The sequence below is a fragment of the Haliotis rufescens genome, unplaced genomic scaffold (genome assembly GCF_023055435.1).
Source record: "Haliotis rufescens isolate VD_foot unplaced genomic scaffold, xgHalRufe1.0.p SCAF_1, whole genome shotgun sequence".
In the NCBI taxonomy this organism is placed as follows: domain Eukaryota; kingdom Metazoa; phylum Mollusca; class Gastropoda; order Lepetellida; family Haliotidae; genus Haliotis; species Haliotis rufescens.
In genome coordinates this window covers 80,128,555-80,193,754 of record NW_025963779.1, presented here as the reverse complement: position 1 = coordinate 80,193,754, position 65,200 = coordinate 80,128,555, and the positions used below count along the sequence as shown (strand labels likewise).

Sequence of the window (65,200 nt, the reverse complement as noted above, 5' to 3'; positions counted from 1 at the left end):
TCTCTTTAACCTTAAAACACCGACTTGATGTGATGACCAGGTTTTAAGATAGCGCTGTATGACTTAGTTTGCATGACCATGCAACACCGTTCCAAAACCTTACATAAAACATCATTTCGTGTGTTTCGACACGTTTATTTTAGAAGTTATCACTTGTTTTAAGACGGTAACTGTTCTTTATTGGGAATAAACATTGTATTTAATGGCGTGTCTTAGCGAGCCTTGGTGTTTTTTTCAAAATTTTATTTTGTGTGTGTTTCCATGGTACCAATTTCGAGTCTCAAACGAGGGTAGGGCTCGTTTTCGGGACATATCCTGAAAACTGTTAAACATAATTCAACGAAATTTGGGATATGCATAACTCATCACCTTCACTGGTGCCTTTTGCTATTTTGAAATTTTTCTGATTTTGTTTTGTTACGATTCCATGGAAACAATTTGGACTTACTCTCACACAACTACAGGATTTGTTTGAGAGCCATAACTCTCGTGCTAATGAATAATTTTGCATGGAACTATACATGTACAATGGCAATGTGATGAACTATTACCTTTCCATATTTTTCAATTTGTTGTGTTTCGATGGTAACAATTTGGACTATGTCTCAAACAAGTAGCGTTTGTTTCCCGCCAAAACTCTACAATTAACGAATATTTCAGCAGGAAACCATTATCTTTATAGGTCACAATTAGATATGATTGTTATCGGATTTGCAAACACATTTACAGTAACAACTTGTACTAATGTATCAAAAAAGGAGGGATAGTCATATGTTCCTGAGTAAATTCTAGTTATGCAGGATATTTTTACCATTCAAACTCACACTCGCGTGATAACCTCTTTATCATATATAATGTAATTAATAAATTATATCATCTATTCTGATTACTCACAAAACGATTCGTAAATATTTCAAGTTTTCCTTGATTGTGCGCATTAACATATGACGTCAGGAGGTCAGTTGCTTGTCAGTCGGACTGTGACAACAGTCAATATAGTTCCAGAGACCATATACCGATATATGGTCTCTGATAGTTCCAACTGAAATCTGTTTGTTTTAGACAGTGAAGTAAATCCGTACAGCATACAGGCATTGATGATCTTCCCGTTGAGGATTGGTATATGATTTTATGGTCGCTTCATCTGATAAACAACTCTACATTTAAAATATTTCACAGTGTTTCCTGTCGTGTTCTTGCTGTTTGTCGAGGTACTGAATTTTTTACTTACGCACTATATTACAAAAACGATTACTAGTCAAACATAGACATAACCGTTCGGAAAACTGAAACTAATTACTTCAATATAAGATGGTGATTGTCAGAAACCTATCGATTGTGTGTATTGAGATTTTTAGGGCACATCCAACGGATTATGTATTTAGGGGAGACCACTGTCTGATCCTTAAAACTTGTCAGCATCATAAGTGGAGAGTGAAGTGTGGAGAGCCTACGCAGACACAGTATACTGACTCCGAACCGACCGGTCCTTGTCACATCCCCTTCATGCTGAGCGCCAGGCAGAGTAAACACAAGTACCTTGTTAGCGACATGAGACGGCCCCTGGATCGGACCACCGACCTTCCGCTCTTCGGGAAGACACTCTATCCACTAGACCAAGGAGGTAATCAATTGTGTGCGATATATCAGTTGTTTGTGATAGATATTCTGTTATGTGATAAATCATTAGTTGTGTGTTATAGATCATCCGTTGTGTGTGATAGATCATCCGCTGTGTGTGATAGATCCTCAGTTGTGTGTGATAGATCCTCAGTTGTGTGTGATAGATCATCCGGTGTGTGTGATAGATCATCAGTTTCTGTGTGATAGATCATCAGTTGTGTGTGATAGATCATCGGTTGTGTGTGATAGATCATCAGTTGTGTGTGATAGATCCTCAGTTATGTGTTAAAGATATACTGTTATGTGGAAGATCAGGTGTGTGTGATAGATCATCAGTTGTGTGTGATAGATCATCAGTTTCGTGTGATAGATTATCAGTTATGTGTTATAGATATACTGTTATGTGATAGATCCTCAGTTGTGTGTGATAGATCCTCAGTTGTGTGTGATATATCCTCAGTTGTGTGTGATAGATCATCCGTTGTGTGTGAAAGATCATCGGTTGTGTGCGATAGATCATCCGTTGTGTGTCCTAGATCATCCGTTGTGAAGATCCGGGATAGAATAGGTCTTCAGCAACCCATGCTTGCCGCGAAAGGCAACTATGCTTGTCGTAAGAAGCGACTAACGGGATCGGATGGTCAGACTCGCTGACTTGGTTGATGCATGTCATCGATCCCAATTGCGTAGATCGATGCTAATGATTTAATTCACTGGATTGTCTGGTCCAGAAGCAATTATTTACAGACCGCCGTCATGTTGCTGGAATATTGCTGAGTGCGGCGTTAAACAACCAAACAAACAAACAAACAAAATCCCCGCTGTGTGTGATAGATCATCCGTTGTGTGTGATAGATCATCAGTTTTGTGTGATAGATCCTCAGTTGTGTGTGATAGATCCTCAGTTGTGTGTGATAGATCATCGGTTGTGTGTGATAAATCATCAGTTGTGTGGGATAGATCCATAGTTATGTGTTACAGATATACTGTTATGTGATAGATCCTCAGTTGTGTGTGATAGATCCTCAGTTGTGTGTGATAGATCAGCTCTTGTGTGTGATAGATCCTCAGTTGTGTGTGATAGATCATCAGTTTCGTGTGAAAGATCATCCGTTGTGTGTGATAGATCATCGGTTGTGTGTGATAGATCCTCAGTTGTGTGTGATAGATCAGCTCTTGTGTGTGATAGATCATCAGTTGTGTGTGATAGATTATCAGTTGTGTGTGATAGATCCTCAATTATGTGTTATAGATATACTGTAATGTGTTAGATCCTCAGTTGTGTGTGATAGCTCATCAGTTGTGTGTGATAGCTCATCAGTTGTGTGTGATAGATCAGTTTCGTGTGATAGATCATCCGTTGTGTGTGATAGATCATGGATTGTGTGTGATAGATCCTCAGTTGTGTGTTATAGATATTTTGTTATGTGATAGATCCTAAGTTGTGTGTGATAGATCCTCAGTTGTGTGTGATAGATCATCGGTTGTGTGTGATAGATCAGCTCTCGTGTGTGATAGATCCTCAGTTGTGTGTGATAGATCCTCCGTTGTGTGTAATAGATCATCAGTTGTGTGTGATAGATCATCAGTTATGTGATAGATCATCAGTTGTGTGTGATAGATCATCGGTGTTGTGTGATAGACCATCAGTTGTGTGGGATAGATCCTAACTTGTGTGTGATAGATCCTCAATTATGTGTGATAGATATTTCTGTTATGTGATAGATCAGTTGTGTGTGATAGATCCTCAGTTGTGTGTGATAGATCCTCAGTTGTGTTTGAGATCCTCAGTTATGTGTTATGGATCATCAGTTGTGTGATAGATCCTCAGTTGTGTGTGATAGATCCTCAGTTGTGTGTGATAAATCATCACTTTTGTTTGAGATCATCAGTTGTGTTTGATAGCTCATCAGTTGTGTGTGATAGATCCTCAGCTGTGTGTGATAAATCATCAGTTTTGTGTGAGATCATCATTTGTGTGTGATAGCTCATCGGTTGTGTGTGATAGATCATCAGTTGTGTGTGATAGATCATCAGTTGTGTGATAGATCATCAGTTATGTGTGCTAGATCATCAGTTGTGTGTGATAGATCATCAGTTGTGTGATATATCCTTAGTTGTGGGTGATAGCTCATCAGTTGTGTGTGATAGATGAGCTCTTGCGTGTGTGATAGATCATCAGTTGTGATAGATCATCTCTCGTGAGAACGTACCTCAGTTTGAAGCAGATCTAAGTGATTTTTCCCAGCTATTTGTAACCCTCGACAAATCGTGCGCTCACTTCCATGAACTAGATACTAAATAACAGTAAAAGCAGTGGAGACATCTAACGTCTCCTCCGAAGAAGAAGGTAAAGTCTTTTCCATCAGCAAGGTGATGGCTTCGGTTCTCTGGGGAAATCAAAGGAATCAAGGCTAAACGCCGTGGGAAATCTCGCTAAATTTCACAGTGTTTTTCCCACCAAGACAATACACCTGTGCACAAGTCCGTTGTCGGCGTGGCTGCAATACGTGAAACTAGCTTTGAACTCATTGAACAACCTCTGTATTCACAGCTTTGTTTGACAGCGTACTGATTTCCAAGTCTTCCCAAACTTGAAGATAGAACTGTCTGGCAAGCTTTACACAAATAATATGACGTCATTTCTGCTGTGGATGACGTTTCACACTACCAGGAGCAAGCTGTGATCCAGACACTCCAGTATCGATCGCAGAACTGTGTGGATCGGATTTGATTGTCACCGTTTGCCCCAATTGTGTGCCGCATTGAAATCGCGATGTTTCCGATGTTCTATCCAGCCATCACATTGTGCATTCCAAGCCTCACTTTCAAACCGGAAGTTGCGAAGCGTGAGGGTCAAGTACAAACAACCATAACGCCGGACCTTTCACAAAATATTCACCAATAAGGTGTTTAATCATGCTTTGACCGAGTGTTCCCAGGTGCCTACAGTGATTTACACGGTACAATTACAAATATGACAAAATATATAATCATGTAAAACAATTTTGGCATTATCATGTAAATTCAGTACATATTGGAAAGAAATAACAAATGTTCACATGAAGTACAGAAATATCCATTGATATAATCGCGCGGAATAACACGTTTGTATTCTACAACGAATATTTCGGAGAAATATTATTTACAGATCCGACTACAAATAAAATCTGATTTCATGAATGTTTGACATCATGTTGTGTTTTTTCTACCGTATACTAATGTATCCTTTGAATCTGTAGCCACTTTTTTTATATAACCACAATGCGTTTGGATTCGAACCCAAGACACCTTGTTAAAAAGCCTGCTGCTATCACTACTTGACGATGCAGGTGTTTTGCTTGTTCCTCTTGGGTCGTATATCACCTATATATTACACTAAAGGACATTGCGTTTCAACAACTTTTTATTCTTCAACATCTTTTATTCACTCTTATACACATAAATTGGACCAACACAAGCATCACATATAGGCAGGGTTATTCGAAGATGAATAATTAAACGTGAATTTACCCGTCATCATCACTGTGGACAGCTGAGAATATTGGCTCCTGTCACGTCATGGATTAGATTAGCCAGTATCCACTTTCAATCCCCGAATGCGAATCCCCAGACACTGCCGGATCCCCAGGAGTGGTTGTGGTGGTGTTGGAGGTGCGTTCATGTTAACTGCGTCCTCGGCATCGGCCACGTCACCCTTCGGGGCTTTGACATTATGGGCGTCCCACACCCTTTTGTGAACACCTGGGTCTGCATGTGTATACAGTGACCGTTAGACAACGTCCCTTGACAACCCGTGCCGGTTTTCATTCGTGATGCGTCCCCTACGTGTCAACGTCGTATACCCTATTAAGATGCGATTCTAACTGTGCGTATCCGCGTTATAGTGCGGTCCGAACAGCACGTGTCCACTTCTGTCTGGATACCTTGCAAAGACGCGTGTGCGCTTCTTTTACGCTAGTACGATGCGATTGAGAAGGCACGTGTATATTTCGCATTCGCACAGAGGATGCGATTTAAAAGAAAAATGTGCACTTATTCGCAGTTTGGATTCGAATCTGACAGCACGTGTCCATTTTTTGTTCGCTGTTACGATACGGTTTAGTCACTGCGTTTCCGTATCTTGTTTTCCGTGTCAGCGTGATTTGTAAAGTGCTTTTATAAGCTCATTCAGCGTTATATTGCAATTCTTACAGTGCCTTTCTGCATCTCATTCACCGTTGTATTGCGGTTCTCCCAGTGTCTTTTAACATTCCATTCGCTGTTACGATGCGATTCTCACAGTCCGCGTCGGTTTCTCTTTTGGCTTCTCGAAGTCGTAGAGCACGTACAGCGGTGTGTAGTACATGTCTCCTTGCGTAAACTCGTCGTCGTCGTCGTCCCGCACGTAACGCTGGCCGAAGAAGTACTCCGAGAGCATGGGTGTGGCTGAAACATTACGTGACATGATCGATATAAACCTAAATATATAAAATGTTTTTAACCATACGATGCTACGTAGAAAAGGGTTGAATCCCCAGTAACTAGACTAACATATACACAATGAAATCTATTATCACACAATACATTTCTCTCCTCTATAATTAAAATATTTAAATTTCCTGATGCTGTTGTGGAAAAGAGCTGGCTGGAGTTGGCTAGACTTACTTTTATATAAATCTAGATTGGTAATTTTGTGTGAGTTTCTGTGTGTGTGTGTGTGGGTGTTTGTGTGTGGCTGCTTGTCTTAGTCGGAAATAACCTGGGTTTTATCGTGCTACCCCACTGAGATACCCTACCGCAGTTGAAACCTGTATACCCCACTCAGATATAGTATACTGACTCCGAGTCGACCAGTCAGTCCTTATTTTATCTCTTTACTTTCGAGTGCCCGGAATGGTAATACGTAGCATATCTTAAATTCGTCAGGTGTGATAGGGCCGGGGATTGAAACATAGCAGACACTATTATTGCAACGTACAAATTACTGAAATGAGGGTCGTCGAGTATGGTAAAACGCCGCTTTGACGAGGATTGGAGCATTAGGAAACCTAAACTTGATTTCATAGAACGTTGCCATGTGGGGATTCGAACAGATTCTGGGACATGACAGACTATAAAGCTAAACACGTTAGCGACACATCACATATAACACTAATGGCCATTCCATGTTGCTGTTTGCGCTGTTTTCATGTGTATTCAAATGACGTGTTTCACTTTACACTGAATGTCATGAATGGAGATCTGAATGGCTTCAATCCTCTGTGGAATAGTCTAAATGTAGCGTAAAGTAGAGTATCATTTACTGGAACATTAGTTTTCCCCCGAGTCTCTTTGAGAGATAAAAGTGCAACAAGAACATTAATAAAACAAATATCTTACGCATCCACGTGCTATCTCCCTGTGCATCGGCGGATGCTCCTTGAGGATACGGACCATTTGACAATCGTCCATCTGCACCATGCGAGTACATCTGATGAGACGGCTGCCCTTGAGGATGAAGGTACGGGCGACTTTGTGCATAGCCTTGGCCGTGACCCGGAGGTGGTCCATAGTTTTGACCTTGACCTTGACCTTGCCCATAACCCTGAACACTGTTTTGACCATGGCCAAAGCCTTGCGCCTGTGACTGTCCATAGCTTTGGCCTTGAAATTGACCATGAGAATTGAGCTGACTGTATCCTGAACTTGGAGGAAAGCCGTAGCCAGGGTGCGCGTAGCTGAAGGCGATGCCAGGAGTGCTGGGTTGACTGAACGGGTAACCAGGGGAGGAAGGACTCTGGCCTTGACTCGATTGGCCATACGTAGGGTTCAGCACTGAGTTGGTCCAGCCTATGTTATTATTGGGGCATGACGGCGGTGGTTGTGGAGGCCTATCGACCGGTGGAGTGATCTGATTGTTTCTGATATATTTTTGGACGGCCGAACGAACTGGGATTGTTCCAATGAGGATCTCTATTGGTATCGCTAGGTCAAACGCTGGTCCCACGGGGTCTACACGTAACTGTAAAAATACAAGTCAAGAGTAAAATACAGTGTACTGAATTAAATAACACTGTTCACTGAACACATGCAGTATTTCACATTGGTGTAGGGCGATGTTACGCCGGACACCTTGGTAAAATAAATAAAAGGGACAAAACCCTTTCCGTGATCATAAGATATAGCCATTAAATAGTAATATATAGAGTCCATTGTACGATTCCGACTAAATCATGAGCATGTGTTGATGAATCACTATCAAGTAATGATTATACCAGTTGTTCGCGAAAAGGTGGGCGTGTCCCGCCCTACCGGTGGCACCTGCCACAAGCACATGCAAAGACATGCCATTGTTCACCTGAAAAGACACGGGGACATGTGGTACAAGTCAAAAAAGGGAATTGAAATCTTGGTAGAAAACAAGCAGGGCACGGAACAGGATCTGGATTTCGAACCAAAGACTAGTAGGATGCAAATGGTTGCAACTATGCACAGCTAACTGAGGTGCCTTGGGTGACTTAACATATAATTATTATGCACAATGTGGCATTTTTACTTATCTCACCTCGATGATGTATTTGATGTCGATGATGCTGCAGCCGAGGAGGAAGGATGGTGGCAAGGGAGGGATGATCAGCTTCTCGCCGTCCCATATGTCTGTGTCCCCAGTGGCGATTGGTCCCCGCTTCAGTTTCCCGACCTGCTGGGTGACTGCTCGAGTCTTGGTGGTGGAGTGGAATACTGTTGTCTGAGAAAGGACGGCAATTGTTTGAATACGAGAGTGTGTTGGTTGTCAATAAACGACACACCACTGTGGACATAGCATGCTTGAAACAAACGGTTCTGGTGTTTCCATACTTAACAACATAGTGTAACAGCTTATTGTCACAATCGATGTAATCAACTAATCAGAAGAGGAAACAAAGCAGCGATCATGCTTTTGACATACCAATACTTTGACTACAACACCCATTTCCAGAGTTGGACAAGACTTTGTCATTAAAACCGTATGTCAAACTGAGGCATTATCCCGCAGGCATTGTTTTACGTAGGCAGCCCTGTCTACAGGAGACCGCATTTGGCGCATGTCGACTGTAACAGGGGCGGGGTCTTTAGGCTGAGACTTGACCCCGATTGGGCTGAACGTTGCTCTCGCTTTCAGCCAATGATGTGTTTACAGGCTGCCGTAATAAGTTGGACTACTCCGTTAAATAACCCACATTCACTCAGTGGAATAAATCATAAAATGTAACTTAGCACACATTGCTATGTATCCAGGACCGCCAATCGGACGAGGCTCGTCCTCTTAATATAACGATTAAAACAGAGTTCATATCACGACGTTGCATTGAAAGAATAAAGTCGACATTCTTCATCTCTGTCTTGATAACAAAATGCCAGTTAAAGATATTGGAGTAAGGACATCAAGAATCAGCTCACCATCTTCAGTTCCACCGACGAGCCTCCCATCTTCCTGGAGGACATGTTGTTGACCTCCCCTGTGATTATGATGGCCTCCCCGGGGACATAGCTCTTCTGTTGGAGGCCGAGAACGGCACTGACAGGGCCCGACCGGCAACACAGGCAGCACAGACGCTTATTCTTCCTGGACTGAAGAGGATGCTGAAAGAAAATGAGTAGGATGAGTCAGGAGCACCAGATGAGGCTACAAACGCGAAACATGTCTCTGGAATCCGTCAGTTAGATTTATTGCCTATACGAAGAATATTTTTCACGTTTCCAGCGTCACATGAAGCAGACATTGTTATCCAAGCTTGACATTGAAATATAGCCCAGCTCAGTTAGTGTCCAGTTTGGCTTGTTGGCATTTTTGGTTGAAAAAGATAGAAATGTGTTCCTCCCTCATCACTTTTGTTTCCAAGAAATAATATTTTATAAGTCTACCTCCTTCCGTCATATCTTATGCAGCTAAAAATATTGAAACACATTTCAGTTGTAAATATTATCTAATTATTATGAATTACAATCTTGGTGAGGAAGTAGATGCATTTATTTCACTGGATCCAAGCGCAACTAAGGATTTTCTATAGAATTATGTTTTTTCCAGCTTCTGTACGAAGCTAAAGGAAGCCATTGCGCGGTTCCAAATGACTGGAAGACTAAAAGCATCATGTGAGATTATAAGGTCATAATGGCATTCCCTTCTGCGCACAACACCAGTAACATAACTACAATTATTGACAGTGACGCTGAAAGTGAAACGAAAATGCAAGCCTCGTTTTGGGACTAAACAGCGCATTGAATGAGCGCTCGATGACAAGGTAATAAAATACGTATAATGATATTTGGATAGGAAGAGGCCTGAAAGAAGTCATACTATTGGTTCCCTTCTGATTACAGCATGGGACACGAGTAGCCCAATTGCCAAAGTCACCGCATTTCGCCGTGAAGAGCTGCTTCTCGTATGTGCACCAGGGTAATCTGATTGTGGATTCAGATCCCAGAGGGTTCGCCCCTATTATGATCCTTGAAGCTTACCACGCCCTCCCAAACAGACTGAAGTCATGGATTTTATATGTTCCACTTAACACGTAATTCAGTGCTAGGAAAACACTACGACACTCGGGTAATCTTCATAAATCTTCTCGCAATTTTGAGATACTGTCAAAAGTCAGGCTGTTCATCATCCATGTCCGTCAGAGGAGATTCCATATAACCATATTGTAATTGAATATTCATCATGATTAAATGTAAGACGCGTGTAACTTCTAAAAAGATAAGGAACTGCTTGAAACTAGGTCATATGCATTTAGGTGAGAGATGCATGTCTTACTTCTGGTTAAGGTGGGGCTGCGTAACATTACTGATACCTAAATCAAGCTTACGTGTCGAGAAGAGACTAAAATAGACCATATAACGTATTTATCAGAGCCGCAACAAAAAGCGTTGCTGAGTGATAAATCAGAGGCACCTGCCGTGCCAACAATTTATTTCTCAGTGTTAGCTCGCTAACGAGCAACTTGGGATCGCTTTGGCACATACCACCGTCAGGTTCCGATCTGTCCAGCACAGCAGCAATTAGCTACAGGAAGACGTTGGGTAAATGTGAACTTGATGCTGCGGACGCCGAAGAAACAAGTCGACTAGATGATTACTTGGTGTTTATTAGATATGGACTTAAAACACTTATTTGAAGAGTTTTTCTCAAGTACATTTCTGTCTCCGGCGGGGGTTACACGCGTTGAATAATTTTCTAAGCGCCTCGTTCGTGAAGGATGAGCATTGAAATCCAAAGACACGTGCTCCATCTAAAGCTAAAAAAACTACATATAGGGTTTCTACCATTACAAAGAAACGACGTCGTGTTTAACGGCCTTAATTATATTAAATCCAGCGTCTTGAGCCACACTTGTATGTTAACGTGTGTGACGAATGATTAACAGAGGATCCTTGGGTTATCATATAAAAGAGGACTGATATAATACATTTAGCAAAGTATGTGTGTATGCGTGCGTGTGTTTGCGTATCCGTGCGTGTGTTTGTGTGTGTATGTGCGTGTTTGTGTGGGTTTTTGTGAGAGGAGGGGCAGAGTTGCGTCTCGTGGAGGTCCCAGAATCCGTTGGTTCGAAAGCCAGATTCCCCATGATTCTCATTCTCAGAGTGTCAACCCAATATCGTGTTCGTGGGTCTCATCAAATTTGTAAACAACTAAAAAATGTTTTAAAGGGGTAGTGTGTTGATACCTGCCTGGTATTGTAGTGATAAAACAAGGACTGGTCGGATCGGAGTGAGTATTTTGCGCGCATGCCCGTCGCTATAAATGTGCAATATCTTGAATGTGGCGCTAAACTTTCACCTTCTCTCACTTTTCATTTTATTCAGGAATAGGAACTTTCGCTATCGAAAACTGATCAAGTAAAAACAGAATTATGTGTCTCTTGGTATATAGTCGATCAATTAGCACGCTTCTTTGAGAGTGGCGATAATTCGAGGAATTACACTTTTTGATTTGCCAAACATTCGAGCAACTTAGAATATTGAAGTCCCCTCTCTATCATACCAACAATTCTCCTTTTTCTCTGTTCATTGAGATACTGTCTTGGTGGCATTTTTATGCGTGTGAATTTGAATTCACAAAAGGCGCACACACTTTGGATTCTGCGTGCACGTGCACCACGTGCTGTTCATGCATGATGTGACATTTCATTGTGATCAGATGTTGCGTTCAGACACATGTTTGATTCACCAAGGACATACAAAGATCACTTCCTCTGAGTCACCAAGGACAGACAAAGATCACTTCCTTTGAATCACCGAGGACAGACAAAGATCACTTCCTCTGAGTCACCAAGGACAGACAAAGATCACTTCCTTTGAATCACCGAGGTCAGACGAAGATCACTTCCTCTGATCCACCGAGGACAGACGAAGATCACTTGCTTTAAGTCACCGAGGACAGACAAAGATCACCCCCTTTGAGTCACCGAGAACAGACGAAGATCACTTCCTTTGAGTCACCAAGGACAGACGAAGATTACTTCTTCTGATCCACCGAGGACAGACGGAGATCATTTGCTTTGAGTCACCGAGGAAAGACGAAGATCACTTGCTTTGAGTCACCGAGGACAGACAAAGATCACTTCCTTTGAGTCACCAAGGTCAGACGAAGATAACTTCTTCTGATCCACCGAGGACAGACGGAGATCACTTGCTTTGAGTCGCCGAGGACAGACGAAGATCACTTCCTGTGACTCACCGAGGACAGACGGTGATCACTTCCTCTGATCCACCGAGTCCAGACGAAGATCACTTGCTTTGAGTCACCGAGGACAGACGAAGATCACTTACTTTGAGTCACCAAGGACAGACGAAGATAACTTCTTCTGATCCACCGAGGACAGACGAAGATCACTTGCTTTGAGTCACCGAGGACAGACGAAGATCACTTACTTTGAGTCACCGAGGACAGACGGTGATCACTTCCTCTGATCCACCGAGGACAGACGAAGATCATTTCCTTGAGTCACACTTACGCTGATTCACCGAGGAGAGACGACGTACATATACCACTGATATGAGGACAAGCGAAGTACCTTTCTTTAACACACTATTGATTCCCACAGTACAATAATCTGCAGTTCGTAATAGCTCGTTATCTAGTCTCATTATCTTAAGTCCTGAAACCCATTGTGTGATTACATTCCACAAATAGCTTTGTTTAGAACCACAGACGACGCCGACGATCTATAAGTACACGTGTATCGGTATGCGATGTGTATGTAGCTGTCGGGAAACATTAGGTGTAACTTCACAGGCATAGATATAATTTTTATTTTTTTTTTCAGTTTTCAGTTATTGTGCAGTGACAAAGAACAGACCATGTGATATGGTGATGAACACGCCAGGAATGCGTTCCAAGTAAACACCATAGACAACGGCAACGTCTTGAGATACGCTTGTCTGGCAGTTTGAAAGTAAGTTACATAAATCTGAGTCTTAACTAGATCTGCGTGAAACTGACAGTGAGTGATAGAAGATACCATATCTTTTCGATGATACATATCACAGTGTACCTGGTGACTAAAACAAATTGGAGAAATACAAGTCTATAAAAACAGGAACAATCTCGGAAGCGGCTTAGAAGCAGATCTTGTGCTTATCCGACACAACGTTCCTGCGTTCGGGTGTGCACGCGTGTCTCACTTTGTGATTAATAAGAACGTAAGGGAGCATGAGACGACATCCTTTAACTCTCAGTAAGTGAAAACAGCTAAAAGTAATCGGATGATTACATTCCCAGATAGTAAATGATTATGTCTCGATCTCTACAACTCATAACCATAATCTTCCATAACTAAATATTTGTTTTCATGTTTGCTCTACATATGATTTACTGTTGACACTACACGAAGAAAACGATTCTTTAGAGTGGTAATAGCGTTATGGTGGGAAGCACCACAACATTGTATATACGTTGTTATCAGGGGGAATACAGGATCAACCATTTCATCTAAATGTTACTCGGCTCAGGGCAAATTGAAAAAAAGGTTTAGTTCCGCTTTTGGACAAAATAAATAACTGTCAGATGAAAGGTTAGATTTGTGATCTATGATAGATGCCTGAATAGAAAGTCTGTCAGTCCTAATCGATAACTCTCATCCATAAATTTTAAGCCTGTGTTTCTGAAACAGATTGTTATAGTTGCCGTCAAAGAGACATGATTGCCCAGGGATATGTCAGGAAATTTATGATGTTGTCGCTCACTTCTAACGTTGACATTCCCTGTGACCCTGGGTTTATGTGTAGACATGTCATCTTGCCCTTGTTATACAAAGACAGCATGATGGACGCTAATCGCAAATAATGCTGGCACATCAGGGTAATTGTATCCCGATTGCCGGCAATTTAACTTCAAAGATCTTTGACCACTTTGAAGTTTATGCATCAAAGCAACGCCAAATGACGTGTGCACCTTGTGTGATGTCAAACAATTTTGTTTGTTTAGTAAAAATTGGTGATGATGACAACATATCATACGCTCAGTGAAACGAAAACCATTACAAAGATGACATATGTTTTGCATTTTCTTTCCTTTTCAGTGATCCATTCATATAGTTTTCACCGCTATTTTGCCTCTAACGCCCCATGGAATCTGTTCGAGCAAATAATCGAGGCCGATTGTTCTCTGGCGTTTGTTGTTAGTCCGTAAATGCGGACCGCCACCGTGGTCTAGAGGTAGAGCGTCTGGCCGGAGGTTTGATCGGGGTTTGATCTCCGCGGCCGCGTCATACCAAAGGACGTTAAAAGATAGTACTTTTTGTTACCCTGTCTGGCGCTCGGCAATAAGGGGTTAAAACAAGGACTGGTTGGCTTGGAGTCAGTATTTATGTTAAACAGTGACATGGTATCTCAGTGGTCTAGCATTATAAAATCGGCATCGTTCCGGACTAGGTGCAAGCAGGATCGCGTGAATATTGGCCATTCATGTCCGTTCTTTCAACAGAGCACAACCGTCATTGATAATGATGGAAATGTGACGCATGACGCTCTACTTAGAGATATAAACGACATCTTAAATATCCTCCTTATTACATTGCAGTAAGATGTAACTTTTGCCTAAGGTACAAGTATCGTTTTTAGTAAGTTTATCCTACACACATGGAATGGACAACATGTTTAAATTTTATCCCGAGAGCCATACTGCTTCTAAGCATGCAGTGTGATTGTTCATGGTTGTACGTATAAGATATATGTTATCATTGAGATGACTTTGTCCATCCCTCCTAAATTCCGTGTATGTATACCATTTGGAACATGCATACCAGGCAGAGGCAAGATTTAACCAACTTGTTTTATATACAGTACGAAAACAAAGTCCTTAAACATCGCGATGTTATTGAAGGATGACGGGGTGCTATAGCAACTGTTCGCGTGTGTAATCGTCATTCCAGTCGAAGCAGGACCTCCATTACTGAGCTTGTACATGGACATGCGACTCAGAAGGGTTTGCTCAGAAACTAGAATGTATACGGCTTCTGAAGGAGCAAGGACGATGGGGTAGCCTAGTTGATAAAGATTTCGCTCGTCACGCCGACGACCCGGGTTCGATTCCCCACATTGATACAGTGTGTCAAGAACATTTCAGGTGACTTTCGCCGTGAATATAGTGTTAACAGCGGCGTTAAACCATACTCACACACTCACTCACTCTAAAAGAGCCATCTAACTGTTTTGCATCAAATATGACCTCAACCTCAGTACATGTCCTGTTTCCTTAACGACATGACAAGTATATAGTTGTTCCCACTGACAATGCCTCAAATAACATAACCATAAAATGTAAGCATCACTACATTAATTGTTTGGTCAAAGCATTTGGTGTAAGTGACATATCTAATAATACCACATATAGGGCCAGTGTGTTAAATGAGGATTACGAAGAAATCTGTCAAAACCACGCATCACTTTTATGAACATTTAGACTTGACTATAAAACATGATGATACGCCCGTTCCTGTTTTGTACTGGATTCCAAAGCTCCGCACAAGGAGCTATAGATTGCAGGGTCCAGCAAATGTACCACACAATCTATAACCATGATCCTTAATTTTATCAAAGGACTTTCGTTATAATCACACAGAGTTACTACCATGTCTCTCATAACCTCCAAGGATTTCCTTCATCGTTTGCTATAACAGAAAAGGGCCACGTTTAATTATGTCAAAACATTTGACTTTTTAACTTTGTACACCACAATGGCACACGACAAACTTAACGGAAAACTTCATTCCTCGGTCCATAGATTTAGTGGTGATCATAGATATAGTTACATCTATCTTCGGGTACAGGACAATCTGTCCAAACCAAATGAAAGCAATTGTCATCGAAAGGCTTATAAGAAAACAATATGTGAAATGCTGGACTTGCTCATTTAGAAATAGGAGATTTGGGTACAAGGCATTCAGGCATCCCCTTGTGCACCAACTGTGCTCCTCTTCTTGCTGATCTGTTTGTTTATGCATCCGAAATTCTGCTCGGATCGGCAAAACCAAAACAAGTTTTATGGCCAGGAAGTTTGACTTCAGGTGTATCAATGATCCGATATCGTTTAGTAATGGTCACTCCGTTCCACTCATTTACCCATCTGTACAAGAACCGCCAGTGAAACCGGCTCATAAACTGTTGATATGTATCTATCTATCTATCTATCTATCTATCTATCTATCTATCTATCTATGCATAAAGATTCAGAGTGACAAAAACTTCTTCACAAAACTAAGATGATTTAACTTTGCCTTTACGTCTGTCAGTATCCCAGCAGCTGCAGCCTTTGGTGTCTACATTTCACAACTTTTGAGGTACGATCTAACATGTTCGTTCTACGAAGATGTCAAAAAGCGCAACATGCAACATGTAAGGCCTTGATAAGGCTTTCAAAAGGTTTTAGTGCAGACACGTGGACATTTTTGACACACCAGTGACACAACTGATGTCCGATGCAATTCCCTATTTGGACTCGTAGTACATGTTTCCCATGTGTTTTTCAGGTGACCAATTGACTTGTCTTAGTAATGGGTCCTTTACACAGGATGGCGACCTTTGTGCCTCCCGTGTGCGACCATAAAATTTGCCAGGTCGTCGTTGGAGGCTCAAAGGAGGCAGAATGGTTGCCTAGGTCGTTCAAATGTAGTACACAGGAGGTTCAGGCATCGCCATGAACGCCATGGTCGCCGTCGATTTTTGAACATCTTCAAAACAGTCGCACAAAGGTCGCCGAGGAGGTTGGTTGCTCAAAGGTGGCTCAAAGGCGGCAGAAGGGAGGCACAAGCATTGCCGCTGTTGCAGAATAAAGGCACAGTGGTCGCTCAATGGTCGCCAGGTAACAGATGCGTTCTGCTGAAATATTTTCCCGCCAATCATGGGCAACGCTTCTGCCTCCTTTGGGCGATCAACAGCGTGCATTGAACGATGACTTTGGCGACCACCATGCCTCCATTCGGCGACCACGGCAACCCTTGAGACACCATGGCAATGCTTCTGCCTCTTTTCTGCCCCCTTTGAGCTACCTGTAGTGCCTCCTCAGCCTGCCTATAAATAGAGGGCATGTACCTGCAGTGTTTCATTGTGGTTGCAGACGCTGAACAACTCGAGCACTTACTGCTGAACAACTGCTGGAGCAGTTACATAGAAACATGATTTTCTGGGTTTAGGCGACCATTGAGCGTCCTGCCTATTTTTTGATCGCTCAAAGGTAGCACAAAGGTCGCAGCCTTGTGTAAAGGGGTATTAAGTGTTCGTGACGGGTGCCAGAGGTGGGGCATACCTGTTTTTTACGAACACCTGGTATCATCACTACTTGATGGTGATTCATAAGCACTTGCTTAAGATGAATTTTGAATCGTGCTTTTAATTTCATTCCATTATGGAATGGTTTAGTCGCTTTTAAGATCTATCGAAAACAGTTCGTTATGTCAGTCACATTACAGCACTGCGGCGTTATATCATTGAACTGAAACCTGTCCTAAAGAATCTGTCGTATTTACTGAACACCACGAACGACATCTCTGCAAAACATTCTGCTTCCGCCATGAAATGCATTAACATTGATTGGAAAGGGGATATAAAATTAGCATACATACACAGCAGATAGGAATTTCATAGGTTGGACGGTGTAATACGATAAAAAAGCGACATTCGAGTCATCTATATGTTCCATAAAAATTGTTTAGTATTGAATTTTTATATTGCCTACTATGACTATTCTCTCATTTGGTTTCACCGTGGGAGATGTACAATAGTCACAACCATAAAGAGGCCTTTAAACACAGCCAGATCCATCAATGTCCCTTGTAAATTAACAAGGGTATTTCAAGGGTGAACAATCTCTTGTAATTTAAGTGTTTCTCCCCAAGCTGTCGTCCCAGATGTTCTCCCTGAACAACGGGAAAACATATTTCCCCAAAGAAATTCTATTCTCTGCACTTACCAATATAACAATAGCTATCTGTAGGCTACGTTGTGCCAAATACACAACAAGGCATCGGTACGGGGCAAACATGTTATTCTCTTTGAGAAGGGGTTGAGTACCAAGAGGAACGCTGTTTGCTTCAAGGCAGCTTGTGGTTGCTATCTCCACAGCAGCTGACGTGCATTAATAAATGAAGCAGCGGTCTTGTAACTCAGGTAGCGGTGGACTAGGGGGCCTATCATTTAAATGTTCAGTCAGCCGACCTCATTGCTGTACGAGGTGATGGTGAAGACACGTGTTGTTGGCGTTAAGGTTTAAAGATAGGAATGGTATCTTGTATACCGGTCCAGTACAGATGGGTTAGTGTAGCGGCAAATGTTGAAAAAACACATTCGTTTGGATAATGCTGTCCAACAGATGTTGCTATTGCCAGTATCTTTGGCTTAGTTGTTCGTATAATTATAAGATAAGGATATCTCTGTTGTGATCCTGGAGAGAGAGAGAGAGAGAGAGAGAGAGAGAGAGAGAGAGAGAGAGAGGGTACGTGTAAATAGGATGAGGGTCAAGTCACAGAGTGGTATATTCAATGTGTTTTAATGTTATCTGCAAAATGAATTCGGGTTTGAAAGTGTTAAGCGGGATAAATAAAAAAATCATGTGGGTTTCAATCCATTCTGCATCATGATCGGGGGAATCAGTTGAATTAGAGGGGATTTAAAATATTAGTTTTTCTCTCATATAGCTAAGAATGGCATGTTTACCGCCCGAAAACAACTTCATCAACAAATCAAGGATTTCGAGTGTTCAAGGTGGTAACGTAGGAAGTGCAGTCGGCAGGACATGCTCGCCGTGACACGAGTGTCAGGGGAGTGTTCTGGCACCTTGTTTATATACACACAACCACGCGCGTTGCCTGGGGTGTTAGTGGCATCAGGATGTACTGCTTCAAAGACTCCCGATCCCCGTCCACTAGCATAAACCATCTTCTATTTGTGTCCTGCTACATGCGTTCCGTACGTTCACGTATCACGCTGGAAGGAGAATCCCAGTAATGAGACACACCATGTTACATCATCAGACTTGTTCAGATAAACGGGCGTGACGGTCTTAGGAAAAAAATAATCTTAAACATACTGGTGTCTGGTTAATTTATTAAATGTTGACAGTGTTCCATCTCCAGCACTAGTTCACAGGAATATTAAACGTCCACGCAAGAGAACAACCACTCTCGCTATTTAGCGTTAAAGACAAAATGGTAGTGAAAATAATATGAATGGATAACAGAAAATCAGTTATGACACCAGGTGTTCGCGATTAGTGTTAGCATGTCCCGCTCTACCGGTAGCACCCACCACCCACTGGATCTGCACTGTCAGTAAGTGCCTAACGCTGTACATCAGTGCTCCTTCCACACAGGACCCGTGAAGATCCGGGGTAGAATAGATTCTCAGCAACCCATTCTTGCCGTAAAAAGCGACTATGCTTGTAAGAGATGACTAACGGGATCGGGTGGTCAGGCTCGCTGACTTGGTCGAAGCAGATCATCGTATCCCGATTGCGTGGATCGGTGCTCATGATATCAATCACTGGATTGTCTGGTCCAGACTCGATTTTTTACAGACCGCCGTCATATAGCTGGAATATTGCTGAGTGCGGTGTAAAACAACAAATCAAACCAACCTCCCACACAGCGGCATGTAATCATTCACGCCTTGACCAGATAAGCAAGTACAAGTGGACCAGCCATTGACTCACTCAAGGATTGTGATCCCACGAAGCTAGGGCAATATACTTCTATACTCATTTATACGTCGTGTATTACGTTCTACGTCATACAATAGCCTATACATGCAACAACCTGAACTCGCACTGCATGATTAATACCCGGCATTTAAGTTTCAGTTAGAATCTGAATTGTATATTACGGATCCTTCATTTAATTTTTATCGTCGTGAATTGACAAAAGTCTTAAAGGTATGTCCAGGTTAGCTGTGGAACAAGGACGATATGCCGGTGTCATTAAAAGTCAGTGGTTATATGTCACATGTCATTTACATGGAGGATTTCATTTTGTTATCTCTAACAGGATATATTAATATAAAATGTGCTTTCCTCAACATATAACGATGGTTAATATCCTATACAAGTACCAGCCTGATCTCTGTGGTCTCTCATTGCTGTTATATTATATTATTCTTGTGTATGAGTCACGGGTACAGAAAAACAGAATTGAATACAACGGAGCCACTGCGAGTAATCGATGAACCAAGAGGTCTGGGTTCGCTTCCCTGCGCGTGCCAGGCATGGCGTGACATGGCGTGACATGACGTGACATACAACAATACACGGCGTAACGCATTCTCACTCGTCTGTACACGGACGCAGTGATGCCCCTGGAAGGCATACCGCAGTGAAGTACACGTGCTGCGACCGCGGTCAGAAAAGGTTCTCCAGGAATTTGTGTTATTTCTCATTGCATTTTCTGGAGTTCATGCACTGGAGTCCATTTGGATCCCACATCACGTCAATCTCGGTCGTCGGTAAATGAGCTCCAACAGATTTATGCTGCTGGTACGAGACACGTGTATTAAAAAGGCAAACTGAACTAATGAAGTCTTTCACAGCTGACAAAACTGATAATTATGATGCTCTGGACCAGGTAGCTGTAGATAATAACAATCTGGTATCTACACAACAACTCCAACTTTGTTTGAATGTGTGTAGGGTAGTACAGAATGTCCTACATAAAATGTCTTCTGTATATCCGTTTTTAGAACTGAAAATCATCAAATATTTCATCATAACGCCGCACTCAGCAATATTATAGTTATATGACGGCGGTCTGTAAATAATCGCGTCTGGCCCAGACAATTCACTGATTGACATCATGAGCATCGGTCCACGCAACTGGGATACGATGACATGCATCAACCAAGTCAGCGAGCCTGACCACCCGATCCCGTTAGCTGCCTCTTACGACAAGCATAGTCGCCTTTTACGGTAAGCGTTGGTTGCTGAAAAAACTGTCTTACGCATGTAGTCCAAGCATCCAACATACTTCTTAATTTGTCTTTGCATCCAATTTAAGAACCCTTGAGTCATATCAGTGTACACGGCTGGTACAAGAAATTAGACTGGGATTCTCGCATAGAATGCATGATGATGCTTGCTAATCATCATCTCTAACTCCAGGGCTAGCATTTCGGTAAACCTACACATTATTTTATCAAGATCACGTGAGCCAATCACATCTCATCGTTCTGACATGGAGGTATGATAACCACTAGATCCATTACAATATCAAATTACCCGCCCCTGATTTCCATGTGCCAATTTGACAGTTGAGCAGTGACCAGGCTAGGGCTGGGACGAGTCCAAATGCACTACCCGGGTACCCACCCCGCTATTACAGCAAGTCTGACCACCCGATCCCTTTAGTCGCCTCTTACGACAAGCATAGTCGCCTTTTACGGCAAGCATGGGTTGCTAAAGACCTATTCCGACCCGCATCTTCACGGGTCAACTTGTTGAAATTCTTGTATACATTTAAAGCTGACGATTTACGTCTTCAACTTCATTAATACACTGTAAATATTTATGAAAGAGACAAGACTTCCCGGAATATAACAAGACTTCCCGGAATATAAGCATGACACATAGAGTTTACACACCCCTTGATAAAAGTGGATGCGCAACGATGCCACAGTATATGACTGTACATTTTAAACATTAAGTCACATGCTTGAGAGCAGCCAGTACCTACCCCCGATGACGGCTCTCTGTTCAGATCCATGGGGCAGATTACCGTGAAGACTTTCTTGGTAGAGTAGTCGTTCTTCCATGGTTTCTCCATTGTAACCTTGACCCAGTAACGGAGGAAGCCGTGTTGACCTTCAAATGAACTTGGCAGATTGCCCGGTAGCTCAAACTGAAAGGGGTACGTGTACTGACCAGGGGCTAGGATCTTCTTTTCGTCATTGTTACCAGACCCTGAAAGAATGTTGAAGCATTGGGGTTATAACGTATTCACGAAGGTTATTGTTTAAGCCCAGGGACACGCTCCACAAAGCGATCGTAGCGCTACGGCTGCCCTTAGTCTATGTAAAACTGTGTTACGATCGTCTTCGCGCTACGATCGGTTTTTGGTCCTGGGAACCGGTCCCTTTATTCGTAATGGTGCGTGTGGGTGCGGGCGTTAATTTTATAGACGAGGGGTCAAACCATTCAATAATTTGAGGGATGGGCTTTTTGTTTGAAAGGAATATTTTTGTAGTCAGCGCTTCACAACATACAATTCATTCTCTTAATTAAGGAGGAGGAGAGAATCTTTTCTTGAGAATAGTATTTTTTTCCCTCATTTGAATCCAACAAACTGTTCATTTGCTGAACACCATCACACAATCTATTATCTTTCACCATTAACACAAAAAACTGACGTTTCGGCATTTTCCACCAAAAGAACTATTAATTTTGTCACCACTGGCAACAAACCTATTCGTCTCATAAAAAACTAAAGGATGCTCCCCAACACAACATCTTGTCTCTAAAGAAAATACAGTTTCACGCAGACTCCCATAGTGGCAAGTAGCATCAGTACTTACTTCACAACGGTTATCTAAATATGGTCCTTAAAAAAGAGAGATGTGTGGTCTGTTCCATATTGAATAAAGACAAATGCCGAAAGGCCTGTCTTAGCTCATGTTGAATTTCGGTATGATAAATTACTGAATGTCAGTAAGTCTCGTTCGTAACGCGCAAGCATTGCACTAAACAGACAAGGGATTTTAAAATCTAGAATCGATTTATTATAAAAATGTGATATGGGGTCAACCACGACTGTTGATCACGGAAGCAAATTATGCAGGGCGTTTGTTTACTGCAGTAGAAGTAGACATGATGTGTTTTTATAAATCGGAATAACAACTGCCAAGATTCCGAACGACTGATCCTGTGACCCGTGGTTATTACATATTAAATTTCATGTCCTTCTGTTTCGGGCACACAGAATCTAGATCACCCATCACAGCTAGCTTCAGACAAAAACGGTTAAAGAACAAGAAAAGAACAGTTTATCCCCAAAACTTAGCTCCAAGATACCTTAAATTGTGACCTTTATATCACTGAAATCATTATTCACGAACCTAATAGCAGTAATTATCATCGCTGCGGGGTAGAAATTAGGGTCATTATTTCCTAAACTATACACGACTCCGTTATACATAATGCATGTATGAGGAAAGTGGACAGTGTATTAGGAATTACTTTTAACAGGAAATATACCAGCCACCTGATATAGGCCTTGTGTCAATGTGCTGGTGACAAATCAGAGAAAGGCGTGGCTCGTATGGTTAATCTGTGAAGATTAAAGACAGCAGACAGGCAATCAGACTTAGTCCTTCAAGTCACCCCATCAGGCAACCTTTCCGACAGATCCACGTTATCCCATGAACCGACGAAAATCACTCAGGTGGTCACGATATGGGGCGTGGTTCATACTGTGGACTGTTGACCATGCTGTCGACCACTGGTTTGACTGGCCCAGACATGAAAAAGGACAGACTACTGTGATATAGCTGCAACATTGCCCATCGACACTCCTGGGCCACCATTGACAGTTATGAGTGCACTAGAAGACCAAGGATAATAGTCTTATATATACTGATGATGGAGATCGGTGGTCATAGGATCAACCAGTGGTTTACCTTTAGACTGACACTTTGTCTATGAAAACAATTCTTTAATATACTTGTGCTAATTTTTCTTTCATAAGAATCTTTCCTCCTCTTCTGTTTCCATCAGGGAAACTAGACTTGGTTTAGTTTGGCCTAGACTTGCCTAGGCTTTTAGTTAAAAAACTAACAACCCCAAAATATATATACAAATTCGGCAGTCATGGCGCAGAACTAGTTTGCCTTGCCCAGATTTGATTATTCACGGTAGGTTGTGAAACAGTTTGAACACTGCTGATTGCTTAAAACACGAACAACTTCAGTCACCCAAAGCGCGAGCCAAATGCATAATAGGAGTAAATATAAATGCATTGTGAAATATTTGAGGAGACTGGAGACAGTGTAGCAATAAGTAAGATATGCAGTTAGGTTAGGATGTGATGGAGACGGGAACGGGGCCTTCACTAGACGCGGGACCCGGCTCCACGAGATTATCAGAGTTTATTCTGTCGCCGATTTATCGCATTTTCATGCCAAAGCAGACAAATGGCAAAGATATGTTTTGTATATCGGTGGCGTCCTTGTCGTCAAGAAAACTGTTGTAAACAGACGCGGTACTGTAAAAAGCTGTAAGATGGACAAGCCAAGCTTCAGACAAGTATCCTCATTACGTGTTTAATATACATTGCGAGCATTCCGATGTACGAATCATTGGCATTGTTGTGTAAACAAGCAATCATGTCAGACAGAATATAGACAGAACAATGCTGCCTGATAATTATCTAGTCAGAGATATGCTTGGCATTAACAATTGCTTAGATCCACGGTGACATAAGTAGATGCTGGCGCATTGCCAGGATACATGACATGTCCTTGTGACGTAGCATTCTTTGAGCCTTGTTTCCGTGACTATATGCAGCCTGCATCCTCCCGCCTGCACTATATGTGTTGAAAAGGGTAGGGAGAGGTGACACAGTGATTAAAGTGTTTGCTCGCCACTCCGAAGGCCCGGGTTCAATTCCCACATTAGCACAATGTGTGAAGCCCATTTCTCGCGTCCCCCGTCCTGATATTACTAGAAAAGTGCTAAAATTCTACGTAAAACCATGCTCGCAGTAAAAGGTGAGATGGTGTGGGTGTGGTCACGTGCGGGTTCTCCCCGTGGCCTGGAGTCCATTTTAGACTGTGTAAATAGGGTAATATGTGAAACCGACACATTGTCTCTGGGTTCGTCCGGTAATCATTAACTATAAGACCGATAGACATAATAAAATGTCAGTTGGAAGACACCCAACATGATGTGTGAAAAATCTGAATAAAATTTGTGATGATTGCCTTTTTGCCGAGCCAAGGCCAATTTAAAGTATAATCCTTATAGGTACCCTGAGGTGTACATACAAAATATAAAATAAAACGCCGCATCGGGTTTATTTCCTATCGAAATATGCCGAAGGGTAGTGGGATTTAGTTACGTTCATTGCAGTGGTGATGGGTATGAAGGGCGGCCATGTTTGCGCTACGCTGGTTGGATGTGTGACCAGTTCGTGCAATAAGATGACATAACAAAGATGGAGAGGAAGAGTTAATTCTACGCCGTGCATCAAATCAATAAAGTCATGTCATGAACACTACTCTCTTCACAACCCCACAGCTGTCGTAAATTAAGCCGCTTATATATTTAGACAGATTCGGTATTTATAGTCTAAATAATTATTGCAAGTGTTTCCACTCTAGATTAAAGAGAACACCTTCATGGGTCTCCTCCTGCCGTCTGACTGCATTTTCAATTGTCTCGCCTTTAGTGCACTAATCAACAAGTGACCTTTCACCCTGACATTTCCATAACCATGGCAACCGGAAACAAATCATACGCACCGTAAATCTGAACAACCTTGCCATGTCCCTATCAGATGGCTTTGACCAGAGAAAGAGATTTTAGTGATAATATAACGAACACAACGCCCCTCCTCGCGCGCTCCTTCAACTCCGACAAGTACCCAATGGGTAATTATGTTGTAAAGTCTCGCACCAAGGCGAATGAAGTTTTAATCTAATTATCCCGTAGCAAATGGAGTGTTCCATGGAATCAGGTGGTAAATTTAACATGAGACGGTAAAGACGACACATGGTGGCACCGGAGGTCAGCGCGGTAATGAAAACGAGGCAACGACTGCTATGATTGAAATGGAACGGTAAAGATCGGGTCAGCATGTTCTTGCACATTATTTCAAGGAATCGTGTAATTGTGTCAATGGTTAGACAGACTCTGGTTGTATAATCAGAGTAAAATCGTAGGCTTTTGAAACAGTGAGTGAGTGGGGTTTAACGCCGCTTTAAGCAATATTCAAGCAATATCACAGCCGGGGACACACGAAATGGGCTTCACACATTATACCTTTGTGGGGAATCGAACCCGGGTCTTCGGCGTGAAGAACGAACGCTTTAACAACGAGACTAGCCCAACGCCCTTTTGAAACATGGAATTCAAAATATTGTCGGACAGTAACATTGTATTTATCAACATGTGAGTGGGTTTGGCTGACGTCCGCAACAGCAGATCTACATCTATTTCAGTTACAACAATGCTTGTCGGAAGAAAGCACAAAGTGGCATTTTGATCACAGACGTGTGTTCCATCTACGGGCAGAACAATGGATGACACAAGGATCATAATCGGGGTGAATATGGGATTCGAATCCCTCCTATAGCTAAGGGACACATTTCTGCCCAACAAACTGCAGCGTCAGAGGCCGCTGATCTCCCATTTTAATCTCATCATGCATCCTCCTTCGGGATAGAAGAGCTCCCCAGCAACCTATGCTGGTCGTAGGAAGTGGATTAGTCTCGGTGGCCTGATTGATTGCGTGTTCTCGTACCCCTACAGCATAGAACGCTGCTCACAATATCAATCACTGGTTTGTCTGGTCCAGACTCGAATATTTACAGGTCGCCGTCATATATCCGGAATATTGCTGAGTTAAAGTATTCCGGCGTTAAACAACAAACAAACCATGTTAATCACCGTTTGACTGTATAACTATCACTGTTTATTCATAAACAATTTCGACGTTTGAAACCTCAACTTTTATATTTAGATTTGCATTAACCAAATATGAAAATACTACATTTTCAGTGATAAATCATACCAATTTCCACAATATAAAACAGAGTAAATTCTTAGAAAAAAACCCATTTTGTCTTTAATACATGTACCATTTTTACTTCACGGACAAGATCTAAATAAATTGACGTGAATCACAAATCTACACTATATCCCATATAGAAGGTCAATATGCAAGTCATAGGTGTGAATATTTTATCACAGCTCGGAGAAATGACCCTACACATTTCCTCCATGAATTTGAAGGAGCCTCCCGGATGGAAGCTGTTTTTAACGACATTGCATAGCTGTGTTATCTTGCCGCACAATTATAGACCAATACTTTCAATAGCATCTTCCAAATTTACGACTTCACTGTGCGTTAATTGAAATAGATAAACCCCTGTGGGTACAGTTGGGACATATTTAATGGGAGAAAACAATCAAATTGGTGAGAAGTCTACGAAGCTGTCAGGGACGGGGGATGACGGATGCGTCTATTTCTGTTTCATTGGTACTGGGCGCTAATGCCGAGCGCAGAAGGTGTTGATGCACGCCTTGAAATCGCCAGTCTGTTTCTAACGTGGGTATGAATTATAGGTCTAATAGAGGTTCTGTGTAAACTTGGCGATGGATGTAGAAGAAAGTGTTGACACGAAAAGTAATGAGTAGTCTTAAAAGGGAAGCTAATTGGTAAAGGTATTCCAAGAATTGTGTCTAATGCAATACTGAGTGAATGAAGATTGATAAAGCATTCAGCAATGGCAGAACTCTATTACGTGTAATGTAAATGATCTAGTCCGTGTCAGAGGAACCAGTGGTTATAGCATGAGCAACGTTCCGAGGCGTCGTGGAACGATGGTACATATTCAGACATACATTGGTGTCACATTGTATGTAAGTTCCATGTCAAAATAACCAACTGATCGCTAAGTGTAAACATCATCTAAATGTGTTACTTTCTGGCTAATGAGGTCACAGAAGCTAGACGTTACCGCCAACTGTAATTATTCATTACACACCTTCATTGAGTGAGAAGTGTAAGCCCGCTTTGCATAGAGTTTTAGTTAACTCACAGCGTGTCTGCGTAATGTGGCGGTGAGTGGGGAGAGGTGGGGGGATAGCCCCAAGTGATGCATGTTAAGCGATACTGTACCACTTTGGTAAAACCCACGAGCGCGGCTATGGTGCTAACCAATGACCATATTTAGGGCTAATCTGGAATTAGCCATAAAATTTGATCCAGACAAGCATAAGGGATGCAATTCTGAAACATCGAATTGCGCATGTTTAGCCTAGTTGTTACAGTGTGTGCCTTGCCCCCCTGACAGCTCTAGTCCCACACTGGGATTCATAGTCTTCACGTCCGTTAACATCAGCGTCGGCGTAAAACCACTGGGACCTAACATTTTTTGTTTGTTGTTTAACGCCGCACACAGCAATATTCCAGCTATATGACGGTTATCTGTAAATAATGGAGTCTGGACCAGACAATCCAGTGATTGACATCATGAACATCGATCCACGCAATTGGGATACGATGACATGTAGTATCAACCAAGTCAGCTAGCCTGACCACCCGATCCCGTTAGTCGCCTCTTACAACAAGCACACTCGCCTTTTACGACAAGCATGGGTTGCTGAAGACCTATTCTAACCCGGATCTTCACGGGACCTAAGGGTGGACCATTTGATTCAATGAAAAAACACAGCTCATAATTTTGTGTAAATAAAAAACTAACTAACTAAAAAATAAAATAACTCAGCCTCAATAAAAAGTCTCGACTACAATTTGGCCGCCCTCATCAATACAGAATATTTCGTGAGCAAAGCCATAATCTTTGACAGAGAGACATGACCACGAGAGACAGTATGCCCGTTACCCTTGTTTCTCAATAGTCATTTCAAATCTTCAATTTTAAGAGGCCCTAACAGTTGTGGACTGTGATGGGAAATGACCATTAAGCATCATATACTTGCTTGGTCTTAGAGCGAGTCCTGCTTCTTAGATCTTTTGGAATACTGCCTTGAGGTGACTCAAATGTTCCCAAAACGTTTTAGAAAATAGTACGTCATCTACATATATTGGTATGTAACGCCAAATCATTTCTTTATTGCCTGTGGTTTGCAGACTTGCCATAGGAGCATTTTTGAGGCCAAAAGGGAGGCGATTCCATCCAAAAATACCATCGGGTGTAATTTAGGCCGCCTTGTGTTTTGCATCTGGATGCAGTGTTTTTTGTCAGAAGCCACAAGCACAATCAAGCACACTTAAGATATTGGCTGAGGTGGTAGAGGGAAAAATATAGGTTTGGTAACTGCATTTAGGTGCTATAGCCTACGGCAAAGCGGTAAGAACTATCACGTTTTTTTAACCATGACAATGGGAGTGTAACATTCAGAAGAACTGGGCTTGAAACATTTCTTGCACCTGTCTGGAACATTCTTTCCTAATGGGTGCGTTATGCTTATTAAAAGGGAGTCTAATGGGCCAGGTGTCACCTGCTTCTATTTTGTGATGATGCAAGTGAATGTGTCCTAATTCTGAGGCAAAACCTGATCTTTGTGATTGGAGAAATGCATTTTACTGTGTACTTGGACTTTCAATGTTTTTAAAATGATTTTGGCCAAAGCCGCCTCACCAACGACATCGACCATCCAATGTGCCTGTAAATGACCATCAGCCTGGTGACTGTCTTTCGGCTACAGCCACGTGGGCATGCGTTGCTTCTTGATGTATCATACCAATACTTTTTCTTTCAGCAGTACCATTAATAACAGCATGTTAATTGTCACTGTCCCACGGTTTGGTCGTGATGAACAGAGTATTGTTCCTTCTATACCCATATCTTTGTAGGATGCCATGCAGCAAGTACAGCAATAGTTTCCATTTAAACTCCAGTTCCACTGACCTGGGTAATGCAGCACGTACATTACTCAGCACACTGTTGTGCTTATGTTTGGGCGATTGATTCTCAACCATTTTGTAACACTATTCGGGGTTTGGATGTGTCCAACTTTCAGTTTGGTATTTTTTATTTTTTATTTGTTTACATCAAAAGTTATGTCACTTCAGGGGGGGGGGGGAGAGAACCACTCCCCTCCCTACAACACTTAGATATGACTCAACACAAAGTTGTTTCAAGCGAGCGAGACTTTCAGAATGTTCGAGAATGTTGTTCGTTACAAGATAAAAGAGTCTCAATAATGCTCTATGTTTGGCATCACCTGTGTCTATCTTTAACCCTTCAGTTTAGAATTGGAAACAGGTGAAAGCAGACACAACTTTAAAGGCCAAAAAATATCCTTACACCTCCCAAGCAGCGAGCCTCAGGGGCACACGTGTTTCAAGGCTGTGATTGCGCCCATGTCACAGAGTTGCGAGAACCGTGCAACAGTGGGTATACAATGTACGGGTCATACGTCAGCGTTCTCCGTCCTACACAGATACAGGGCAAGGTGAATAGCCTGACATTTGTGTTGGTGGAATATCTAGGTATAGAGTGTCATATGGCTTTGATAGGATGGGAAGAACATCATAGTAAAAAGCACTGGGCTTTGTGATCCTGGGGCATGGCGTTAGTGGTCCCTCCCCTCCCCTTCACAGGAGGTGATGCTTCACAGATGTGGCTCCCTGGAACAAGTCGAGATGTAGGTGGATTGCTACCCTTTGTACACGTGGATAAATAACCACCGAATTACCCTAATGTCAGTTTACATAAGTGGAAATCCGGTTATATGCAAATGTCGAGGCTTATAAATATATTATTGAATATGAACCTGAACATCACCAAGCCTGTCGAGCAGCAACCGTTTGATCATCGAGGAATGGTGAATGAGAAATATAATGTTCTTATTTGGTCTCCGTCTACAAAGTTGAAAGTCTTCTATAAAAGAAAACATATTAATTCTTACAGCCGACGTTTTCTCAAGAATGGAATGGATGCCGGGTGCGCCCAACTCCAATCGAGATATCTGGTTATACGGAAACCCCCAACCCGACACGCACGCACGCACACACACACCGAAACCCGCCACACACACACACACACACACACACACACACACACACACACACACACACACACACACAGAGAGAGAGGCACAGACTCACTAATACAGGCACACCACACACACAAACACCTCACCAAAGGTTTCTATATCATTTCTCGCCACATATCTAGTTTCGTAAAGCTCTCCAATTATTCAAAATTAATCATATTTTGCGCTATATATTTCAGTTACAGTTATTCATGAATCGGAAGCTATCTTTATTGCCTGACAGTAAATTCAAAACGTTTTGCTCGTTGCTTTCACCGATTTAGAGATAAAACAGCTGTTGATGAAAGCAGGGGTCGTTTCAAACTGAGAAAGATTCTTATTGAAACAAACCCAAGAAAACATTAAAAAAAAACGCAACCACACAGGTCAAAGTAGACTTGCACAAGTCTATAAGTCAATAATTATTAGTTTAAGTCATAATTTCTAGATCATGTCAATAACAAGAACAAGTTGTCCCTATAAGAGACTGGAGTCCTCAGATACTGCCCACATATCTTGGCTTGCCTGTTATAAGGATATAATCACTACACATCCATGAACTTTTCTTTCAGTACAGCCTTGGAGCAAGGGTAAGGTCCAACGCGTAGCAGGGGTCTGACCGACGAAGTATCGCCGGATTCTGGCCCCAGAACATTTCAGCACCACACACTGCTTGGGGGACCGGTGACGCCATGAATAGTATTGGTAACATTCATGGACTACTGAGCATGTAACCTTGACAGGGTTAGACAGGAAACAATTTATGATTTCTATTGCATAAATGAGATAAATCAGGCTCGGTGGTAACAAAAAAACCTTTATACTGAAATTTTATTTTACCACATTCCTAAAATTTAAAATATGGTGGGGGATTTGTAAACAAAGTAAAACGCCTCACCAACGGGTGGTATGAACGAGACTAACATGTTAACTGTGTTTACATTTTCTAACAGTTTTATTCAGTTCAAAGTTGTAGCAAAGACTGAAGCTTGGAGAACTGACTCAGAATTAGAGCCCTCAATTGCGACAAGCCAATGAGGACTACCATCATTGGTTTTTACTCAGTACAATTTAGTAGAGAGATGGGCTAAATCGAAGTCAGAAGGCCGATAATTCATTATGACGGAATCGCATTAAAGATTGCAGGGGACATTTAATACTAAAATATGATGGTTTGGAGATTAGATTTAATCAAAATGTTTTACATTAAACGTTTCCACGATCACACAAGCGAGAATCCAATATCAATCAAAAATCAAATAAATGTTTTTATGACTTTTGATACCGCCCCGTCGAGACATATTTTCTCTGTTCTCTTCAGGCTGCTAAATAGATACACACGGAGTAAAGTGATATTGCCATATCTTTCAACATAACAGACACAGCTATTTCAGACAGAAAGATAAACACAAAATAAATCCTCTCCAGAGAGCTCTATCTTTATTTTTGCAAAGAGCTTCAGACACTGTATTGCAACCGGGTAGGGAATTCGAGTGCCGAACTCATATCAACGAAATCCCGTAAATTTTGGTATCCTTTAAATAATTAATCCGTAGCATAGCTTCTTGATGATATTGGTTCCATGCCGAGAGACTGATTCGCGTAATGGGCCAACACGTTCGATAAGTTACTGATGGGTCTTTATTAAGTCTTCATGCTGCTAAATATAGAGAACTCTGACAGTTAGCAGGGTGGCTAATGAACAGCTTGGCTAAAGTGGAACGCTTGATAAGCGAGAAGACTGTGAAATGTGCAGTCAAATACATGATTGAAATAAATAGCTTTTCCAATAACTGAAATAGATGTCAGGCACATTGGACTGTTGCAACCCTTTCGACACCATTTTAGGGACAGTGTGTTCTTGCAACTTTGTCGACGGGTTTTTATGGACAGTCTGTTATTGCAACTCCGTCGACAGGTTTTTAGAGACGGCGTGTTGTTGCAACTTCGTCAACGGGTTTTTTAGGGACGGACCGTTGTTGCAACTCCATCGACACCTTTTAAGGACATAGTTCAGTTACAACTCCGTCGATAGTCTTTTAGGGACATTGTGCTGTTGCAACACCGTCGACATCTTTTAGGGACATTGTGCTGTTGCAACACCGTCGACAACTTTTAGGGACATTGTGCTGTTGCAACACCGTCGACAACTTTTAGGAACAGTGCGCTGTTGCAATTCCGTCGACAGGTTTAGAGACATGTCGCTGTTGATCTCCACCGACAGTTATCGGGGACACTGGGCTGTTGCAACGCGGGTTGCGACCATAATTGATATTCTGGATTCGCTGTTCCATCTCTGTACACAACTGTTAGGGACACTGCGTTGTTGCAGTTCGGGCCTCACCGGGACAGTTGGTATAGGCATGCACAATAACAGATTGTCTTTAATACTTTAGGTGTAGCGATGTGGCCTTGTTTTGAGGATACATTTGCTTGGACCTGGAGCTGTTTAGATATAGAAAAGAAGAAGAAAAAAAGCGTTGATAACAAGTATTTGTCACAGAGTGACGAAATATCCCCCGCCATATACACCATAGTACCAAATATGAAGACAATCCAGCGATTAGTTCTTGAGATATTGTGGCAACACCGTTTTCCAACTCCAAAAACAGATTTGCCTGCTGTGACCTTGAAAATGGGGTCAAGGTCACCAAATCTGACAGGTGTATGCGGTGTTTGTATATACACTATAGTTCCAAATATGAAGACAATCCAGCGATTAGTTCTTGAGATATCGCGGCAACACCGTTTTCTAACTCCAAAAGCAGATTTGCCTGCTGTGACCTTGAAAATGGGGTCAAGGTCACCAAAACCGACTGGTGTCTGCGGTGTCTGTATATACACCATAGTTCCAAATATGAAGACAATCGAGAGGTTTAGTTCTTGAGATATCGCGGCAACACCGTTTTCCAACTCTAAAAGCAGATTTGCCTGCTGTGACCTTGAAAATGGGATCAAGGTCACCAAAACCGACTGGTGTCTGCGGAGTCTGTATATACACTATAGTTCCAAATATGAAGACAATCCAGTGTTTAGTTCTTGAGATATCGCGGCAACACCGTTTTCCAACTCTAAAAGCAGATTTGCCTGCTGTGACCTTGAAAATGGGGTCAAGGTCACCAAAACCGACTGGTGTCTGCGGTGTCTGTATATACACCATAGTTCCAAATATGAAGACAATCCAGTGTTTAGTTCTTGAGATATCGCGGCAACACCGTTTTCCAACTCTAAAAGCAGATTTGTCTGCTGTGACCTTGAAAATGGGATCAAGGTCACCAAAACCGACTGGTGTCTGCGGAGTCTGTATATACACCATAGTTCCAAATATGAAGACAATCCAGTGTTTAGTTCTTGAGATATCGCGGCAACAAACAGGTGGGACGTACGGACGGTCGGACGGACGTACGGTCGTGAATACTATATCCCCCGCCTCGCGCTTTCGCGCGGCGGGGGATAATAAGTTCGAATGCTGTAAGTAGTCAGGCCTGTGACAAGGAGTCTACTTACCCCTAGATACAAGGAACCAGGCCGACAAGCGAGTCTACGCCTGTGGATGGGTCAACCTACGCCAAGGGGTACAAGGAGTAACGCCTATTGACGACAACTTACCCCTGGGGATGAGGGGATGTGACACGTCGAAATATTCCTCCGTGGCAGCGTGGTGACGGATTTCCCGGAAACGACTCTCACCCGGCCCCCTCATCAGCTGTTCCGTCCAGTGCACGAACGCCCGTCCCCGAAACGTGATCCGGATGCCTGGGGACAGAAGAGTGAGTTAGTGAGGGTGATCAGTTTGAAGACAAGTATTTCAATCATGATGAACAGTCAGAGGTGGCGCAGGATGTGGACATGTCACATCCGCGAGCCACTAACCCGTTGACGAAGTATTATAGATAAAGAAGTTTATTGTACATAAACATCCACAGGGGGCAGGGTAATGAACATGACTAATTGTAACGGAAAGTTAATATACACAACGTAATACAAATATTGCTATTAGTAAAGGCTAGGGAGGAGATGCAGATTTTCTTTGCACGTCCATTTTGGAAATGAAATAGGCAGATACTTTTGGCAGCAGGCGCTGGTGGATTTCGTAGTATTTAAAGTGATATTGGGTGCATAACTAAGGCTTGTGATTATATCAGTTCCTGTCTCAGATCTTTGAAGAGAAGGCATTTCAACAGAAAGTGGTCCGCATCATATGTTTTGTTAGTTTTACAGTAGGTGCACGTTCTTTCTCCGAGTACGGATCTTCCTCCCTCAATCGGAAAGTCATGGGTACTGAGTCTTAGCCTTTAACTGCTTTGTGGTGTCTAATAAGGTGGTTACTTTCAGATATGTTTTAAGTTCTAATATGTTTCCTATTTTCCCGAGGTGTCTGACCTTATTTCAACTGGTTTAGTCTTGAGGAGGTAGCATCTTTTCATATCGCTAGATTGACTACCAAACTATCTTATTTTTTTACCTATTGATACACACACACAAACACACGTGCGTGTGTGTGTTTGTGTTTGTGTGTGTGTGTGTGCGTGTGCGGGCGGGTAATGACTCGTCCCTAAAAGTCATGTGCTTTAATTTATACATACTTATAGTGGGTATACTTGACTTATCCAAACACTTGTTTACCTGTTTCACAAATGCAGTAATCCTCCTGTTGTCCTGTTGTGATTTAAGATCATTATAATGAATAACGAATACATGTATTTATCCAATCCACTGCTCAAGCAGCATTACATTCTTAAATATACACGCCTTTATATCGTATTCTAATTTCGGGGTTAACCGAAAGTTCTGTTGTACATAAGTTGTAGGTTACTATCCTTTCTAACTTTAATGTAAGTATTTTTACGAACCCACCAGAGAGGGATCAAAGGACCCCATCAGAATCACGGCACTCGGTATGTATTTATCACACGTTCGAACCTCAAATCAGATTATGTGATTTAATCACCCACACGGCCATATCGGAAATACGGTCAACGGAGCATTGTGTAAATCCAGTAGATACTATATAAGGTGTTAATGAAATTACAGCCTCCGTGAAGCTTCTTAGCGTTATCCACGCTCGTCATCTGGGATATTTATTGCAGCTGGTGGTCACATTGGCATCTATGAGGTCGGCATGGTGAGAAAGGATAACACACTTAATACAAGCAGAATCAAATTTGCCAACCCTTGAAGTTATGGGCAAGCCATGGTCGAGACAGAATTGGCTCAATTAGAGACACGGACATTGCAAATTTCGTTAATTTAATTTTCAATTAAATTTACCTTTGAAACCTGGTTGTATGGACAAAGGATGTAGACATAATCCGTATGTTTGTCTGTGAGTCTACTCACGGGTCCGTGGCCTACTCAAACGTAGATTATTTGATGTATTAAGAAGTTCACTGTAGCCAGGCTGTCTCGTGCGTTGTATGTAAACATGATCAAACTGAAAATGTTCCACTGATGTACAATGATACCCAAAACAGAACCCTTTTTGGAGAAATTATCCAGTGAGACCCCAGACCGTACTCTTCTTGGATAAAATATCCAATGAGACCCCCGACAGTACCGTTCTCGGAGACGTTATCCAATGAAATCACAGACAGTGCCGTTCTTTGAAAGGCATTTAGAAGTGATACACATGAGGAAGAGAATCTGTGGATGTCAACTTCTTTGTTATGAAAAAAAAAACATTTCGGAGTATATACTTACACCTTCATCGGGTGAATAATGCTAAGAAGCAGAGACATATATATGTACATGTAAGAACAACAAAAGTAATAAGTTAACAAAGGTGGAGACTTATTGAAACCCAAGACAGTACCGTTCTCGGAGACATTATCCAATGACACCCCAGACAGTACCGTTCTCGGAGACATTATCAAATGACACCCAAGACAGTACCGTTCTCGGAGACATTATCCAATGACATCCCAGACAGTACCGTTCTCGGAGACATTATCAAATGACATCCCAGACAGTACCGTTCCCGGAGACATTATCAAATGACACCCAAGACAGTACCGTTCTCGGAGACATTATCAAATGACACCCCTGATAGTACCGTTCTCGGTTACATTATCAAATGACACCCCAGACCCTATCGTTCTCGGAGACATTATCAAATGACACCCCAGACTGTACCGTTCTCGGAGACATTATCAAATGACACCCCAGATAGTACCGTTCTCGGTTACATTATCAAATGACACCCCAGACTGTACCGTTCTCGGAGACATTATCAAATGACACCCCTGATAGTACCGTTCTCGGTTACATTATCAAATGACACCCCAGACCCTATCGTTCTCGGAGACATTATCAAATGACACCCCAGACTGTACCGTTCTCGGAGACATTATCAAATGACACCCCAGATAGTACCGTTCTCGGTTACATTATCAAATGACACCCCAGACTGTACCGTTCTCGGAGACATTATCAAATGACACCCCAGACTGTACCGTTCTCGGAGACATTATCCAATGACACCCCAGACTGTACCGTTCTCGGAGACATTATCCAATGACACCCCAGATAGTACCGTTCTCGGTTACATTATCAAATGACACCCCAGACTGTACCGTTCTCGGAGACATTATCAAATGACACCCCAGACTGAACCGTTCTCGGTTACATTATCAAATGACACCCAGGACTGTACCGTTCTCGGAGACATTATCCAATGACACCCAAGACAGTACCGTTCTCGGTTACATTATCAAATGACACCCCAGATAGTACCGTTCTCGGTTACATGATCAAATGACACCCCAGATAGTACCGTTCTCGGAGACATTATCCAATGACACCCAAGATAGTACCGTTCTCGGTTACATTATCAAATGACACCCCAGATAGTACCGTTCTCGGTTACATTATCAAATGACACCCCAGACTGTACCGTTCTCGGAGACATTATCAAATGACACCCCAGACAGTAACGTTCTCGGAGACATTATCCAATGACATCCCAGACAGTACCGTTCTCGGTTACATTATCAAATGACACCCCAGACTGTACCGTTCTCGGAGACATTATCAAATGACACCTCAGATAGTACCGTTCTCGGTTACATTATCAAATGACACCCCAGACTGTACCGTTCTCGGTTACATTATCAAATGACACCTCAGACTGTACCGTTCTCGGAGACATTATCAAATGACACCCCAGACAGTACCGTTCTCGGAGACATTATCCAATGACATCCTAGACAGTACCGTTCTCGGTTACATTATCAAATGACACCCCAGACTGTACCGTTCTCGGAGACATTATCAAATGACACCTCAGATAGTACCGTTCTCGGTTACATTATCAAATGACACCCCAGACTGTACCGTTCTCGGAGACATTATCAAATGACACCTCAGACTGTACCGTTCTCGGAGACATTATCCAATGACATCCCAGACAGTACCGTTCTCGGTTACATTATCAAATGACACCCCAGACTGTACCGTTCTCGGAGACATTATCCAATGACACCTCAGACTGTACCGTTCATGGAGAAATTATCCACTGAAACCCCAGATCATAACAAGATATAAAAACCGAGCAGAGAACATTTTCATCCTCGGAAAAATCACTTGTGTTCAAATGAACGTTCAATAATCATTATTAGCACATGTGTGCGAATGATTGATATTCTCGTTTGGCGAGGAATGGCATTGTAAGTTCCTGTCCGACTTCCTTAGTGACGCCAGCCATTATTCCTCATAAAGACTGACATCTGTAAGGTCAGCCAATCAGCGCCTATGTGTCAGCTCGTGCACCCGCGTCTATCACATCGCGAGATAAACATGGGCGAACTTCATTCATTTGATGCGAGAATTAAATTTCTTATATTGATTAAGAAATATTAACATACGTTCCACAACCTTCAGCTAATAGAAGTGCAGATGTATGGAAATCCTAAAATGAAAATATGAATGGTGTATTTCGGCAATAAATGGTCACTGCCACGTTAATCAGTTTCTGAGTAAGACATATTTGGTATAGAACAGAAAAAGGATGTCAGGATTTACAGAAAACATTCGGTCTACATATAACTTCAATATTAGTCATACACCTCACTTCCAAATATAGTCATATTTATCACAAATTAGAGGAACGGAACTATACATGAGTTTAATTTAGTTTTAAATTACAATATCCACTGAGTCCACATCCACATGCTCCGGGCATGCTGGCTCTGTTCTTATGTTTATCAAACTGTAATTTAAATTACATCAATCATTTATAGATAGTAATAATATATATTTATCGGAGGACATGAGAATAAACATTCTACAAAATCGAAGCCGGAGCTTTACCCTTAGACTTCCCTCGTTCTCTGAGGCATAATTATTAGAGTAAATCCTAACTTCTTGATTATATAAATAACAGGAACAAGTTGTCCCTATAAGAGACAGGCTTCGTTAGATTGTACACTCATCTAGACTATTGCCAATTATAAGGATAGAATTATTCTTCCATGGAATTATTATTCAGTACAGTCTGGGTGCAAGGCTACTTTACCCGGTAAGATAGGTTTTAATCAGACCAGCCTGCCCCCACCCCACCCCATACTCAAGATAATCACAATTTATTACGGTTCCAGGAAGATGTTCATTAGAACATTTTAAAAGAACGCCATCTTACGTTATGATAAATCAAATTTGTCCTTGTGTAGCCCCTCTCTATGAAGCTGTTACGAGTAATAGACTGTAATTATAGCATGTACTGTTTACCATGTGAACACATCTACTTTGGTACGCCTGGCACCAGTGTCCGCCGTGCTGTGTATACGTGGGACCAAGCATTACTACGGGTTACATGGTTATTAACGGTCTTGTCAAATTGATTTGATAAATGGAAGGCATTATTGGGAATCACGCTATCTGGAGCGACCATCGTTTGTGTAGGAGATTAGTCAGAGCTGGGGCAAGGGTAATTGCTTATGACAAATAAGACACGATAGGCCCAACAGCCCAGATACAGTCTTTCCTCAGCCATCGGTACACTTCACACTGAGATTTATTTTCGTTTCTGGACTCCATCAATATTTGATTCAGCTTCGGGAATTTCGGAGAAAGTACTTACTTTACACGAGCTAAGATAGACTTGCACAAGTCTCTAAGGCAAAAAATATTACAATTTCTAGATCATATAAATAATAAGAACAAGTTGTCCCTGTACGATCCGCTTATCAAGACTTGCCTAATCTAAGGAAAGGATTTTCATACACCCATGGACTTTTCATTCAGTGCACCCTTGGAGCAAGGCTAGAGCTGTAGTAGTCTTGCACCATGACCATGGAATATGTTTTCACTCAACCAAAACCAGATTATATTATTCAAAAGCAAGTCTGGCCAGCTCTAGTCCACATGGAGTCAACATCAGGAAAAACAAATCAGAGGCGCGACATTTTGTGTCTTCCCCAGCTGGTCAGTTGGATGTCTCTCCGGTGGATGAAGACACATGGTTTGGGACGGCAACCTAGGGAGGATGTTTTGTCTAATTTCTGTCGCGAACGCTTTCTTGTGGCAGAAAATAAATGAGTAGGGTGTGTGGATATTATTTCAATTACGCAGTAAGGGTGTCTGGACAACAGGTGCATTTTCTCAAGGCGATATTATCTCTACGGCTGAGCTAATACTTCATATATGATGTCGGCCTTGTTAATCTGTGTCCGGGGCCCCGCTCCACAAGGTGTTGGTAGCGCTACGAGTGTCCTAAAGAATTACACTCGACGTAGCGCTAAGATCGCTTTGTGCAAAGGAGCCCAGGAACATAAAACAAATTCAGCACTATATATATATATTTCAAAAACGGATCTGTATATATATTTACTGTAGCGTAGCACCAGGATCCGTTTGTGACACTGTGCCCGGGACTATGCTTATAGTGTAAGGTGGATGGGGTAGATTTTTACAAATAAGTTACAAAACTATTTCTACAATCAAAGGAAATCGCTGCTAAAAGCTATGTTTGTATGTTTGTTTGTTGTTTAACGCCGGGCTCAGCAATATTCCAGCTATATGACGGCGGTCTGTAAATCATAGAGTTTGTTTACTGCAAGGAAAGATTAGTGACAATTGGGATGGTTTCATTTTGTAACGTGAATACGGATATCGTAATACATTTCATTTAGAAAACAACAACATGACACAAGCTGAGAACATGGCACTACAACGTATCTAGAACATGCCGGGCGATTTGGTTCAAATGTAAGTCCTTTAAATCTAGAACAGCCTTAATAGCAGATATACATGCACCTTTAACATGAAGGTGGAACATACAAACATGCACTGATATTGTTCCCTACAGTCAGGTATAAAGACACGTCGCGACCCTTAAATATGCCAAAGACTTGCAGTCCGTATAAAACAATGCAATATCGTTTGAGAAAACAATTTGAGAAAACAACATGGGTGAATGAAGGTGAGTGAGATTTGTTTAACGCCGCTTTTAACAGTATTCCAGTTATAGCTTTATGTGAGAAAAGCGCGAAGTGATGCAGGTCTCAGACGTTTACCACTTTGGTGAAACCCACGAGCACGGGTATGGTCCTGACAAGCCTAGTTCTAAACATTATCGGAGCGAATCGGGTTTCGAACCCACGATGATAGTATTCTGGCGTGCCCAAGCGGCGCAACTCTGCACATCGAAGTGCGGCGCCAGACGACTGGGCCATCCGTGCCCCCAAACAACATGGGCCATCAACGAGGCCGGATTGGTGACTAACACGTGCCACTTCTCTCATGACATAATTTTACTTGTTGATGGCACGTTTGTTGCAGCATTTTAAAACATGTTTTAATGCATATACTGTACTGGGTGCTTTTACTGTTTCACAACATGTGACACGTTAATAAACTATTTTTTATCTTCTATCTTATATCAAGGGGAAATTCGGATACAATATATTTGTAACGTTCTTGTTATAGAATGACGATGGTCGATGCAAGAATTACCACCCTTAAGTCAGAACTTGGTACCTTTGTATACACCAACAAGTTGCATCATGTATCGTGATAGGTAAAGCAGTGGTAACCAAGGAAATCAGGGTAAGAATTCATACAGAATTCTCTTGGTGGGAGGGTCTTTCTATGATATCATCAGTTAAAACCGGCCGTTGGAGTTATGTATTTAGCTCGTCACACCAAATACACGCGATCGAGTTCCATAATAGGCATATTGTGTGAGCTCCATTCTTGACGCGACGCCTAGTGTGTTAAAGTATTGGCAAGTCAAGCCGAGCGCCCGGGTTCGATTCCCGGCATTGTACGATCCGTGAAACCCGTTTTTCACAAGCAGTGTATACGTAAAGCAATGTGATAATATCCTACCAGTTGATTAAAGGCGACATGGGTGTAGGAAGCCAAGACCAACGTTGAAGTCCCTGAACAAACTATATCTTAACTTGGCTTTTAATATATAATTTTGTGGATGAAAGATAAAAGCAAGACTTGTTGACCTATACGTGTCTGATATTACAAAACACACGGGTACAACAAACCTTGTGTTCTCATATGTCCCTATACTGTATAGGCGCAGTTATCAATTCTAAGTACATCTTGCTTTATTTTCGTCAGGGGGCACGGGGGGCTAGCCGCCTGAGGCGCCGCAATTCGCTGTGCGGAGTTACGTCCCTTGGTCACACCAGAAACCTATGATCGTGGGAATCGTGATCCTCGCTGAACATGTTACCACTGAAAGGCAATTCGTCAGTGTCAGTCAACAACCACACAACCAGCTGAGCGCTGGGCATACACCATTAAAGCCCCATCTGCAAATCAAATACATTCCTTGCCATATGGGGATCAAATACACAGTTTTAAAATGTCATTAATCATGTTTTTGTAATGCAACCGTGTAACAGCTATTAAAGGGGAATCCCCTGGGAGCCGTTCGGCCTGGTTCCCTGGTTGGGTTGCTTGGCGCTATATTCCCACTGCTGTTACCATTACCCCCGCTCTAGATAGGACACGTGCTCGCCTAGACAATCACATCGTCTCCAGAATAAAGCCGTGTATATGAGTAAATAAAAATAATGCAATAAACAGGGAACCCTGGAGTATCCAGGAACCCTCAAGTCTCTTAATCTCAGGCTGGGACTGACACAAGGATGAGTAAAAAGCTGATAGACCTGAAAAGTGGATAAGTATGGCTGCTTGAGTTGGAAAGTGGATAAGTGTGGCAGCTAGACAAGGAGATGAGAGTGGAGTTGGGATGGTTGTTTTATTAAATATGTATGTTCTGTGGTGTGTAAGAAGGACTAGTGCTCTCACTGTAAGGCCGATCATGGTTGGTCAACTTTTAACTCGTTTGTGTAACATCCGAGAACATTTCAACTTGATATTCAAGATATTGACGCATCCAGTATGTCTGTATTATGGCCAAATACTGCTAGTCCTTTTCCCAAGCACAACTTGGAATCCATTAATATTTCTAACACATACTTCATCATCGTAGGTGTTATGGAGTAGTAATATTATCAACCACTCTTCCCCGTGAATGCAGGAGTTAATATCCCCACATAGTTTCCGTTACAGATCCTAGAGCATACATTTAATTAAACACCCCATTCTACTCTCATCCCCCTTCTCAGCTCTGGTGGCTTAATTCCATCCCCTGAATTAAGAGACGTGGTGGATCCTAAATACTAGTACTTGAGGTTATCGTAGAATCAATTGTACTTAACCTTGTGCATAGCTTTATTATATTTACTGTATGTTTGCCCAATCTTCACAGAGCATGTCGAAATGGTGAAGTTAACTAACACTACATCACTGGAATGGCAACACTCTGTCTATCTAATACAACACTTCTGTGTTTTCTTTAGTGGATACTGTTTTGCCAATCATGTTCACTGGGCGCTCAGTGCCAGTCCCTTTGCTCTATGTTGGAGAAGCATTGTAATGTAATGAATCATGGTGTATTAAACACTGAGCAGGTGTCATCTTACAAACCACAGCCCAGATCTGCGTCAAGTATATCCATAGTTAATATTAGCCGTGCTACGTGGCAGTGATCATTATAAGGAATGGTGTCTACAATACAATGTATTCTTGCCCTGTCCTGAGGAAACTGCGGTGTCACGGTGACATGGTAAACATATACTGGCACAAAGGAAATAGTTTCACTATTTAAATAAAGCATGGTTAAAGTTGGCTGGTTTGGAAATCAGCTTTATTCAATCCTGTGCCAGTTTGCCAAATGGTATTTACATCGTTGCGTCGCATTAACATCGTTGCATCGTGTTAACAGTACTGAAGGTTGGCTTGGCCGACAGCGGTGGGTTTAGGGGTCTCGACTACGTAATCGATTCACCTTTCAACGTCCACGGCCGCTGTCCTCACGAACGTAAACACCATGTCGGGTCTAATGATGTGTGTTCGCTAGGACTGTGTTCGATTCTCCATGTCGGTTATTTGATTGATGCATGTCTTCACGTGTCTGTGGGGGGCACGGGTGGTCCAGTCGTCTGAGGCGCCGCGATTCACTGTGCAGAGTTGCGTCCCTTGGGCACGCCAGAAACCTATGAGCGTGGGTTCGAATCCCGGTTCGCCCCGATTATGTTTCTAGGTTTGTCAGCACCATACCCGTGCTCGTGGGTTTCACCAAAGTTGTAAACGTCTGAGACCTGCATCACATCGGGCTTTCCTCCCACATTAAGCTGACACGCCGTGATATAACTGGAATACTGTTAAAAGCGGCGTTAAACTCACTCACTCACGTGTCTGTGTGACATCGGTATTCCGTATACATTAATACGGTGCCACTAATACAGATGTTCTGTACATCAATTGTGTTCTTATTAAGTGCGCATATATATGCGCGTTTGAATATGCGTGGTGTGCTCTCTAGACAGACTATGTGCTCTCGTGCATGCGTTATCCATTCTTGACTTAAGAAAACTGCTACTCTCAACAGTGTCAGTAATACAATTCACGTAAGTGTAAACGCTAAATCATAATAAATGCTGGAAAATTAACATGCATTTACTTCAGGCCCAAGGTTCGATCCCCGGCTGCGTCATACCAAAAGACGTTAAAATATGGTACTTGTTGTTACCCTGTCTGGCGCTCGGCATTAAGAGGCTAAAACAAGGACTGGTCGGCTGGGAGTCCGTTTACTGTGTCTGAGTGTGGGGTATTCATGTTAAACAACGGCATGGTATATCAGTAGGCTAGCACTACAAATCGGCATCAGTCCCGACTTGTACAAGCAGCCACACACACAAACGTGCATGCACGTCGCTATATAAGTGCAAAAATCTTGGACGCGACGTTAAACCCCATTTCACCTCTCCTATTCATACATAAACTTAGATATGTCTCCTTTGATCATAATGAGTAAATAACGTTGTTTCAAAACACGCTGAACAATCTTAATTTCATTTCAACAAAATAAAATCCTTAATGCGTCCAGTCAGGCAAACACTCACAACCATTATGAAGAAAATGAGGTTAGGTTTACTGTTACAAGTCTAAATGATTAGCTTATAACATCAAAAGACAGTAGCGACAACCGCGTAATTGGCATGGACGTTAAGGCTATCATTTTCTTTCAATCGTTTAATGCGTTAAATGACTTCGATATACGCTGAGTGAAGAAACCCGAACCATTTGTCCGTAATATGCCCAAGCCGGGTATAAACATGTAATTATTTGGAAAGGACTTTGCACAAATTGCTCCCGGTTGCATACAGATGTACAAACGCAGCTTCCCGATCCAAAAACTCGCCTGCTACATGTAAACACATGAAAGTCTCATCAGTAAACAGAGTGCGGCGTAGGATGTTAGTTCAGGAACGACGTCGGCTTGGGGCCGCTACAAGGAGGTTAGAACGCTCGCCAGAGACAATAATTTCCCGCATGTTTGTTACCACTAGTAGGAGAGGGAAGAAGTCGACGGGTGCTCCTGGCACTAAAGTATGTACGTAAATCTGGACAAGAGTGGTATTGTTTACGTACCATAACTAGGGCAGGAAAGGTTGTTATGGGTAGGTAGTGACATTTAAGGTGGATCGCGGAGGGCGTGATACATTCTGACACAAATGTCATGAAAGGCCTTCTGTTTTATCATTAGTTCCTGTCAGAGCTCTTGTATCCGAAAGGGGTATTCTGTCTTAGCAAGTTTGATTCAAGTTTTTCAGATGCCAGTTTTCGTTCAGTTAACTGACATTATGTGATGTAGATCAATATAGCCATATATGATTCTCTTTCTACAGCGAGAAAATGCCTCACTCCAGACATGGCAATGATTTCAACATCTAAACCAAACTGGTAATTGGCTTCCGACATTGAAGTCTCTCTAACTGACTACCGCAAACAGATGAAAGATGTTTGATACACTGTGAGACACCAGCTTATCTCGGAAGATATTTACTTTTATTTCTGCATTAATTTTAACATAATTAAAGAATTACTCTTTTTAAATCAACCTCTCAAGATACTAATATTGGCACCGCAAGTAATGCTTACACGTTTTACCTACATATACGAAAAAAAGTAGTAAGTAAAGACCTGATTACATATAAAACGTTATCGTTGGCTTCAGGTTTTCTTAAACATGTCTGCATACCACCAATAGCTGTAGGGAAGCTTTGTTTATTTTCTCTCTCTTGTTGTACACACACTGTTATTATTACCTGTGGAAAACTCTTTAGCTAAGAGAACACAATAACAAACAGCTCGTGTGAACGTAACATATCGACATAGTCTCTGACAGGCCTAGGTCTAAAGCCGCGGAAATGTGGATAAAAACCTTCTTAACGCGCACCTTGGAGTGGCTTTCATTACAATATAATGTAAAACGCACGGTGTGCTTAAACTTTCCGAGTACAGAAAAACTTGCTGTATAATTGTGAACATACCAGAAATGGTCTCTTTGAGTCTTAAGATGGACAGAGCCACGGGGGTGTAAAACAAGCGTGCTGCTGGAGACCCACTGGCGCCTTCATACCTCCCCCTCCCCTTGCCCCTCCAGCGGTTGCCCCCACCCAACCCGACTCCGTCCATGTGCTTTACAGCTGTGCAGCCGAGCGCGCGACTAATTTATGACCAACTGCACGATGTGCACGTGTTGCTGGAAGAAGGAATTCGCTATGATTCAAAGGAATTCTTGCACATATCAGTACACATTCTACATGTCATAAAACTGCCCAGTAGTTTGGGAGAAGATCATTCTTTTCATATTGTTGGGAGTGTATACCTTCACTGAGATAAATGATATTTGAAATCGTTCTACTCATGAATTCAATTGCGGAAATGATTCAGAGCTTGTTTAAAATATAGTTCATTTGGTTGTCACATTTTACACTTTATGTTAATCTCATTAATGCAGACTACACAAGCAAATACAATTATTCAAATAAATGTTGGTTAACATGTTATTAAATCACCATTAAACATACCTTTTAACTTTACAGGTTCATTCAGCTCCAAGATCACGTGACCCTGCAGCATCTGTCCCGCAAAATAGACGCCTTGAACATTGCTCAAGGCTATCTTAAACACACTGAGTTTCCCCATTCTGCCTTGACGTCTTCAGTAAGTTGGTAAAATGTTGGTATTCCGCTGATAAAACACCGAAGTAGTCAGTCACATGCACCAAGGTTTCGTGTTGCACAATTTAAGTGACATGAACTTTTGAAGAATGACATCACTTGTAAATTGTTTCCGGTGAAAGAGTAGCTTTAATTCCCAATTGGCGACTCGATCGGTAGATATCTGCCAAATGAACAGGCGGTAATAACATTAGATGGCACCTTAAGTGGATCCTCTTGTGTTGTTTATGGTGTTGACAAATGGTCCACTGAATAACTAGGCTATACCACTGAATGAAGAATGGAGCAACTTTGACAGTATTGCACTTGCAGGTAGTTCCGTTAATGTATATCCACGTCTTCACATTGAATCCACATTCATATTTCATCCAATGACTTCTCTTCTCAAAACTTTCTGTTGCTGAAGAGTTGTGATAATTAGGCACTTGTGTGAGCTCTTACCGTTATTCTCTCAGTAGTGAAATATCTAAACCAGATTCCTTTGAAAGTTTGCTACTTCGTGAAGTAGCAGGCAATTAATCCATATATTTCCTCGTATTCCGCCGATCTTGATTGAAAATTGTCGTCTGCTCTCGTGCACGAAAATACTCTCGGAGCCGGTGTGTAATCTCTACTCCTCACTGAAACTTCCCTGATCTGTACCCCTTTTTGTAGGCGAGAAGTGGTGGTGTTAGAAGCATTATCACCTAGACTGCTCAGCCCCCGGTCGACATAACAGCCTCCACAGATTATTCCCCTGCCATGGCTTGCAGCTTTGTGGTCAACCAGCCGCGGGGAATTTAGATCACTTTCGCTGTTTGCTATCTACAGCCAATCAGATGCGCCGCTGGGAGGTTTTGACAAATTCCATTGGCTTGTTCACTTCGAGACATCTGATGCCTCGTACCTTGGTGTTTCATGGTAAATTTATTGCACTCCCGCTCCGGTTAACTGACAAAGAAAGGACTTTCAGATGGTACAGAGCTGTTGTGCAAGCGAATAAATGTAGGTATGACAGGATAAAGTTCTTAAGCTATCGACCCGACGAAAGACGGGGGACATAATACAGAAGATGAAACGTTCCCAAGTGAGTTTCGCACATGTTGAAATTTCAAGATGTTTGGCAAGGAACGCTGCCCTGAGAAGATTGCCAACACAAGGTCTTTTGACAAATTTGGAACGGTTAAGGAACATATTCTAAAATTAAATTTATAGTTTATACATTGTTACCTCACCTGTAGTCACAACGTGTTCCAAAGGATCAGTATGATGTTGAACAAGTTTAACTGGTTCCGTATGAAATATTGTTAGATCTTACTTTCTGAACTGCAGGGATGTTTGGAGAAATCACTTGTTAGCTGCCATTACAGAATAGTATAAGGGACTGTTCATGTTTATCAGAACTAGTGGTTATTGTTGACAACTAGTCCATACGGTTATGAAGATGTGGTAGTAATTACTAATTCTTAGAACGATCGTATGTATTTCAACTTGATGAAACACATCCGCAAAATCCAGGTATGATATATATGTTCTGCTTAGATCACCCTGCCCAAAACACAGTTGTGTGATATGACGCTTGGATCCACATATATGCCTGGTAAACTCACCCTCCCCGAAACACAGTTGTGTGATATCACGCTTAGAGTAAACTTACCCTCCCCGAAATATAATTGTGTGATATCACGCTTGGATCCACATATATGCCTGGTAAACTGACCCTCCCCGAAACACAGTTGTGTGATATCACGCTCAGAGTAAACTCACCCTCCCCGAAACACAGTTGTGTGATATCACGCTTAGAGTAAACTCACCCTCCCCGAAACACAGTTGTGTGATATCACGCTTAGAGTAAACTCACCCTCCCCGAAACACAGTTGTGTGATATCACGCTTAGAGTAAACTCACCCTCCCCGAAACACAGTTGTGTGATATCACGCTTAGAGTAAACTCACCCTCCCCGAAACACAGTTGTGTGATATCACGCTAAGAGTAAACTCACCCTCCCCGAAACACAGTTGTGTGATATCACGCTCAGAGTAAACTCACCCTCCCCGAAACACAGTTGTTTGATATCACGCTTGGATCCACATATATGCCTGGTAAACTCACCCTCCCCGAAACACAGTTGTGTGATATCACGCTTAGAGTAAACTCACCCTCCCCGAAACACAGTTGTTTGATATCACGCTTGGATCCACATATATGCCTGGTAAACTCACCCTCCCCGAAACACAGTGGTGTGATATCACGCTTAGAGTAAACTCCCCCTCCCCGAAACACAGTTGTGTGATATCACGCTCAGAGTAAACTCACCCTCCCCGAAACACAGTTGTGTGATATCACGCTCAGAGTAAACTCACCCTCCCCGAAACACAGTTGTGTGATATCACGCTTAGAGTAAACTCACCCTCCCCGAAACACAGTTGTGTTATATCACGCTCAGAGTAAACTCACCCTCCCCGAAACACAGTTGTGTGATATCACGCTTAGAGTAAACTCCCCCACCCCGAAACACAGTTGTGTGATATCACGCTTAGAGTAAACTCCCCCTCCCCCGAAACACAGTTGTGTGATATCACGCTCAAAGTAAACTCCCCCTCCCCCGAAACACAGTTGTGTGATATCACGCTCAGAGTAAACTCACCCTCCCCGAAACACAGTTGTGTGATATCACGCTTAGAGTAAACTCACCCTCCCCCGAAACACAGTTGTGTGATATCACGCTCAGAGTAAACTCACCCTCCCCGAAACACAGTTGTGTGATATCACGCTTAGAGTAAACTCCCCCTCCCCCGAAACACAGTTGTGTGATATCACGCTTAGAGTAAACTCCCCCTCCCCCGAAACACAGTTGTGTGATATCATGCTCAGAGTAAACTCACCCTCCCCGAAACACAATTGTGTGATATCACGCTTAGCGTAAACTCACCCTCCCCGAAACACAGTTGTGTGATATCACGCTTAGAGTAAACTCACCCTCCCCGAAACACAGTTGTGTGATATCACGCTTAGCGTAAACTCACCCTCACCGAAACACAGTTGTGTGATATCACGCCTGGATCCACATATATGCCTGGTAAACTCCCCCTCCCCGAAACACAGTTGTGTGATATCACGCTCAGAGTAAACTCACCCTCCCCGAAACACAGTTGTGTGATATCACGCTCAGAGTAAACTCACCCTCCCCGAAACACAGTTGTGTGATATCACGCTCAGAGTAAACTCACCCTCCCCGAAACACAGTTGTGTGATATCACGCTTAGAGTAAACTCACCCTCCCCGAAACACAGTTGTGTGATATCACGCTCAGAGTAAACTCACCCTCCCCGAAACACAGTTGTGTGATATCACGCTTAGAGTAAACTCCCCCACCCCGAAACACAGTTGTGTGATATCACGCTTAGAGTAAACTCCCCCTCCCCCGAAACACAGTTGTGTGATATCACGCTCAGAGTAAACTCACCCTCCCCCGAAACACAGTTGTGTGATATCACGCTCAGAGTAAACTCACCCTCCCCGAAACACAGTTGTGTGATATCACGCTTAGAGTAAACTCACCCTCCCCCGAAACACAGTTGTGTGATATCACGCTCAGAGTAAACTCACCCTCCCCGAAACACAGTTGTGTGATATCACGCTTAGAGTAAACTCCCCCTCCCCCGAAACACAGTTGTGTGATATCACGCTTAGAGTAAACTCACCCTCCCCCGAAACACAGTTGTGTGATATCACGCTTAGAGTAAACTCACCCTCCCCGAAACACAATTGTGTGATATCACGCTTAGCGTAAACTCACCCTCCCCGAAACACAGTTGTGTGATATCACGCTTAGAGTAAACTCACCCTCCCCGAAACACAGTTGTGTGATATCACGCTTAGCGTAAACTCACCCTCACCGAAACACAGTTGTGTGATATCACGCCTGGATCCACATATATGCCTGGTAAACTCCCCCTCCCCGAAACACAGTTGTGTGATATCACGCTCAGAGTAAACTCACCCTCCCCGAAACACAGTTGTGTGATATCACGCTTAGAGTTAACTCACCCTCCCCGAAACACAGTTCTGTGATATCACGCTTAGAGTTAACTCACCCTCCCCGAAACACAGTTCTGTGATATCACGCTTAGAGTAAACTCACCCTCCCCGAAACACAGTTGTGTGATATCACGCTCAGAGTAAACTCACCCTCCCCGAAACACAGTTGTGTGATATCACGCTTAGAGTAAACTCACCCTTCCCCGAAACACAGTTGTGTGATATCACGCTCAGAGTAAACTCACCCTCCCCGAAACACAGTTGTGTGATATCACGCTTAGAGTAAACTCACCCTCCCCGAAACACATTGTTTTGTGATATCAAGCTTGGATCCACATATATGCCTGGTAAACTCCCCCTCCCCCGAAACACAGTGGTGTGATATCACGCTTAGAGTTAACTCACCCTCCCCCAATCACAGTTCTGTGATATCAGTGTAGAAGCTGAAGACAAGAGATGTAAAGCTACCAGAAAATATCAACACATTTCACTGAGATACCATTACGTTGTTTACGAGTGAACTCCGTTTTTATAAAAATATCAAGCTTCTTTCGTAATAGCATACTTCATTAACCATAGTAATGTCACAATGATTACGGATATGAAGATATGACTTCACTGACAAGAGATCATGAGGCAATCTCATTAAAATCAGATCTTAGTTCTCGCTATTACTAAACAAAGATCTGAGGACAGCCCATTACGGATCACGTCAGAACGACCTTTCATCCGACCAATCAAAGCGTCGCTTACCAGATCATGAAAGTGACAGTCGGAATGAGTTTTCTAATCATGCAACCTCGAAAACGTTAACACGGGGTATTCCGTTACGGACTGATTCCGTCCAAATTATCGTCTATCTCTCGCTTCCGCGGGATAAACATTTGAACGAAGCAGGCGTTGCACAGTACGCGGGAAATTCTGCAATACAATCGCAACAATATATTTGACATTCCGGAATGTTCGTTGGTTCAGTTTTGAAACTTTTAATCGAAAACTGTGTCAACATATTTTTCAAGCGTAGTCTGAAATGGAAGTCGCCAGGTTGAAACGAGTAGCGTAAAGCTCGAGAGAGCTGCAATCTCATTAACTGATACCGGCTTCTGTTTATTCGTTTCAGTGGTCGGTCAAAGTTCGCGAAAGGTCATTCTGACGTGAGCCGTAATGGGATGTCCTCAGATCTTTGTTTTGCGGAAGCGAGAACATAGATTCTGATTTTAATGAGATTGATCATGGGGTGATATCACACTACAGGGCAATCTGAAAGGATTCCCAGAATATGAACATGTACATAGACCACTGACATTTGAGACATTTGATCAAAATTAATACCAAGTCGGTAGTACGTAAGGTGCCATTGACGAAACGGAATGAACGTAATAATAAGACGAGATGTGTCATCGTGTACATGTACATACAATACTGCTCAAAGCGGCGTTAAACCAAACCCACTCACTCACTTGTACTCAGCTATATGAGTAATAGTGAGTGAGTGTGGTTTTACGCCGCTTTTAGCAATATTCCAGCAACATCACGGCGGGGGACACCTGAAATGGGCTTCACACATTGTACCTATGTGGGGAATCAAACCCGGGTCTTCAGCGTGACGAGCGAACGCTTTAACCACTAGGCTACCCGACCGCCCCATATGAGTAATAGGGGAGAGCTGAACTATTGGCGCAGTAGTCTTGCGATAGTTTAAACACTGCCGGGGCCATATCGTATTACTTGTACCATTATTTAACCATATCGTAATACTAAGTTCATCTTCCCGAGGGGGGCACGGGTGGCCCAGTCGTCTAAGGCGCAGCGATTCGCTGTGCAGAGTTGCGTCCCTTGGGCACGCCAGAAACCTATGATTGTGGGTTCGAATCCCGGTTCGCCCCAATTATGTTTCAGCACCATACCCGTGCTCGTGGGTTTCACCGAAGTGGTAAACGTCTGAGACCTGCTTCACTTCGGGCTTTCCTCCCACATTAAGCTGACACGCCGCGATATAACTGGAACACTGTTAAAAGCGGCGTTAAAACCCAACTCACTCACTCACTCATCTTCCCGAGGCAAGGAAGTTAACTGACTATAAAAGACTTTTATAGTCAGCTAACGCCCTTGTTTCGGGAAGATGTAATGAGTTGTGTCTGCAGATCTCTCATGACTCTCTCAAATCGGATACCACAAAGGCAGACTTTCAATTTCATGAACAGACCATGGTAACCAAGGCTAGGTGCTGCGAGGCCGACAGCTGACAGCCGACAGCCGAGTACGGGTCGGAAGGAAGTGGGAACAGGCAAACAGTGGCTGGTAGTTACTCGGTAGTCGTGGGGCGTGATTCTTGATGGTCTCCGTGCTCTCTCCCACATCTTTCAACCAACATTTTCTTTCATTATCTTTATTATCTATTTATTCTATACATAATTATCTCATAAACTATCGATTTGTATTCTGCAGTCAATCCTTGCCTCGATGTTCACACGACCACTGTCACAACCTTCCTGCCAACCTGGGTAGGGATGTCCAGCAGGACAAGTGTTGACCACACATTCCCATGTCTGCCAGGTATATGTCTTCGTATTTCCTTTGAACATGTTTGTTTGTTTTTGTGTTGTTTAACGTCGCATTCACCATTCCAGCTATTTTGTGGCGGCCTGTAAATAATCGGGACCGCCTCCGAGGTCTAGAGGTGGAGCGTCCGCCCGGAGAGCGGAAGGTCTGGGGTTCGATCCAAAAAACGTTAAAAGATGGTACTTGTTGTTACCCTGTCTGGCGTTCGGTATTTAGGGACTAAAACAAGGACTGGTCGGCTCGGAGTCAGTATACTGTGTCTGAGTTGGGTATTCACGTTAAACAACGGCATGGTATCTCAGTAGGCTTGCCACTGTAAATCGGCATCAGTGTGGACTAGTACAAGCAGCCAAACACACACACACACACACACACACACACACACACACACACGCACGCACGCACGCACGCACGCACACACACACACACGCACGCACGCGCGCACACACGTGTTTGTTCTTAATGGATGAGACCACCTCAGTGGTCTAGTGGTAGAGCCTCCGCACTATAAATCGGCATTAGTCCAGACTTGTACAAGCAGCCACACATACACGTGCATGCACGTCGCTATATAAGTGCAATAATCTTAGACGCGACGTTAAATTCAATTTCACCTCACCTGTAAATAATCGAGTTTTGACAAGAAAATCCAATGAATGACAATGAGCATCGATGTACGCAATTGGTTTCCCCGAAGTGGTAAACGTCTGAGACCTGCATCACTTCGGGCTTTCCTCCCTCATTAAGCTGACACGCTTATATAATTGGAATACTGTTAAAAACGGCGTTAAACCAAACTCATTCACTCTACGCAATTGGGATACGATGACATGCATCAACCGAGTCACCGAGCCTGACCTCACAATCCTGTTTGTCACATCTTACGAAAAGCATGAGTTGCCGAAGATCAGTTCTAACCAATTCTGATACATATGAACATGTACCCTTAAAATCAAGAGTCTACCTCCACGGTGAGAGTGAGTGAGTGAGTGAGTGAGTGAGTGAGTATAGTTTTACGCCGCTTTTAGCAATATTCCAGCAATATCACGGCGGGGGACACCAGAAATGGGCTTCACACATTGTACCCATGTCGGGAATCGAACCCGGTTATTCGGCGTGACGAGCGAACGCTTTAACCACTAGGCTACCCGACCGCCCCCCACGGTGAGAGGGAATGGACTCCAGATTTACTTGTGCGTTTGCCTTGTCTGTAAGTGAGGTATGATTCTCTGACACGTTACTTATTATACCAAATAATGAAGTAAAAAATTAATTAGTGTTCACGGGTTGAAATTTACTTGTTATTGATTGGAAAAGGATTGGAACTCTCAAAGTGTAGGCAAGCACATGCTCACATTACAAAGTGACAAATCAAGTTCATTGTAGTCTAAATTTTTAGCAACATTAATTGATGACACGGTCCCTATATTAACAAAACAAAGATAAAATCCCTTAATCCCTCCGCGTAATGAACCTGTCTGCATCTCTTAATCCCATAGATATCGGCCTAGTCCTGCACCATGACTGTGGAATATATTTATTTTAAGAAAACATTCTAGACACGCATAAAAAAGCAAGTCTAGCCAGCCCTTGCTAGCTCTATTCCACATATGAAATCAGCATAGGGATTTTTAAAATATATTTAGAGTCAAGAAAGATATTGTGTAATATATCGGCCCGGCAGCACGCTCACGTATCACTACGCCGGTTAGTCCCCACGTAGCAGATTTCTGAGGGATGTAAAGTGGTTGGACTACAGTGAAATGAGTCCAAGGTCTGGTGATCTCAGGCAAAAGGCAACCAGGGTGATTACAAACAATAGGTTGATGTTAAAAAGCGAAATTGCAGAAAAACGAAACAAGTAAATGATTATTTAAACTGATAATTCTATTTCATGTAGCCGAGACTGACATTACATCAAGCAAGACAAGAACTGGTATAACACGTTACTGATAAACATAAATGTACAATACATACAAATTAAATCCTTAACCGGAACACAAAATTCTAACAAAACGTTCAACCACTGCGAAAAGCTGTCTAACAGTTCATTTGCCATAATGAAAATGATACTGCCCGCCAGTATTTTGATTGTACTTATTATACAATATATAGAATGTGAGTGAATGAATGCGAACACATTTTGAATTATTACACGGCCGGTTGGCATGAAGTGTGAGGAAGTCCAAAGTGTTTCAGGTATAAGACGCTTACCATTTTGATGGAACAACAACACGGATAGGTGTTGTCTAACAAACACAACCAGGGCGAACCTAAGGTTCAAACATAGGATCCGGTCTCTCCTAAGTGGGGGCGGTCGGGTAGCCTAGTGGTTAAAGCGTTCGCTCGTCACGCCGAAGACCCGGGTTCGATTCCCCACATGGGTACAATGTGTGAAGCCCATTTCTGGTATCCCCCGTCGTGATATTGCTGGAATATTGCTAAAAGCGGCGTAAAACCATACTCACTCACTCACTCTCCTAAGTGAGAACGCTATGCGATCATCTGCCTGGAGGCCCCGGAGAATCATAACTAGCGGGTTTTAATGGGAGAGTAGACTAACAGTGCATTAGCAATTGCAAAGAAGAAAGTATCGATCGTCTCATAGCTCATCCTTGTATATTGTGCTCAAAATAAAAGTCGTAATGGTTATGGCTGTGATGATATTGTGTCGCCCCAACTTCAAACGGCGGGAACTTTCATTAACGTCACATCGCGTGTGCTATACTGGGGTTCACAGAAACAGTAGGTTTATGGTGTCATTATAACCCAATAGGACCCCTCAGACTGTTTTCTTGGATTTAGTTACATTATTTCCGGACTGAGCTCTTTGAAGGTTTCACTGGTCTCTTTCGTACATTCAACAATGAACGCTTGTATGTACGCAGGGATATCAGGCGGTTTTGAGCCTCGCATACCCAGGTTGTACTGATGCTCATGTTACATATATAATTTTGTATTAACGTGTTTTTGTTGATGGCATGCTTCAGATGGCGTGCTTCACAATATAGCATGCTTCAGTCTAGAAACTTGCTGATATTTGACTTCGATTCTGAGGTTTATTTCTCCTTAGCATTAAAATGTACAACACCGAGTATAGAGCAGCCATCAATTACTTTTCCCCTAGAGGGTCAATCCCTAGAGAAACTTGATCAACGGCTGTATAGTGCCAATCATATGCCGCAATTAAACATTGGGTGAAGGAATTACAGCGTGGGAGACAAGTTTGGAAAACCCACCACCACTACAAAACCCACTGATGCTGTCCACAAGATGGTTCTGAATAAAAGACGCATTATCCTCCGTGAGTTAGAGGAGGCCATTGGCATGCTTCTTGTAAACAATCCTTCATGAATATACATTTATACCTATGTCAAAGGTTTGTGCCCATGGGTTTCTGGAATGTTTTCGGGTAAATGAAGGTTACGCGGGTCACCATCTCTCGTGCACTGTTGACAAGAGATAATCGCAAGTCAGAGGTTTTCATTTTAGGCTAGTGACAGGCGATGAGACCTGCATCCATCACTATGATCCCGAGAGCAAACAAGGATCCGTGGACTGGAAATACTTCGGGTCTCCCCAAACCAAGAGCTTTAAAGCAACCAGATACACGTAATGGCCATCTTCGTTAGGGACAGTAAAGCATAATACACGTCAAATTGTTTACCATGGGTAGCAGCTGTGACTGTTAAATACTTTGTAATGTTTTTTTAAAAATTATTACGCGAGTCTATCACAGAAACATCCCGAGTTGATGGTTTCGTCCATCAGGACAATGCTCTATTTCTCACCAGGTATGTTGCAATGAATGCTGTACGGAAATGTGGGGGTGCGAGCTCATGAATTCAAGAATTATCTGGGACAAAAAAATAATCGAATTTTTAATAAAAAAAGGAAATTGTGATATTCCCATTAAGAGGCTTAAGAGGTGACAGTTTCACTTACTTTACTGTAGGGGACCATGTTGATGGGGCAGAAGCTCCTTTATAAATAAAAAAACAACCCTGTTATTACTTATACGGACCGCGACGACTATTGTATCCTTATATAATTATCACCACGTCTTGCTTGAGTTCACGAACTGTGTGAATTGTACCATATATATCCAACCTGACTAGGGTACCCATTTCGTTGACATCTGTACTTCATTCACTGGACCCGTGAAGATGATGTTAGAATTTGATCCTCAGCGACCCATGCTGGTCGTAAGAGGCGACTAAAGGGATCGGGTGGTCAGGCTCGCTGACTTGGTTGATGCAGGTCATCGTATCCCAGTTGCTATGATCGAATCTCATGATGACAATCAGTGGATTATCTTTTCCAGACTCGAGCACACAAATTTCATACACAGATTGAAGTAAAAACAGAACGTTTCCAATGCAACGTCATTTTGTTCAAGATTTGTGAATCAATAAATGGCTTGCGTTGGGTAACGGCTCTAATAGCGAAGTATTAAAATGATTGAAACGACAATAACACATACATACACATACAACATAATATACTGTAATCTGAAAGTATGACTGGTTACATATAAGCTATCAAAACACACGTAGGTTATGTTAGGCTATCTATACACACAATTAGGTTATAACATTAGGCTATCTAAACACAAGGTAGACAGAACTAGCTTCACTTAAATTACACTTCTAGAATCTATGGGCGGCCATTCGGTTAAAAAATACAAAGTTAAAAAAAAGGAAAAAAGTACACAATAAAGGTCAAATATTAGGAATAAAGAACTAAATGTTACTAATAACGGTCAAAATACATAACAATGAGACGCCGGTTAAAAATTAAAAAGTTGAAATAAAGGTCAGTACACAATATTAATAGTCAAATGTTACGAAAAGACGTCATGAGAAAAGAAAGAACAATGTGTACGAAGGAACGTCAGTGAGCACGAGAGGACGTTGACAATAAAGAACGTCAGTGAGCACGAAAGGACGTTGGCAATAAAGAATGTAAGTGAGCTCGAAAGGACGATTACAATAAAGAACGTCAGTGAGCATGAAAGGACGATTACAATAAAGAACGTCAGTGAACACGAAAGGACGTTGACAATAAAGAACGTCAGTGAGCACGACAGGACGTTGACAATAAAGAACGTCAGTGAGCACGAAAGGACGTTGACAATAAAGAACGTCAGTGAGCACGACAGGACGTTGACAATAAAGAACGTCAGTGAGCACGAATGACGTTGACAATAAAGAACGTCAGTGAGCACGAAAGGACGTTACAATAAAGAACGTCAGTGAGCACGAATGACGTTGACAATAAAGAATGTAAGTGAGCACGAAAGGACGTTGACAATAAAGAACGTCAGTGAGCACGAAGGGACGTTGACAATAAAGAACGTCTGTGAGCACGAAAGGACGTTGACAATAAAGAACGTCAGTGAGCACGAAAGGACGTTGACAATAAAGAACGTCAGTGAGCACGAAAGGACGTTACAATAAAGAACGTCTGTGAGCACGAAAGGACGTTACAATAAAGAACGTCAGTGAGCACGAAAGGACGTTTACAATAAAGAACGTCAGTGAGCACGAAAGGACGTTGACAATAAAGAACGTCAGTAAGCACGAAAGGACGTTGACAATAAAGAACGTCTGTGAGCACGAAAGGACGTTGACAATAAAGAACGTCAGTGAGCACGAAAGGACGTTGACAATAAAGAACGTCAGTGAACACGAAAGGACGTTTACAATAAAGAACGTCAGTGAGCACGAATGACGTTGACAATAAAGAACGTCAGTGAGCACGAAAGGACGTTGACAATAAAGAACGTCAGTGAGCACGAAAGGACGTTGACAATAAAGAACGTCTGTAAGCACGAAAGGACGTTGACAATAAAGAATGTAAGTGAGCTCGAAAGGACGTTGACAATAAAGAACGTAAGTGAACACGAAAGGACGTTGACAATAAAGAACGTCAGTGAGCACGAAAGGACGTTGACAATAAAGAACGTCAGTGAGCACGAAAGGACGTTGACAATAAAGAACGTCAGTGAGCACGAAAGGACGTTGACAATAAAGAACGTCAGTGAGCACGAAAGGACGTTGACAATAAAGAACGTCAGTGAGCACGAAAGGACGTTGACAATAAAGAACGTCTGTGAGCACGAAGGGACGTTTACAATAAAGAACGTCAGTGAGCACGAAAAGACGTTGACAATAAAGAACGTCAGTGAGCACGAAAGGACGTTACAATAAAGAACGTCAGTGAGCACGAAAGGACGTTACAATAAAGAACGTAAGTGAGCACGAAATGACGTTGACAATAAAGAACGTCAGTGAGCACGAAAGGACGTTGACAATAAAGAACGTCAGTAAGCACGAAAGGACGTTGACAATAAAGAACGTCAGTGAGCATGAAAAGACGTTGACAATAAAGAACGTCAGTGAGAACGAAAGGACGTTTACAATAAAGAACGCCAGTGAGCACGAAAGGACGTTGACAATAAAGAACGTCAGGGAACACGAAAGGACGTTGACAATAAAGAACGTCAGTGAGCACGAAAGGACGTTGACAATAAAGAACGTCAGTGAGCACGAAAGGACGTTGACAATAAAGAACGTCAGTGAGCACGAAAGGACGTTGACAATAAAGAACGTCAGTGAGCACGAAAGGACGTTGACAATAAAGAACGTCAGTAAGCACGAAAGGACGTTGACAATAAAGAACGTCAGTGAGCACGAAGGGACGTTTACAATAAAGAACGTCTGTGAGCACGAAAGGACGTTGACATTAAAGAACGCCAGTTGGCGCTGCAATTTGTAAAACATTCCGAGTTTAATCGGCTTGTTCCGCCGTGTAGATTCTATATGCTAACTGAATGCATGCCGAGGTGCGCAGCGTATTACGTCGCTCCTCGTGCACTCGCCGTTGACGTCATATATATACATAATATATAATGTTTAATGTACACATTGTGTATATACATGATGCGTTAAGCATCGTCACCGGCCAAGGGCCTTTTCATAAATACAGTATACTGTGTAATTCGACATCTGCCTAATTAGTACATGTATTTTGTATACAACCTTCAATATACACTCATTTGATGCTAAACTAGGATTAACCTAAAATGATCCAATTAACTGTTCGTGCACGGTGCTATGATGACGAGACTTGTTTCAGACACATATATTGTCATAACATCTAAACAATGAACGTTGTGCGAGAATTTGTTTTATTTAACAGCTTTTCGGAAACTGTGTGCGAACAAAAGGCTGCCTAATATCTGAACGTCAAAAATAAATATCAAATAGATTTGTATGCATAAGTATAGCGTTACACATTCGTTTACAAAATCGATTTTCCTTTGTGACACCAGCGTTGTTTTCAAACCAGATTTATTTCGCTTGTTTATATTTGTGACAAAGACAAGTTGTAAGTTGATGCCGAAATATACGCGTAATTCAGGGATGTATGTATCACAGCTGTGTGTGAAATATTAGTGATGTCATAGGCGTCTCATAACCGGCATACGTGAAACGTGACTTTGTAGTGAGTGAGTGAGTGAGTATGGTTTTACGCCGCTTTAACCACTGGGCTACCCGACCGACTTTGTAAACACTATCCAATATGGCGGAATGTTCGCTTCGGCGTTCGTGATTGCTTATTTTCTAAAACAATTTAAACGATTCCACTGATATAACGTATATATATTATATATACTACACAAAAAAATTATGGAAACACCAAAATATTCTGTTATAAAAAGGAACATTTAATGACATGTGATCGTATCATTACAATTGAGCATTAGCAGATTATCAAGCTTCAAAACAAAAACATTTACAGGTAGCTGTCATTGAAAAGCACACACGAACAAGTCGAATAAGAAAGTGGGGGTCAAAAATGGAAATCACAATGTCAATAGCGAGTGTGTCCTCCAAGTTGATTGATGCATTCGGTGCATCTTCGCCTCATGGATCTTGCAAGGGTGCGAAGGGTAGCCTGTGGAATCGCCTGCCATTCCATTTGGAGCCACTGAACCAGAACCTGAAGAGCTGGTGCAACTCCATGATTGTCCCTGACACGTCGTCCGAGAAGATCCCAAAGATGCTCAATTGGAGCCAAATCCGGTGAATATGCTGGCCACTGCATCATAGTCACATTGTTCTGTTGCAGGAAGTCTCTAACGCCTCTAGCCCTATGTGGTCTGGCATTGTCATCTTGCAGGATTGCTCCTGGACCAATGTTGTTCAACTGTGGTAGGACAAGAGGGCGCAAAATCTCGTCACGATACCTCACTCCATTCAAATTGCCTTGAACAAGATAGAAAGTTGTTCGGTGATGCAAACTGAAGCCTCCCCATACCATCACAGAGCCACCGCCAAACCTGTTTCTTTCTCGTACAGTGGCATCATCATGACGTTCTCCGGGACGTCTCATAACCCTTACCCTTCCATCATTATACTCAAGACAGAAACGGGACTCGTCAGTGAAGAGATCTCTGGACCATTGTTGATTATCCCATCTCAAATGTGCCCTGGCCCAGGCAAGTCTTGCAGCTCGGTGATGAGGACGAAGATGAGGACGTACAGCTGGACGACGTGACCTTAAATGAGCAGCTCTGAGGCGGTTCCTGATGGTTGATACGCTTGCGTTGGTGTGTGTTGCTTGTCGGAGTTGCAGTCTCGAAGCACTGGCTGTTGTGAACCAGTTCCGAAGGGCTTGCAGCACAACGTATCGGTCATCTGCCCTAGATGTTACTCTGGGTCTATCAGAACGCGGTCTGTCCTGAACTCTCCCTGTTGTCTGGAACCGTTCCCTCAGTCCGTGAATGACAGACGGTGACACTTGAAGACGACGGGCAACATTCCTTATGGATGCACCATCTTGTAGCCACGCTATGGCCCTACTCCTGTCGTGAATGCTGAACGGTCTTCGCTGGGGCATGTTTAAGGAAATGTGTAACTTCACAGTGTCTGAAGCTTCTTTATAAAGAAAAGTTGCCACCAACTGCATGGGAATTCTGACTTTCACGTGCACTAGGTTGTTGTGTTTTGGCGTTTGAATCTGACATGGCGAGGGAGTCTTTCTGCACCCAAGTTTTTTCCTGTTTTAGCATTAAATCAATTTGACCAAATTCTTCAAAAAATGAAACACTTGCAAAAATGCATGACTCAACACGTCATTTAATGTGCCCTCAGTGCACACAAAAAGTTGCATTTACTGAAGTTCATAAATGACCAAGCCACGTTAAGTTTTATACATGGCTATGACATTTAGGGGTGTTCCCTTAATTTTGTGTGTGTAGTATATATATACTGAACAGCATTGAAAACGCACCAGCAATAAATCTTGAAATATTACAAAAACAACTTGAGCAATGACCGATTTTGATTAGAACAGACATAGACGGATTATTAAGAAAGACGACAAAGGAAACAGGAATACCACACAGTAATTACAATTACGTCATCAGTGTAAGGAAGACCCATAGGGTTAAAATGAAAAGTCAATATCTGGTATGTCCGCCATTGACAACAACACAGGCCATGCAACGTCTTTTCATTGATCGAATAAGTCTGCAAATAGTGTTCTGGGGCATTCCACTCTTGACGTAGTGTATCTTCAAGTTCTCTCAGGTTCTGTACTTGCGGACGACGTGAGAGGCGTTGACCCAGGTAATCCCATAGATGTTCAATTGGCGATAGATCGTGTGACAGGGCTGGCCATGGAAGCAGAGGCACATTACATTATTGTTCGCTTGGTACTGTGTTGAAACACGTGCTGTTTGCGCTCTTGCATTATCTTGCTGGAAGGTGTGCATATCCTGGTGCTGATGAACGAATGGGATGACGTGATTTGCCAAAAAGTTATTCCTGTAGTAAAGGGCATCAACTCTTCCACGACAAACATGGAGCTCTGTTCGACGGTTATGACTGATGCCGCCCCACACCATGACACTTCCCCCCCCCCCCCCCCCCATCGATCTGTCTGTACAACGTAGTCATTGTGGTAACGTTCTCCACGTCGACGCTACACTCGCAGTCGACCGTCAGCATTCCGTAAATGAAAACGGGACTCATCACAGAACAGCACACCGTGCCACTGCCGCAATCTCCAATGGCGATGCCTTTTGACCAAACGCAGACGTTCATTTCGATGTCGATCAGTGAGTATGGGTCCAACATATGGACGTCGAGCACGTAGCCCTGCTGAGCGGAGACGTCGACGTACGGTGTCAGCACTGATCAATTCTCTCGGCCTTGTACGGTTGCTGCAGTCCTGGTAGCCGGAAGTGTACGATCACGAATATGCCGACGAACAATATGGCGATCCTGACGTGGTGTAGTTACACGACGTTGACCCGGACCTGGTCGATCTCTGGTGGTTCTTGTCTGCTGGTATATGCTCAGTAGCTTGAGGACTGTTGAATGATGGCATTGAAACCGTTGTGCAACGACTCTACTTGACGTACCAACTTGAAGCATGCCCAAGGCACGTTCACGTTCCTCTGCTGTTAATCTTGGCATTTCTTGTGTCAGTATCCTTATAACGTCTGCAGCAACAAGTGATGTGGCTTTTAAAAGTTTGTCTTTCATAGCCCTATTCTGCATGCTTCCCGTGAAACAAAACACGTTTTCCATGATGTGTACGCAATTTGTTGCGTTTTGGCGAAGACGTATATTACTCATTCACTTATATATTTTCATATGACTTAAGTCCGGATAAAAATACATCCATTTTCATGGTGGTGCGTTTTCAATGCTGTTCAGTATATATATATATATATATATATATATATGTGTGTGTGTGTGTGTGTGTGTGTGTGCGTGTGTGTGTGTGACGTCAGACGGTGAGTGCACGAGGAGTGATTAAACTCGGAATGTCTTACAAATTGCAGCGCCATATCTGGCGTTCTTTATTGTAAACGTCCTTTCGCGCTCACTGACGTTCTTTATTGTAAACGTCCTTTCGTGCTCACTGACGTTCTTTCGAACACATTGTTTTTTCTTTTCTTATGACGTCTTTTCGTAACATTTGACTATTGATATTAATACTTTTGACCTTTGTTTCAAATTTTTATTTGTTTAACCGGCGTACGTCTGTTTGTTTTGTATTTTGACCTTTATTAGTAACATTTAGTGCTTACATTTAGTTCTTAATTCGTAATATTTGACCTTTATTGTGTACTTTGGTCCTTTTTTTCAACATTGTATTTTTTGCCCATAAGAATCTATTTATAATTGAGAATGAATGCAATCGTTAAATAATCAAACTAGTTAAA

At 42.4% G+C, this 65,200-nt stretch overlaps 1 protein-coding gene across 1 annotated transcript; it reads right to left on the bottom strand.

Annotated features, from left to right (window-relative positions):
- Positions 1-4,508: 4,508 nt before the first annotated feature.
- Positions 4,509-48,147, bottom strand: LOC124143806 (arrestin domain-containing protein 3-like). Its single transcript, XM_048401867.1, has 7 exons — positions 47,221-48,147; positions 34,433-34,579; positions 21,777-22,003; positions 9,025-9,207; positions 8,150-8,332; positions 6,985-7,606; positions 4,509-6,051 (listed from the first exon to the last, which is right to left on the bottom strand). Exons 1-7 carry the CDS (start codon positions 47,336-47,338, stop codon positions 5,888-5,890), a joined length of 1,644 nt encoding a protein of 547 aa, XP_048257824.1. The 5' UTR covers positions 47,339-48,147; the 3' UTR covers positions 4,509-5,887.
- Between the last annotated feature and the right edge of the window lie 17,053 nt (positions 48,148-65,200).

What these genes read in the sequence shown, in the direction of transcription:
- LOC124143806 (XM_048401867.1), bottom strand. Translation starts at nt 47,338, where the DNA reads ATGGGGAAACTCAGTGTGTTTAAGATAGCCTTGAGCAATGTTCAAGGC. An exon ending in ACATCCCCTCATCCCCAGGG is followed by an intron (nt 22,004 to 34,432) that starts GTAAGTTGTCGT and finishes ACATTCTTTCAG; the next exon opens with GGTCTGGTAACAATGACGAA. An exon ending in GGGAGATAGCACGTGGATGC is followed by an intron (nt 6,052 to 6,984) that starts GTAAGATATTTG and finishes GTAATGTTTCAG; the next exon opens with CCACACCCATGCTCTCGGAG.